At 36.0% G+C, this 72,089-nt stretch overlaps 1 protein-coding gene across 4 annotated transcripts; it reads left to right on the forward strand.

Annotated features, from left to right (window-relative positions):
• Positions 1-5,597: 5,597 nt before the first annotated feature.
• FRA3 (Endonuclease/exonuclease/phosphatase family protein) lies at positions 5,598-49,022 on the forward strand. 4 transcript variants are annotated; one of them, XM_088220494.1, is made up of 12 exons: positions 6,453-6,590; positions 12,875-12,975; positions 18,717-18,969; positions 19,227-20,037; positions 20,559-20,683; positions 32,804-32,888; positions 33,176-33,341; positions 33,444-33,484; positions 33,612-33,879; positions 34,161-34,284; positions 40,092-40,452; positions 48,241-49,022. In XM_088220494.1, the coding sequence occupies exons 3-12, from the start codon at positions 18,797-18,799 to the stop codon at positions 48,595-48,597; spliced, it is 2,511 nt and encodes an 836-aa protein (XP_088076620.1). In that variant the 5' UTR covers positions 6,453-6,590; positions 12,875-12,975; positions 18,717-18,796; the 3' UTR covers positions 48,598-49,022. The 4 variants fall into 4 exon arrangements, with proteins under 4 accessions (XP_088076612.1, XP_088076617.1, XP_021893685.2 ...); XM_088220491.1 differs by lacking the exon at positions 12,875-12,975 and having other exon boundaries at positions 5,599-6,590; positions 18,720-18,969; XM_022037993.2 differs by lacking the exon at positions 12,875-12,975 and having other exon boundaries at positions 5,600-6,590.
• Positions 49,023-72,089: the final 23,067 nt, after the last annotated feature.

Consider the following 72,089-nt stretch of genomic DNA (forward strand, 5'->3'; position numbering starts at 1 on the left):
ATTGCAGACCGAAAGAGCAGAATACTCCGCAATCAGAAAATATCCTTTGTAAATGTCATGTGGCAGAACCACACGCCAAGGGAGGCTACCTAGGAGCTAGAATCAGACTTTAGAACCCAGTATCCCCATTTGTTCGATCAAGAGTAAGAGACAAATTTGATGGGCCAAATTTCTTTAAGGGGGGGAGAGTTGTAACACCCCAAATTATTATTATTTTTATTAATATTTTTTTATTGTATTTTAAATTTTTTTTGTAATTTTTAGATGAATATAATAATTTATTATGTAAAAATATATGTTCTTAATTTAGTTTAATTTAATTAAATAGAAATAAAAATAATAATAATAATAAAAGGATAAAATTATTTTTAGGATTTAATTGAAAACAATTTTGAGAAAAAATGGGTGAAAATTTGGGTTCTATGGGTGTTTTTGAAAAGAAAATCAAAAATCGGGAGTCAAAACGTAATTTAGAAAACTTACGCCACGTCAGCAGCCCCGGCCAACAAAGACACGCCGCGTGACAGAGACACTGACGCGGTAGGCCACGCAGGCGATCCGTTTGTGCGCGATCTAACAATTGAAATCCATTCCCGCGCGCACGGACGACCTAGATCAAAAGCGCGTACGGACGACTCAGATTGCACGCGTACCAACGGCCCAGATTGAATCGCGATGGACGGCTCAGATTAAAATCAGAAGGTTATAAATAATCTCATTCACACCCAAACCCTAACCCTAGCCGCTAGAGCCCTCGCCGGAGAAGATAGCCCAACCACCGGAGAATCGACTGCCGCCACCTGTCGCCGCACCAGAGCACCTTCAGGCCGCCAAACGAGGTAAAAATTCTCCTCTTGGCTCGGAATTCGATTCTAAACCCACCTGTGGCCAAATCGGAGCCAAAACACCAGCTAATTGACCGAAAAACGCCGCCGCAGATTTTCTCGATTTTTACCTCTGATGAAGCCCTTCCCGATTCTCGTTCGATGTAATTTTTCTACCATTGTGACCACCGTTCCTTCCTCTACAGATTGACCAAAGCAAAACACCAAATTGCGACTCGAGCCAGAGGAGCTGCCGCACCGGAGAGCCCCGCCGCCTGTAAGTTTCAGTTTTTGGTTTTTTTAGCCCACTGAGGGCCCTAGGGGTGTTTTCTCACAGGAACCAATGCAAGTTTGGCCGAATTCGGTCAAAAACGGTCAGAAACGGCCAACCCGAGGCTGATCGCCGCTGCAAGCGGCGAAGCTGCTGTGCTAAAATTCTAAAATTGGCCGAATAGGCCTTAGGTATGATTTTTGAGTTATTTAGGACATGTGTAGGTACTGTAAGTGCGTTTCAGTTCCCGAAAAAAAAATTCAGGGAACCTAGGGACTGTCCGTATGCGCAGTAAAAATTCTGTTTTCGGCTTTGAATCAAGTAAGGACCCCTCACCATATTTCCTATCATGGGATTAAAGTCTAATAAATGATAAAACTGTATTTGTACCAATTAAATAGATATACATAATTATTACGGTTGCTAATGAAGTCCGAATCGGATGTATTTCTCTGTTAGTTCCTGTTTAGTTTATTTCATAGTTTTAAATGCATTATGGTATCTGTTTTATTCATTCTATGATTTCGAATGCATGTATCACTGCTTACTTTATTTCAGCCTAATTTCGTGGATCTAATAATATGCTTGCCTTGTTGGGTGCTCGTTAATTGTTTAAGTATTCATATTTATGTGGGAAACGGAAAACTAAGAAAAAAAATAGAAAAGATATGTGAATTGATAAATGGATAAGTTGACAGTCTCACTAGATATCTTGGGAGATGGTGGACGGACCGGGTCCATAGGGAACCCTAGCGGGAACGTTGTTTCATACCGGACGGGGTATAGAGACTTTCAATGTTTTGGTACTCATACCAAACAGAGTATGGGGACAGCTCGCTTCACCCTCATACCGGACGGGGTATTGAGGTTTTATTATTTGGAGCCCATACTAGACGGGGTATGGGGACGGTCCTGGGAATTAAGTTTGTTAAATGAATGGTTCACGTGTAAGGAGGACCCCTATGGATCCCCACGGATACTGGTAGGCTGATAAAAAGGGGGTAACTATTGTTTGATGATTGAAATATAAAAGTATGACATGTATTATGATACAAACTATGTATGAATTCATGATATTTATGATGTTATTGTTTCCATTGGTCATTTTTATAAGTCCCACTGAGGTAAGTGGACGGTAAATGGTTTGATTATTAATAAATAAATTTACTTGAAACTTGTGCTTCATTGGTTATTTTTAGTTTTCTACTAACCTTTACTTTTGTGACAGTGATATAGTGTGATGTCTTTACTGGGCTAACGTAGCTCATTCTTTACTTAACAATTTCAAATCAGGAGGACTTGGTTCCCGAGCCCGATCTACAAGAAGACAACGAGTAGTTACCTAGATGTTTATTAGTTTCTTTTATAGTCTTTCATTTCCAGTATTTTCCTTTAAAGGACTTATTTTCAGTATTGTTAGTACGTTTAATTTATTGTGTAAGGGATATTAACCAGAACATTTTATTTCACTTCCGCAATTATATTCTTTATATATATTTCCTTTTTAAATTTTCGGGGTCGTTATACTACATCTCCTTCTGTTACTTCTTGGGCTGGTCGAGTTGGAAGCTTATAGGGCCGACCCTACTTGATGGCGTTGAGAATCCATCTTACATGATCCAAGCTTCTACGAACTGGGTCATTGTGCCTAAGTGGGTCTCCCTTCACTTTTCGGATGCATGTTTGCTTTTTAGGCCTTGTCTTCTTCCGGATCTTGGGTCGTACACCTATACCATGCATACTATTAGGTGTAGGATGGTTCTCGTCTTACGACTTGCTATCAAGGCTCATTGATATCATTCATTGATCTTGACCACGAAAGAAAATTATTTCTTTTTAGCACTGTCGATGTGAGCTACAATGATAGATTTTTATTTGGGTGAAGATACAAGGGGTTGGCTAGGTTTTCCTCACTCATTGAGGAATTTACAGTGAAAGATGTTGTTTCCATGGATCTTTAGCCAAGAAAACCAATTTTCTTTATGATTTGTTCAAAAGTCAGGAAATACACCGATTTAATGTTTCTCTGAACTAGATTTAGATCATCAAAAATATCATTGAATGATCAAAGATAAAAATTGTTCTCATACCATATTGGAAAACTAAACATGAACTAACTAAAGATTTACAAGAAATCTAAGTGAGTTGTGAAGCTTGAGAAGAAAAAACTAGAGAGACGATCAAGAGAGTAGAAAGATGGTTATGAGAGCGAAAAGAGAGACCTTCGGGTTTGGTAAAATCAAAATGGAAGTTATATTTTTATTAATGACATCTCAGTATTTGTACAAACACAATGAATGAGCTTAATTAGCCGATTAATTACAATTAAACTGTTAATTACAGAGTAATTATAACTAACCGCAGTTAACTACTTAACTACTCAACAAACTATAGTTGATATCTAACTATGGTTTACTGACTTTGATTACTCTAATATATTGCACGTGAAGATTAAAAAAAGAATGATTTCCTTTCTTCAAATGCGTCACTTGTGAGGAGTAACCCCAAGCTGAGCTATGCACGTGTTGAGCCTGGATTGGGCTGTATTTAATTTGGTTTTGCACTAAATAGATTTAAAAAGACTATATCCAGTTGGGTTTTAAATGGTTTGGGTTTTGCTTTAGCCTACGCACTAAAATAAAGGGTTACACTATTTTTTTTGGGCCCTTTCTTTTCCTTACATTTCCTTTATATTTTTTCTGTTTTTTTTTTTCTTTATGGCTTGATTGTTTGACTTGAATTAAGCTGACGAGAAAATGATCCCCTCCTCATCTCATCACATCCTTCATTTCAGACTTCAAATATATGTAATTAATATATTTTTATTTTTTATACAATGTTTATATTTTTATTAACTAAAATTATTAAATCCTAAACAATATTTTAGTTTTTCTTTTCAATTTGTATTGGATATACTGAGTTTATGATTGTTTTAGAATGATTTTTTAAATTTGTATTAAAAAATATGTCTAATTATAATTTAATTTATTAATATTAAAAAAGTTCACACGGGATCCAAATGGGAATTGAGGACAGGGATGGTGAATGGGCTAGTTATCACGAGCAAGGATGAGAAAGATCCTATCAAACACTGCATAGAAAAATTTTCATATTATAATTAAATTAAGAGGATGTTATAAGTAATCAAAACTATAACCACATGGATGATTTAAATTTTAAAAAGTTCGGTAGTTAGAAGTTCATATTATACTTTTCAAAATTACAAAAAGAACTGCAAGTCGTATAAGTTTTGAACTTGCAACAAAATTTTTCAAAACTTTTTCAATCTAATTTTTTAAACTAATTTTTTTGGTCTAAGTTTAATTATCTAATTTTATTATAGATTTATTTTTTAAACTTTTTTAATTATCATTCTTTAATTTTTTAAACCTTTTTAATTATCATTCTTTAAACTATTAAACCATAAATATTATAATATATACTTATATATAAAAAACTCCAAATCATAATTATTGAATAAAAAACTTGTTTAACAAAAACTATAGTTTTTTTTTAATTATTGGGCAACTTACAATTTAATTTATGATCTATGAGCCATATTCTAATTTAATTATAAAACAATTTTTATTTTAATTTATCCTTAAATTTATAAAACTATTTCAAAATGTAATTTCTTACTTAATTTTTTTTGATCATTAGTAATACTTTGTCTTGTATAATGTGAGTAACATAAAAAATGTCTTGAAATATAATAGTTCTATAAAATATTAAGAACTAAAAAATAAAAAAAAATACTTATTGTGGAATTATTTTTCTCACTTAGTGTTTATTTCTGTCAATATTTCTTACTTAAACAAAATATTTTAACATTTTTATTAAAGTTAATATTTAATTTTTTTAGCTTTTATATTTTATTAAAAATAAAATATGAATAGAATAAAATAAATTTTTATTTTCTTTTCAATTCCTTTCGAAATGAGAAAATATTTGGTATAAGAAAAAAGAGTTGATGTGTATCATTTTGATTTTTTAAAGAAAAGAATACAACTTATATTTATATTAAATAGAATATATTGAACCAAATCTTATTCATATAAAATTGATTTAAGAAAGGAGAATTGTATGGTTTTATGAAACTATATATTATGATTCGTTCATAATCAATTCTATATCTATTAGAAGTAGTTGATAATTTAAAATTTTTATAATAGTATAAAATTATTGCGATAATAATGAATTTATAAATTTAAAAATTAAATTAGAATAAAAAAATTAATTATAATATAATAAAATAAATGAAAACTGATAAATATGATTTCTTAGCTAGAAAGTATAATAAGAAAAAAAAATTTCATCTCAATAATGTCATATGATTTTATTATTATCATACAATATTATATATTAATAAATCATCTAAAATTCATTCAAGCACGCTTTTTATGATAGTCATGTTTGGATAAAATTGAAGTATTGAAATACAAAGTCTAAATACCACATCCCATCTTCACTTGTCCCTACCATGTGAAGCCTTCCAAATCTGAAAGTATGCAAGCAAATGTTTCATGATGCTGGCTGGTTCGCCTTGACTTCCATCAACATACGGCATTACACCAAGACTATATTTTATTTTGGAAAATCAAAATCAAAGAAAACGCCTGTTCCTGCTCGTAACTCGTAGCTTCCTCTGAATTCCCCGATTTGCGCTCTTTCTCTCTAATCAGCATCAGGCTTGTACAGGTCAATAGAAATGGAACAGCACAACGACATCCACCAAACAGATGACGTCTTCTCGCCTTTCAGCAACAGTAGTCAACAGTCCACTTCTCCTCCCCCGCGATCACCCCGCTTCTTCGACCGCTACTCCTACTCCTCGTCTGAGGACGACGACGACGACGAATGTCAGCCTTCCAATCACTCCATCGAGGCCACCAACAAGCGGCTCGATTACATGATTCAATTTCTAGACCGCAAACTCAGCAGTAGCAGCAATTTCACTGATAAAGGCGACAGCGGTGGAGGCGCCAACCGCTCTTTCCAAGCCGCCAACAGGACCGGTCCTTCCGGCTCGCTCCCAGAGTTCGTCGGCAAAGGCGGAGGAGCCGGGATCTTCAAGGTGCCAGTTCGAGCGGCCGTCCACCCCAATCGGCCCCCCAGCCTGGAGGTGAGGCCGCATCCCCTAAGGGAGACTCAGGTAGGGCGTTTCTTAAGGACGATGGCGACCACCGAGGGTCAATTGTGGGCTGGGAGCGAAATTGGAGGGTTTAGGGTTTGGGACTTCAAGGACTTGTATGTAGGCGGATCAGAAGTGGATGGTTCGGCACCGTATAGGGAGTCCGTGGCAGTGGGATCGCCAGTTATATGCGTAGTGGGAGATGAAGGGAGCGGAGTGGTTTGGAGTGGGCACAAGGATGGAAGGATCAGATGCTGGAAATTGAAAATGGATCACCGGCAGTTAGGTCTCGAAACGTTCAGTGAGTCACTCTCGTGGCAGGCCCATCGCGGGCCGGTTCTCTCCATTGCCATCTCATTTTATGGTCAGTGCGTCTGTGAATTCTGAGTCATTTCTTGTTATTTCTATTAAAAACCATTGCATCGCAATTCTTTAGGTCGTAGTCTGATTTAATTTAGTACGGATGAATCTGATTAAATTAGTTATTGCGTTGAAAAAATTGTAACATAAGGAAATTTGCTACATTGAAAATGTACGAAGGTTTGGCATACTAATAAGGTGTTAATAAGTGAAGCTTCTTCAGCTAGGTTTTTCCCGAGCACAATTGATTTTAACACATGTCTATTTTCTTTTTCTCACTAAAATCTAAATATGAAATTAGTCACATTATTCCTCAATTTCACAACATGATAAAATTCTAGTTTGGAGTGACAATCAAATGTTTTTGAACTAATATTGTCTGTGACTACCTTAATCAAACAATATCTTTTGTTTTTCAAAATGAGGTCATTCATGAGTTTTCCGTGTCTACACTCCACAAAACGACAGAGTGGCACAATAAAAAATTGTCACTTGTTCACTACTGCACATGCCTTCTTGTTTCAAACCATGTATCCAAATACTACCAATGAGAATCACTATTAATTACTACTTATCTTATCAACCAATTACTGTTTAGAATGCTAGATTTCTGCAGTCTTATAGAAGTTCTAGCTCTATTCTTTCTTGAGGTATTATTTAAAAAAAAATAGTCTTTCTTGAGGTATGAGTCACAAATAACCTTATCCCCTTGTATTTTGAGGTGTATTACCTATGTTAATATACATCAATCTCAGAGAGGGAAACTTGACCCTAAGGACATCAAGTGTGTCTTTGTAGATACTCGCCAACACAGAAAGGATACAAATGTTACTATCCATCTACCCAAAAGTTTTATGTATTTGCTGATGTTATTTTTATTAAGATGAAGTCCTTCTTTAGTCAATCTTATCTCAGGGGAATACTATACTAGAAGATAAGGAGGACTCATTTTTTGACGTTCCTCCATTATCGTTAAATTTTATACTCTAAAACAACCATCCCACTAGAAAACGAGAGCCTACAAAATGAGCTTGAATCTCAAGCCTTGCCTACTGAGCTTGAATTGTTAAAGGAGTATGTAATTAATAGTATATTTCCTTTTCTATTATAGAAAATTTGTATATTTAGGGTGTAATATTTAATAAAATACATATACAACCATTCTTCACATGGTATTAGAGTCCTAAGTTAAAAAACTTTAGACTCTTTTAAAAACGTTATTAGGTTTTTATTGTTGAAATAGGAAGTCCTAAAGGGGACCAACCTTCATTGCTGGCCACCACAGATTGGCCATCTCAACCACAAGCTGGTCTTCATAATCGACCTTAGCAACTGGAACCTCACAAGCAGAAGCAGTTAGAAGGAATTGCTCAACTGCCAGCCACCAGAACCACATGCCTGCACCTGGGTAGCCCTATATGGCCAATCTTGCCACAGCTGCGCACCTAATTTTTTCTGTCGAGTGCCCAACCTCTTCGGCCGCACACCACTAGCCGGACCAAGCTGCGACTCATCTTAACCCATGTGTCTCTGTTCAAGTTGCCAAGATCCATGCCGTCGCATTCCTTCTCAGCTGCTCTAGGTGGTGGTTCTATCCAGGGCACACAATTGCTATCCCGTGATTTGTTATTTGGCCTTGTCCTACAATTCTTAAAATATCTCGGAGGTTACATCCTAAAGTATAGAAACAAATTTCTTTATGGGAAACCCTACCTTAAACAATACAATCCACACTGCTTATTGCTTCTTCGGGAAAGACTGCTTGAGTTGGTCGCAATTAATTAAGATCAGTCTCAAAGGAAAAGGAAAGCTTACTACCTCTTCAACACTGAACCAAAAATAGGAGACCTTGACTTTGATGCATGAGATGTGGAAGACTCAATAATTATTGGATGACTTTGGAACTCTTTGTCATAAAAATAAGTAAAATAGTCATGTTCCTATCTACAGTAAAAGAAGTGTAGGATGCAATCATGAAAATCTATTATAAAATCAAAGACGCAACCCATATTTACTACTTGGATATTAAGAGATAGTCCATAAAGTAAGAGACCAGTCCATAAAGTAAGAGAACAGGTTAGTTACTAAATATTGTAACATGTTGAAAGGTTGGTGACATAAATTGGATTAGTACCAGAGTCTTATGATGGACTGTAGTAAGGATGTAGCTCGCCTCAAACAATTTGTAGATAAAGGGTGGGCCTATTAATTTTTCCCCGGACTTCAACAATGAGTTGTTCAAGTAAAGGTCGAAATCTTAGCCAAAGACAAAATACCATCATTGAATGAGGTAATTGCTGTTGTACTAGTAGAAGAGAGTAGGAGAACGATCATGTTAGAATCTAGGTCCGCTAATACCGTAGTACTAATCTATAGAGGCACCAAGCCACACCAATAGACAAAAATAACTAAACCAAGCAGAAAATTTTAGGTCTAATGCCGATAAGATAGATAATCTTTAATTTACTTTTTGTAAGAAATCTAGACACACCAAAGATAAATGTTAGAACCTCCATAGCAAGTCCAACACCTCAAGGGATTGAGGTTACAAGAACACTCTATAGGAATCTCATAGACAGGTCCGTGTGGTCCACTAGAAGGAGGAAGACAAAACTACTAATATTAATAAATTTAAGGCTGAGATAGAATGACTATGAATTAGACTAGATGATCTTGAGAAAGCCACAAATATAGGTATGATGAAACACTTAGGTATGTTTCTTTCTCACATGGTTTCAATGTCTTGGGTGGGTTGTTTGAAAGCTCATGGATATTAAATTCATGGGTCGTTGATCATATGACTAATACTTCTAAATAATTTTATACTTACGTGTCGTGCGCTAGTAATAGAAAATTATCACGACATATGGTTCTCTAAAATCCCTTGCTAGGAAAGGCAATATCAAGCTGAGTCCTATTCTAGTTCTAAAAAATGTATTGCATGTTCCTAAATTATGTATGAACTTTGTGTCAGTGGCTAAATTATCACAAGATTTGAACTGTAAAGTAACATTTTTTTCTTCTCACTTTGGCTTTCGGGATCAAAACTCGAAGAAGATGATTGGTCATACTCATGTTAAAAATGGATTGTACTACCTGGATGCACCTAGTGGATCTCTTTCCACTATTTCTACCAACCTTAACCACAAGCGTTGGCCCTACCCCAAGATACTTGGTCATCCATTCTTTTCAATTTTAAAGGTTAAGTTTCCTCAGTTATTAAAAGTTTTGATTATCACAATTTACATTGTAATGTGTACAAGTTAGCCAAATATAAGCATATACAATTTCCTATTAACAATAAAAGAAGTGTTCTTCCATTTTTTTTAATCCATAGTGATGTTTGGGGCCATCCTACATTTTCAATATTTATCGGGTTCAATAGTTTGTGTCATTTATTGATGATTGTACTAGGATTACATATCTTTTCTTACTCAAATCTAAAACACTGAGTTAGTCACGTAACACTTAGGTTTGCAAAATGATAAAAACCCAACTTGGAATCCATATAAATGATTTCCATTGAAAATGCAAAGGACTTTTTAACCAACACAATCTCCTTTTTCATCAAGAAGGGAGTATTTATGCATCATCATGCATCCATACTCTAATACAAAAAGGAGTGGTGGAAACGTAAGAATAGTCACCTTTTTGTGATCATTAGAGCCTTTCTATTTCAAAATCATATCTTAAAAAAATATTGGCGTTGAAGCCGTCCTTATTGCTACATATATCATTGATCGCTTACCCTCAAGTGTCCTAGAATTCAAAAGTTCTTTAGAAACCCTTTCCAAATTCTATCCGAAACAAAGTGTCACAAACCATTTGTTCCTATGAATTTTTGAGTGTATCATCTATGTTCACATTTTTTCATATCAAAGGGGAAAACTTGATCCCACAACTTAAAATATGTGTTTGTAGGATACTTCTCTTCTCAAAAGCTGTATAAATGTTATTATCTGCCTAAATAAAAATTCTATCTATCTGCGGATTTCACCTTTGTTGAATAAGACATATTTTTCTCAATCTTATCTTCAGGAAGAACCTATAGTAGAAGATAAGAATACTGAGTTCTTTGCCCTACCACCCTTATTACATACTCAACAATTACCACAAGAAAACCCACAGATACCACTAGAGAGCCCAGCTACTCAAGAAACTATACCTGATCTCAGATTCACTCAAGTGTATGTAAATAAAGGGAAGAATCTAAGTTCTAAGTCGAAATAGGTTCAAGAATCTGACACAAATTTTAAGATTGAGGAAAGTCCTGAAATCCTACACAGTTTGATAATAATATATATTGCAATTCGTAAAAGAACTAGGGCATGCACTAAACCCTCACTTTTATTCTATCTTACAATTTGTATTATTTTGATAAATGTCCACAGTTTCATAAAAATTTTATTACAAGTTTGAACACCGAGTCTATCTCTAATACTGTATTTGAGGTGTTATCCTATAAGAAATGGAAAAATACCATGAATGTTGAAATGGAGGTACTAAATAAAAACTATACATGAGAAGTGGTGACTTGCCAAAGGGAAAAAGGGTATGAGTTGCAAGTTGGTATTCACAATAAAATATGAGACAAATATGACAATCGGGAGGTATAAAGTAAGATTGGTAGCAAAAGACTACACCCAAACATATAGGATAAATTATCAAGAGACATTTGCATTGGTAATGAAGATGAATCTAGTGCCGATCGTGCTATCTTTAACTACTTATTTTGATTGGTAACTGCAACAATTTAATATGAAGAATGCATTCTTACATGAAAATCTGTAAAAAAAAATTACATGGAGATCCCACTAGGATTTGAAAGAAGGGGAAGATCACATTAAGTTTGTAAATTGAAAAAGACACTTTATGAACTCAAGCAATAACATAAAACATAGTTTGGTAGATTTGCAAGGATGATGACAGGCTTGGGATACAAGCAAGCTCAAGGAGGCCACACTTTGTTAATCAAGTATTCTAAGATAGGGGGAGTTATCGCTTTTTTAGTATATTAATGACATTATCGTAATAGTAAATGATTTAAAAGAGAAATTGATACTCACATAGTGCCTGACTAGAGAATTTAAAATCAATCAGGTTACTAGTTGAAGTACTTTCTGGGAATTGAAGTAACCCACTCAAAGTCAAGGATTTTCATCTTTTAGTATAAATACATTCATGACCTGTTAAGAGATACAAGTAACTAAAATATAAATAAGGTAGTAATCTTATCAATCTCAATCATAAATTGGAACTGATAAAAAAGAGTACACTGATAGATAAAGAGATATATCAAAGATTGGTTGGGAGATTAATATATCTGTCACAAACAAGACCCAACATCGCTTATGTAATAAGCATTATAAGTTGGTTCATACACAACCCTAAAAAAATACCCATACAGACAACCTATAAAATGTTGTATTACTTAAAAGGTCACTTGAGAAAGGCATTATGATAAGAAAGAATGACAAGTTGCTCTTAGAAGCTTATATGGATGCATGCTACATAGGGTTAATGGAGGACAGAAGATCTATCACGTGTTACTGTACCTTCCTTTGGGTAACATGGTTACATGGAGGAGGAAAAGATAAAATATAGTTGTAAAGTTGAATGCAAATTTAGAATCCGAGTACTAGATCAAGGGGTATGTAAATTATTACAAATAAAGAGAATTTTAGAAGATCTGAAAATCAAGTGGGACAACTCGATGCGCCTATATGTGACAATAAATCGACCATAAACATTATTTATAATTCGATGCAAGATGACAAAACCAAAAATATTAAAGTTGATGGACATTTCATCAAAGAAAAGCTAGATAGTGGCTTAATATTATACCCTATGCATGCTGATTAACTCACAACTTGCAGATGTATTGACTACAGACCTAAGTAATCCAACATTTCAGACTATCATTAGTAAGATTAAGGTGAATAATGTTTATTTTCCAGTTTGAGGGGGAATGTTAAAAGGAGTATGTAATTAAATTAAAGAGTATTAAGGGTAATATGCACCTTATGTAATTGTTAAAAATGATTTCATGTGTATTCTATTAGATATGACAACCTTATATATATATAGGTTTCTCAAAATAGAAAAGGAAATAAACAATTAATTACAATAAATTACAAAAGGATGTAATTTACCGTTATACCCTTTAATCTAATTTACTCTCTCTTTAATAGTAATTAATATACTTAATAGTTTATTTCTTTTCTATTCTATAAAATTTGTATATATAGGATTGTAATCAATAAAATACACATTCAACTATTCTTCAAGGTATACAAGATTCGAGCTTTTTTTAGGAGTACCTAAGAAGCAAAAACTCGGACTCAAAGTCAAAACAAGTACATGAATCCAATTCGGGTGCTTGAAATGAGGTAAGCACTAGAACTCTTTACTCTTTGATCTAAATATACCTATTTCACTTAGAAAAGAGATGAGAGAATACACTAAGCATCCACTCTACCCGATCTTGAACTTTATATCCCTTGACAAATGTTCTTTGTCTCATGAAATTTTTTTGATGACAGTTAAAGAAATAGTATTCATTCCTAATACTCTATATGAGACCTTAACTAGTTGAGAATGAGAAAATGCTAATAAAGTTGAAGTGCATGCTTTGAAAATAGTCAACCATGGGAAGTGGTGAACCTATCCAAAGGAAGGAAACTAGTAGGATGTAAGTGGGTGTTCTCAATAAAATATAAGGCAGGTGAGACAACCAAAATGTATAAAGCAACACTGGTGGTGCAAAAAGGTATACCTAGATCTATATGATAGCTATCAAGAAACATTCGCACAAAGTAGCTAAGATGAGTATAATGTGTATCTTGCTATCTTTAGCTGCTCACTTTGATTCGCAATTGCTATAATTTAATGTGAAGAATATTTTAATTTACAATAAGAGATTTATATAGAAATCCCACTCGGTTTTGCCAGAGGGCGTGATCAAATTAAGACACTCTACAGATTTAAGCAATCATCAGAGTATAGTTTGACAAATTCTGCAAGGATAATGATCGGCTTGAGGCTTACAAAATCCCATTTATTATCTTTGCCAATGCACACTGCCTAACCCATCATAATTTTTCTTCATAAACCATATCCATGTGGTCGAATTGTTTTACCAAAAATGAGCTCATCATTAGCATCCCCCACCTAACGGCAATTATTTTCCTTCAAAGCCCATCATCTTCTTTAAAATGTCACTACAACCATTTCCCTTGAAGAGCCACATTCATCTCAACAAGAGACTTAATTCCCAGCCCTCCTTTATATATCGGTTTCTTCACTTTTTTCTATTTGACTATATGAAATCTCCTTTTGTCGTTGTCATCCACCCAAAGAAAACGATATTAAATGGATTCTATTGTCTTTGCTACCTTCACGGGCATGCTAAGAGTGGATAGATAATAAATGGGTAGGTTAGTGAGTGTGCTCTTAATAAGAGTGAGCTTACTTCTTTTAGCTAGAAATTTTTTCTTCCATCCAGCAAGTTGGCTCTGAATGGAATCAATAACCGGTTCTCATGTATAAAAATCTTTGTATTTAGAGCTCAAGGGGATGCCCAGATAAATGATAGGTAACTTGGCTACTTTGCACCCCATGATGCTAGCAAGGTGGTTCTCTAATTGAGTATTTAATTAATTAACTCTAGTTTAAGAATAGGATAAGATATTATTTTATTAATTATTTGAAAAGTATTTTAATCCTAAGATTAGATTTTTATTAGAGTTTTAATTAAATGCAAGTGATTTTATTTATTTAGAATTTATTTGGTGAAAGATACATAAAAGCCTCATCTTATGTTGTAATTCACAATTCAATTTAGGTGATCAAAAAAAATTATTTAGTTATTTCTAAATTGACTTTGTTAATTTTGAGAGTGTTGTTCAAAAGTGATTGCTTCAACCATCTTGTTGAGACAAAGAATCTTGAATCGACTTTTCGAGTAAGCCGTAACATCTTTTTATTTTTTTTTATTTTCTTTGTTACCTTAATAGCTTTCACTTTATTTATTGTGATTTAAGTAGAGATGATTTAATTTAAGTAATTAAGTTTTTGCATGGTAAGTATAGTGGGTTCATGATCAAAGTGTTTTTGATTCTGGAGCTCATTGCATCATTTGGTACCAGAGGTTAGACACCCAATTAAGCCTACTATCTTCAATTGCTTTGCATATTGTTATTGCATAATTAACAATTAAAACACCTTGTTGCTAATCCGATGTTTTGTATCCCACTTGATCTTATTTTTTTGTTCTTTTAAGTTGGAGTTTGTTTATCAATTAGTGAAAAAAATATTAGAAAATGAAAAATCAAAACCGATTGCACATCATAAGGTAATCTAAAGATTGAGACACTGGCATATTTCCATATGAGGAAGTGTTCCAATATTCCATGGTATCAACCAAATTATTTTCACATTTTTCTAGATTCTTTGTTCTGAAAAGCAATGTTGACGGAGCCACAGATTCAAGGATAAATCTTTTTGAAGAAGCGGGAGATGATGTGATCTTTGAAGGGCCCAAATTAATCCCAGAAGGCAAGTATCGCGAGAGGCAGGAAACCTGTAGAGTTCAGGATTTCCGCAGGATTGATACCCACGAACAAGCGGCAACTCGGGCAAGGTGCAACCCGTAAGTGGCATGCATGCCGCGCACGCACATGACAAGCATGCCGCGAGCGCACATCCATGGCAGCCCGCGCCATACACGCATGTGGTCAATGCCAAGGAAGCGCCTGCGCTTCAAGGGAAGGATCATGGCCATGAAGAGGAGGAAGCTTGTCTTGAAAAGGCTTCCTGTCAGTTTAAAGCCCAAAGAGAGGAGAAGTTCGGTGGACCCAAACAATTTAGATTAGGCTCAGCTTCAAATCCATCCAAGGAAGCACATTAAGACCCACTCAAAGGGAGTTTACACGAGGTAAGGAGGCTCTTAGTCTCGATCCAGAAACCCAAACAAAAGGGGCTCACAAAAGCCCAACCTGAGAGCTCATAAAGGAGTCCAGGGTGCATGAGCCTTTAAAGGCCCAAAGCGGAGCAAGCCCAAGGGCTCTTGGTCAAGAGGGCCTTCAGCTAGAGGAGGTTGCGCAAGCCTGTCACCTTGCACCCATGTGCGGGGCTGCACATGCACAAGAAGGGGAACCTGCACCCGCGGGAATGTCCCACGCATGAGGACAACACTCACCCGCTTCCTTCTCCTTTTGTGATTTAGATTCTTGAGGTTGTTTCCTCTTCAACTTGCAGCAAGGGATGAAGATCAAATCACTAGGACTCTACATGAAGTGAGAAGCGATTGGACGAGTCCTAAAACAAAGCAAACCCACGACAAGACAATCTCGAAGGCTTGCCGGCGTGGGTTGAGTTCTAAAACAAGAAGGGCACTTTTTTCCACTTAATTTTCACATGGATAAATTGCAGCAAGAGGAAGAATTACACTCAAGGAGCAATTCAAGTTCAATTGGCTAAGGAGAGAAAGATTATCTATCTTTAATTATTTTATTGAGTATTTAATTAATTAACTCTAGTTTAAGACTATGATAAGATATTTTTTTTATTAATTATTTGAAAAGTATTTTAGTCCTAAGATTAGATTTTTATTATAGTTTTAATTAAATACAAGTGATTGTATTTATTTAGAATTTATCTGGTGAAAGGTTATATAAATACCTCACCTTATGTTGTAATTTACAATTCATTTGATCAAAAAACTTATTCAGTTGTTTCTAAATTAGCTTTGCTAATTTTGAAAGAGTGTTCTTCATGGAATGTTACTTCAACCATCTTATTGAGTCAGGGAATCTTGAATTGACTTATCGGGTAAGTTATAGTATATTTTCAATTTTTTTTTTTTTTTTTTTTTTTTTTTCAGTTACCTTGATAGTTTTCACTTTATTGATTGTGATTCAAGTAGGGAGGATTTAATTTAGGCAATTAAGTTTGTGTATGCTAAGTATAGTGGATTCATGATCAAAGTTTTCTTGATCCTCGAGCTCCCCGCATTACATAATTAGGTGTTACAATTTTCCAAATATATGTTGATAATATTATTATAATAGGGACGACGAAAAAAAGAAACTGATGTTCAAATAATGTTTGACAAAAGAGTTCAATATCAATGAGTTACAAAATTTGAATTAATTCCTTGGAATTGAACTCACCTACTCAAAGTTAGGAATCTTCATTTTCTAACAAAAATACATTCATGACCTGTTAAAAGATATTAATAAATTAACGTGTAAACCAATTACTACTTCTATCGATTCCAACCATAAACTGGGACTAGGTGGAAGAGGATACGTCGGTAGATAAAGAGAGATATAAAAGATTAGTTGAAAGATTAGTATGCCTATTATACAAGATCGGAGATTGTTTATGCAGTGAGTGTTATAAGTCAGTTCATGTACAATCCTAAGGAGCTGTGCTTATAGACAACTTATAGAGTGCTACATTATCTAAAAGGGGCACTCGGAAAATAGATCATGTTCAAAAAGAATAACATGTTGCTTCTAACTTCTAAAAGTTTATTTGGATGCAGACTATGCAGAGTTAATGGTGGACAGAAGATTTACCATAAATTGCTGTATCTTACTCAAGGGTAACTTTGTCATTTGGAGGAGTAAGAAGTAGAATGTGGTTACAAAGTTGAGGACGTAACTAGAGTTCCAAGCAATAGCCCAAGGATATGTGAGTTATTTGTCTAAAGAGAATGTTAAAAAATCTAAGAATTAAGTGGAATAGTCTCATGCACTTATACTATAACAACAAATTGACAATAAGTATCGTTTGGTATAACATGACAAAATCAAATATATTGAAGTTGATAGACACTTCATCGAAGAGAAATTAGATAGTGGTTTAATATATACTCCATACATTTCTATCGACTCACAACTTACAGACGTATTGACTAAAAGATTAAGTAATCTAGCATTTCAAATTATCATTGGCAAGCTGGGGACAGACAATGTCTATTCCCCAACTTGAAGGGGAATGTTAAAAAGTGTACTATATGTAATTAGGTTAAAGGGTTTTAGAGTAAACTACACCTTATGTAATTAATTGTCTACTTATATTTTTCTATTTTAGAAAATATGTATATATATGACTAATAATAAATGAAACACACACTCAACCATTCTTAATAGTTTTTCTTTAGAATCTTGTTCTTGTGGAACAATGATGAAGACTGATTACAGGGTGCATGTGAATGGTTGAGACTTTAAAGTTAAGAGTACCTCAACTCACAAGAGTCCTTGGAATGCCATTTTGTAGGTTTGATCTTTTCGTTTCTTTTAATCTTTTTGAAAGCAAGTGATTGCTGTCGCACTGTGTCCCCAGAAGATTTTTCAGTTGGTGATCTTTTGCTTGCTAGCCTCCTTTTCTTCGTGCCATTAAGCTCGCATCAGTCCATTTATCAAGCAATTTGATGGACACAACTATGGGAATTTGATTTTTTCTAGGAATTTTATGATCGAGTCTCGTACATGTTTTCTGTGCTTAATATTCTTGAGCCTTTTTTTGTCTCACAACCCAATAGCATAATCTGTATCTTGGATTCTTCAAGTATGGGTCCATCTTACGCCATAATTCAAATTGCCACAATGCGACTCACTCTTCAGAGTTCTAAAGTATCATCAAAGTTTAAAATTTTTCTCTGGACTACTCTTCTGAACAAGTGCAACCCTAATGATTTTCTTACAAGTTCACATACCCAGTCATGTACTTTCCACGGACATCTATGTTTTATGTTTCTGTCCCCAGGATAGAGCATGTTTGTTGAAATTGAGTGTGATAATGCCAAGTAGTTGTATTGCCACTCTGGATAGAAGATTTTGAAGGCCGGACCTAGATTCTATTGCTCTTCATGTTAGCTAGTGTGCATGTTTAGAAAGTATCATGTTCAGAAGGTAAGAACTGTTGAAAGAAGATATTCTGATTTATATAGATACCAGTTTTATTGAAAATTTTAATGTCATAAAGAAAAAGCTTTAAATGGAAATCTTTGCAAAACAGGTCTTTTTATCATTTTCTGTTACCTTTGGTGGAGAACAGAAACCACTTATCACATTTATGGTAATTTGTTTTCTTCAGCTCATGTAGTTTCTCTTTGATTCAGGAGATCTCTGGTCAGGCTCGGAGGGTGGTAGTATCAAAATATGGCCATGGGAAGCAATTGAGAAATCATTCTCTTTCACAATGGAGGAAAGGCACATGGCTGCTTTAGTAGTGGAGAGATCATATATTGACCTTAGGAGTCAGCTTTCCTTAAACGGCTTTAGCAATATATTAGCTTCAGATATTAAGTTCTTGCTATCTGATCATTCTAGAGCAAAAATGTGGAGTGCTGGTTATGTATCATTTGCATTGTGGTATATATTCCTAAACTTCAAGTATTTCATGCTTTTTGTTGATTTTACTACATATTATCCAACATGTCATCTGTGACTAATTTCATTTGTACAAAGTACTAGTATCTGTAAACTAAATCCTAGTTTACGACTGTTTTTCCATATCTTGTGTGTATGGAAGTAGTTATCTTTATTTTTATCATTAAAAATCTTAAATCTAGATTTCTGTTTCATTGACTGCATTAGAGCTGTCTAAGATGTCAATCAAAAAATTACAGGGAGGCTCGTACGCGGGAGTTGCTCAAAGTTTTCAATATAGATGGTCAGGTTGAGAATAGAGTGGATATGTCATTAGCAACAGATTTTTCAATTGATGATGAGATGAAGATGAAGGTTGTTACAAGTTCCAAGAAAGAGAGAACACAGACTTCCTTTGGTTTCTTTCAGCGCTCACGTAATGCTATCATGGGAGCAGCTGATGCTGTTCGTCGAGTTGCAGCAAAAGGGGGACTTGGTGATGATAATCGGAGAACTGAGGCACTAGTGGTAACAATTGATGGAATGATCTGGGCTGGTTGTGCAAATGGTTTACTTGTACAGTGGGATGGAAATGGCAATCGTTTACAAGATTTTCAGTACCAGCCTGCTGGTATTCTATGCTTATGTACATGCGGGACCCGAATATGGGTGGGTTATGTCAATGGTAATGTCCATGTACTGGATCTTGAGGGTAATCTGCTTGGACAATGGGTGGCTCACAGCAGTCCAGTAATAAAAATGGTTTTTGGGGCTGGTTATATTTTCTCCCTTGCAAATCATGGTGGCATACGGGGATGGTGTATCACATCTCTTGGACCCCTTGATAGTGTATTACGCTCAGAGTTAGCTGGCAAAGAATTTCTGTATACAAGAATAGAGAATTTGAAAATTCTGACAGGTACATGGAATGTTGGTCAAGGGCGAGCGTCTTCTGACTCGCTTATATTATGGTTAGGTTCTGCTGCCTCAGAAGTTGGAATTGTTGTTGTTGGTTTGCAAGAAGTTGAGATGGGTGCTGGTTTCCTTGCAGTATCTGCAGCAAAAGAAACTGTAAGCTACCTTCTCAACTTTCTGAGTAAGCATTTTGACATAATTGCAAGTTAAGAGGCTATTCTTCTAGTTGTTTTGACTCAAATAAGTATCCACTAGGGATGTGAACACTTATGTCTGAAGCAATGACTTGGTGAGGAGCGTTGGGAAGGTGAAAGACAGCTTATAGAATGCATTTGGGAAGGGACTATGACTGATTAGGGCATCAGAAGCTTTGGACAGGGTTTTTAGTTTTGATATTTTGTCATGCCAGGCTTGTCATCATAAGTGTTTAATTTTTTCTCTTCCGTGATTTGACTCATTTTGTCTGCTTCTTCATCCTATTTAGCATGAATGAAAAGAAAGTTAAACAGGAAAATTGAAGAAGGAACAGAACTCCACTTTAGAAGTAAACCCATCTCATATTTGACTGTAGAAATGAGTGGAGCAGAATTTTGAGTGTGTGAATAAACTGCTTGTTGTCTTTTAAGTACGGTTATTGTGCTTTACCTTTCCCTTGTGTTTGCATTTTGAACTCTTAGGTAGGACTTGAGGGGAGTTCAGTTGGGCAGTGGTGGCTGGATATGGTAGGAAAAACATTGGATGAGGGGTCATCATTTCAGCGCGTGGGTTCTAGGCAGTTGGCTGGCTTGCTCATTGCCGTCTGGTAAGTATCTATACTTGGAAGATCTAGGACGTGTTTTGGTTATCTCTTAAAGAAAAGAAAAAAAGAAACTTAGTATTGCTACCATTAGTTTATACTTACATGATTGCATCTATAGATGAAACTTTTTTTCTTTTTGAAATAATCTATAGCCTAAACATTCACATTGATGTTTTCTACATCTCATTTAAATCAGTCCTTTCTGCTTTCATTTGATTTCTCCAACCTTTTAGGGAATGCAAAATTGAGAGATGTGTAGGATGATTTCTTTGACTAAATTTTAAGAATTAACCTACACTTACAAAAAAGGGAAATTCTTAGGCACCTTCTCCTAGTTGAAGATATTGGTACCTCATCAAATGCGTTTTATTTTCGTTACTTTGTGGCTCTCTTTTGTGTCGACTTTGGTAACTATTAGAATATTATAGAATATTCTCTATGTATAATAATATGATTATCTTTCTAAATATGTAAACGTTATTAGGAAGAAAATAATTAGGGTAATTTATGTTGGTTATTATATATGAATCCATCTACATGTATATATATATCTACTTCTCATTTCAATAATAACATAGGAATTATTCAGTATTTTTCTTTTCTAACCATTTACATGATATCAGAGCTAGAGTTTTAGGGATCAAATCACATCAGACCAAAAGAAGGGTTGAACAACCCATTCCCGGCGTCGGAGGAAGACAACCACCTATCTCTAACGAGTTCAAAGTGCGGCTAGCACAGTGGTGCATGCGGGAGAAGCAGAGGAAGCAGTTCGCATGGCGGTTTGAGGTTGCGTGTTGCGGGATTGTTGGAGGAGAGCATTCTCGTTTGTTTTGGGTTCCTGTTCGAGGATAGAAGCAACAGAGGAGTAGGTCGGCCGGTTATGTGCACGAAACCAGAAGGCCGAAGAGGGAAAAGGCGCGGCGGAGTAGATCGCGCGATAGCAAGCGATTCTCTATTCTTCGGCATGATTTGAGGCGTTTCTTGCGAGCACCATTCCGGATTAGGGCCGACATTGAAGTTCTGTGGTGATTTCTAGCCGAAAGGAGACTGTTTGGGCTTTCAAGCGGCGGTGCGTGTAACTTCAGCGGCGGCGCGTGGACTCTAGTGGTTGGCAGTGAGGTCCTGGTAGGGTTATTGATATCCGTGCGTGAAAAAGTATCTATTTTCTCAGGTTTTCTGGTATGCTTGCAGTGTTTTGCGGGTATCTCAGATTGTTGTGATTGGGTATTCTGAGTGACATTTTTTTGTAATTTTGAATTAAAATGAATGATAATATTGCCTGTTATTACTGCTGTGAATAAGAGCATATAAAGCGATACTGTAAGAAATTGCAGAATCACAATCGGAGGACACAAACCGTTAATATTCTTGCTGCTACTGTTAGTTTATTTTCTGAGAGAACTGTTATGATTTCAACTGATGAGTGTACTAAGTTCACTCTGTATCAGGAATCTTTAAATAAATTTTCTACTCTTGCTAAATTAGAGAAAAAATGTCTTATTTTCTTATCAAACAGATGAGTGATTGATTTTAGTGCTACAGATCACATGACAGATAATTCTAATATTTTTTTTAGTTTTCGACCACACAAAGTACTTTTTCCTGTGACTATTAATGATGGGTCGACATATAATATTGTGGATTCAGGGACCATAAAATCAACGTCATCTATTACTCTGTCATTTGTATCAAGTCTAAGTAAACTTGCCTTCAATCTGATTTTTGTGAGTAAGTTTACTAAAGATTTGAATTGTTTTATTACATTTTTTCTTGATCATTGTGTTCTTCAAGATCTTATGCGAAGCAGATTATTGGTAAAGAAAATATATCAGATGGTCTTTACATTCTTGATACTTGGGTACTTCGATTAGTTGTCTGCTCTAGTATTATCTCTCAATTTGAAACACATTGTCAATTGGGACATTCATCTCTACTTGTGTTGAAAAGTTATATCTTCAATTTCATGATGTATCATCACTGGATTGTGAGTCATGTCAGTTTGCAAAACATCACCATAGTCCATCAGGTCCAATGGTCAATACACAAGTTAAATCTGGTTTTGAGTTAGTTCATTATGATGTTTGGGGTCCCTATCCTGTTCCGTCTAAAACTGGGTTTAAGTATTTCGTTACCTTTATTGATGACTTTTCTCACATGACTTGCATATATTTTATGAGAAATCGTTCGAAAGTATTTTCTCACTTTTGTGCTTTCTGTGCTGAAATCAAGATATAATTCAATGTTTCTGTGCATATATTGAAGAGTGATAATGCCAAAGAATATATGTCAGATTCATTTCAGAACTATATGACTCAACACGAGATCCTTTTAATACACCATCTCAAAATGGGGTCGATGAGAGGAAGAACATATATTTAATTGAGACAGCTTGAGACTTTTTGTTCCAAACACAAGTTCCTAAGCAATTCTCGGCTGATGCCGTTTGTACAACCTGTTTTTTAATTAATCATATGCCATTACAGTGCTTGATGGGGATGTTCTTTATAGTGTCTTTTTTCGAACAAGTCTTTGTTTGCGGTGCAATTTAAGATATTTGGTAGCGCATGTTTTGTTCGAGATGTGCGATCTACTATGACAAAATTAGACCCAAAAGCCTTAAAGTGTGTTTTTTTGGGGTATTTTCGCCTCTAGAAAAGATACAGGTGCTACTCTCCAGATCTCAATAAATATTTGGTATCAACTGATGTGGTTTTTTCAGAAAATATGCCGTTCTTTTCCTTATCGTCCAAGTTTACAAGTTCGGAGGCGGACAACGAGTGCCTCATTTATAGCTTTACACCAGGTGCTTTTACTAAGTAAACAAATAAAAGTACTCCTTCAGATGATGTGCCTCCAGCTCTACTCAAATAAGTTGATGATAGTGTTCGTGTGCCTCTGACCCAAGTACTACCACTAATTATTCATGTTTATTCCAGAAGACAACAAATTGATGATACATGTCCTGCACCAGATCCGTCGTCATTTGATTTTCCTGTACAGGATCTTGATCTTCCCATTGATCTTTGTAAAGGTAAATGTTAGTGCACCATTCCTACATCAACTTCTCTCATTGCTAATTTTATATCATATGACCATCTGTCTCATTCGTTTAGTACTTTACTTGCTTTTATAGATTCAACTTCTAGACCTAAGACAGTTCAGGAGACTCTAAATTACCCTGCTTGGTGTAATGCTATGTTTGAGAAGATAAATGCTCTTGATGATAATCATACTTGGGATTTGGTAGATTTATTTAAAGGAAAAAATACTGTGGGATACAAATGGGTATTGCAATCAAAGTGAATCCAAATGGCTCTGTGACAAGACTTAAAGCTCGACTGGTAGCGAAAGGCTATGCTCAAACTTATGGGATAGATTATTTTGATACATTTTCTCTAGTGGCCAAACTTACCTTTGTCTTCATATGTATATGGAGCAAGCGCCTGAGTTTATTGCTCAGGGGGAGTACGGAAAAGTTTGTCATTTGAATAAATCTTTGTATGGTCTGAAGTAGAGTCCCCGTACGTGGTTTGGTAAGTTTAGTGAAGTAGTATGTGAATTCGAATTGAAGAAGAGTAAGTGTGATGATTCAGTATTCTATAGACAATCAACAGATAATATTATACTTCTTGTTGTTTATGTTGATGATTTTGTGATTACAGGAGATGACCATGTAGGAATATCCTCTCTCAAGTCATTCTTGCATATCAAGTTCAATACCAAAGACTTGAGATAATTAAAATACTTTTTGGAGGTTGAAGTAACAAGAAGTAAGGAAGATATTTTGTTATCTCTGAGAAAGTACGTACTTGATCTACTTGCAGAAACAGAAAAGTTGGGAGCTAAGTCATGCAGTACACTAATAGTACAAAATGTATATCTTACTAAAGATGATAGTGATCCTCTTGATGACCTAAAGAAATACAGGCAATTTGTTGGGAAATTAAATTATCTTATTGTGACTCGTTCAAATATTGCATATCTTGTCAGTGTTGTTAACTAGTTTATGTTGGTACCTACAGTTAAATATTGGGAGGTTTTGGAACAGATTTTGTGCCATTTAAAAGGTGCCCCACGTCTCGGCATAGTATTCAGAAATTAGGGGCATACTCACATTAAATGTTTTACAGATGCTGATTGGACTGGATCTAAGATTAATAGGAGGTCTATTATGAGTTATTGTGTTTTTGTTAGTTGGAATTTCGTATCATGGAAAAGTAAGAAGCAAACAGTTGTATCTCGCACAAGCGCAGAGTCCGAATATAGAGATATGGCCTAGTTCACATGCAAAATCTTATGGATACATCATCTATTAGATGAAGTGGGTTTGAAGCCCACATTTCCTGCAAAACTCTTGTGCGATAATCAGACTGTACTTCATATTGTCTCAAATCCTGTGTATCATAAGAGAATCAAATATATTAAGGTTGATTGTCACTTCATCCGAGAGAAAATTCAATAAACTTTTATATATACTGATTATGTGAAGACATGAGAATAATTTGGTGATATATTCATAAAGTTTATGAATGGAATACGGATTGAATATATTCGGAACAAGTTGGACATGATTAATATCTATGTTCCAACTTGAGAGAGAGTATTAGAATATTATAAAATATTCTCTATACATAATAATATGATTATTTTTATAAATATGTTAACGTAATTAAAAAGTACATAATTAGGATAATTTTTGTTGGTTACCATATATGAATCCGTTTACATGTATATATATCCCTACTTCTCATTTCAATAATAACACAAGAATTATTCAGTATTTTTCTTTTCTAACCCTTTATAGTAACAAATGATAGTCAAGATGATAGCAAATTCTAAACAAAATGAGAACGAAATATAGTAAATTGGTAATTAGAAATAGCATAATGTGACTCAAAAAATCAAAGCAGGTGGTTGGCCTGAAGTCCACAGCCAAACAAACCAGGTTTGACGGCCCAAAAAAGGGAAGCATTGGAGACATTCAGTTGGGTTTGAGGTCCAGGAAAAGCTGTGAGGTGCAGCTACAGAAGCAGCTTCCGCAGCCTCAAAGTCATCGTGCAGAGACACAGATGGCTTAGTGAAGAACAACCGGCTGAAATCAGTAGTGGTTCGGCTCATATCGAGAGGCACAGAATGAGAGAAAACTGGTAAGAGTGGCTCTGGATCTGAAGAAGATAATTTGAAGTCCAGACGACTTCAGGAAGAGGGTAGTAAAAATGGTGGCGAACTAGAAGATCTCTGCTTATAGTCTGAGAAAACAAAGATGTACATAAACCTAGAATATGAGGTTGCTGAGAAAGAGGAGGAAGGGAAGAATGTAGACTAAATTGAAACAGTTAGCTCATTTGACTTTCTGGAAGTGGAGGAAAGTGATTCAGTTATTGGCAGAAGCAGTGGAAAATCAAAGTTCGGAGGAGGCAAGTCTGAAGAGGAGGCAGGATGAAATGTGGAGGCATTTCGGTTCTTATTCAATGGCCAAGAAATGGAGGAAGAGCTCATTGGGGAAAGAATGAAACAACAGTCATTAGAAAATGAATCTGTGACTGGCGGAAATTGGGTATTCCAAATCACATTATAATTATTTCAGATCTCCCAGTAGAGAGCTTGCCAAAAATGTTTTATCCTCTTTGATTGGCAATAGAAAGATTTGGTGCACTTTGGTGATGGCATCTTATTACTACTCTGTGGACGCAAATCTAGAAATCACTTCTAGAGCTCCAAAGAACTTGGTAATGTGCAAAAGCACCTCAACATTAAACCCAAGTTTGATTAAATTTGAACAAGGAAATCCCAGGAGATGGGCTTAAAAAGAACAAAATAAAATAGCTCTTATTTGTGCAAAACCTGATGCAGTGCTCATACAGGAACAAAGAGAGAGGCGATAGATGTAGGGCTGGTTCGAAGTGGTTGGGAAGTGGGTTCAAATAGTGGATGGTGCTCCTTGGGGCCTTGGGAGGACGATTAATAATTCTGGATACTAGGAGTGCAAATAGCCATGGTAGAGGGTGTATTTTCCTTGTCAATGTTGTTGAACTAAAAGGGAAAGGGAGTTAGTGGTTTACATATGTCTATGGTCTCATAAGACCTAGAATTACATTAGGTCTTTTTTTGGAAAGAACTGTCATATCTAGCAGGGTTCTGTGATTCATTATCGTATTCAGAGGGCGATTTCAGTGTGTATAGGTTTCTAGATGAGAGAATGGGTGGAACACGAGTAACGACATCAATGAGGAGTTTTAATGAATTTACATGTGTCTATGGTCTCATAAGACCTAGAATTACATTAGGTCTTTTTTTGGAAAGAACTGTCATATCTAGCCCCTTTCTGTGATTCAATATGGTATTCAGAGGGCGAGTTCAGTGTGTATAGGTTTCTAGATGAGAGAATGGGTGGAACACGAGTAACGACATCAATGAGGAGTTTTAATGAATTTACATGTGTCTATGCTCCCATAAGACCTAGAATTACAATAGGTCTTTTATCGGAAAGAACTGTCATATCTAGCAGGGTTCTGTGATTCAGTATGCTATTTAGGGGGCGATTGCAGTGTGTATAGGTTTCTAGATGAGAGAATGGGTGGGACACGAGTAACGGCATCAATGAGGAGTTTTAATGAATTTATCTAGGAATGTGCTTTTGTTGGTGAATGCACAGTATAGTCAGTCAGTAAATCGTGTAGGGATATAGACTAAATCATACAGGGGGATACTCATCACGCATAGATTGCTTTTTGGTCTCTACTTGCTTGGAGGGTAGGTTTGGGAGCCTATTTAGGAGCTGCTTCCACGTCCTATGTCAGACCTTTTTTCCATTATTCTAGAATCCTAACGTGTATGTTGGGGCCAAACACCCATTTCGATTTGAAAATCTATGGTTATAACACCTATTCTAAATCTGTATTTAGCACCCAATTGTCTTATCTGGCACCTGAGATGTCACAGATATGGCCAATTGAAAAAGATTTTGACAAATACCTGAATTTTGAAATTGGCAAAAAACTAATACCAAGAACCTATCAATTTGTGAGCATGTTGGATCTAGTCTCTGATTAGTTCAGGTTCATTTGCCTCCTGTAAAAGGTAAATCCATTAAACCATGCCTATCAATTATCCCTTATATTCATTAGCACAAGCCTCGAGAAGTTTCCCTATTCCTTTCATGTTTATGTAAGACCATATTAAAATCCCCACTTACCACCCACGGGACTTTCATTTTTGTTTATTTTCTTCTAATCCTTCCAAAGCAAGTCTCTCTCACTCCCTTCTCCTCTACTGTAGATTTCAATAGGCATCCATTTCCTCCTGAAGATTTTAGGGAAAGAAGGTGAAGATTTTTGAGAGGAGAAGAATAAGAAGGGTGCCATTATATAGGCACCTGATACCTGAAAAATATCCTAACAGAATGAAGAAAAAGGAATATTGTGGTAGCGGACATCCCCACCTGGCCACAACAAATTCACACAAAATTACTAAACTACCCTTTCATGATTTTCTACACTCAATTTATGTTACATAAATATTGAGTAATCCAAGATTGGATACCATATTATTAAACATCTCTTTTGGTAGTGCCTTTGTGAGTATATCTGCAGTTTGTTGACTGGTTGGAACATATAGTAGTGTTATGGCCTGGTCTTCAATTTTCTCTCTGATGAAGTGTCGATCAATCTCAACATGCTTGGTTCTGTCATGGTACACAATATTTTTTGTCATGCTAATGGTTGATTGATTATCACACCAGAGTTTCATAGGGATAGGAACTGAGAATCTTAATTCAAGTAGTATATTTTTCAGCCATACTCCTTCACGTATCCCATGAGCAAGTGATCGTAATTCAGCTTCAGCACTGCTTCTTGATACAACAGATTGTTTCTTGCTACACCAAGTGAGTAGATTGCCCCATACATATGTACAATAACCAGATGTGGATCTCCTATCAGTTACTGATCTTGCCCAGTCTGCATTAGTAAAAATTTCAATGTCCCTGTTCATTATTCTTTGAAAGAATAATCCTTATCCTGGTATCATTTTTAGGTATCTCAGAAAATCCGGTATACTGCACTTATGTGTTCTTCAGTAGATTGAACTACTTGAGAGTATAAAGTGTCTTTTTTAGTTTATACACTTTTTGCGGGTTCATTTCAAGATCTGGTGGAACTTCCATATACGCCTCTTCTTCTAGGTCGCCATTGAGAAAAACATTATTTACATCAAGTTGATAAAAAGGCCAATCAATATTTGAGGCTAATGAGAATAGTACCCGGATAGTGTTGTACTTGGCAACTGGGGCAAATGTTTTCTGATAATTAATCCCATAGGACTAAGTAAAACCTTTAGTAACAAGGCGGGCTTTGTGCCGATTCACACTTCCATCTAGATTTTACTTTGTAGTGAAGATCTATTTGCATCCTACTGGGGTTTTTCCTGAAGGCAGTTCAGTTAACTCTCATGTCCCATTCTTTTCAAGTGCTTTGATTTCCTCTTGGATTGCAGCTTTCCATTCTGGAAACTTGAGTGTTTCATGAATTGTTTTTGGTTCCATGGTGTTGCTATCTAGTTTACTCACAAGTGCATGATATGTTGAAAACAGTTTATCATATGAGACATAATCCTGTATGGGATGCATGATGTAAGAACGAACACCTTTTTCTAAAACAATAGGTAATTCGGTATCAATATCAGTTGATGAGTTAGAGATTTCATTACCTGTTGTATTTTGAGTGCCTAGTCCAAGAGTTGATTCATGACAATGCGTAGTTGGTTCAGATACTTTACCATCTTGAGTCTTATTCCTTCTAGTGTAGACACGTAACTCACTCTTTGCAGGTAATGTGCTATCAGTTTCTGTGACAAGTTCATAATCTTTTGTAGTTTCAGGGACTGGTTCAATTGTTGGAGAAAGTGTATTTGTCAAAGAGGTATGTAGAGGAGGTGTGTTCACATCCCACAATTGATATTTTTGAGTGAAATTCTTCACCAGAATATCAAGAATGGGATAAAAGGGTTGGTTTTCAAAAAAATGTTATATCCATAGTGTTGTAAAACCGACGGCTACCTGGGAAAAAATATTTGTATCATTTATGATTTGATGAGTATCTAACAAATACATATTTAAGGGTCCTTGGGTCTAGTTTCCCCCTGAGATGAGCATGGATGTGAACATAAGTAGAGCAATCAAAGACTTTAAATGGGACTGTGTTTAGAACGTGAGATTTAGGGAAGGCTTGAAGGAGAGTTTCATAGGTAGTTTTAAGTTTGAGTATACAGGAAGATATCCTGTTGATCAAGTAGGTGGTGGTGAGGGTAGCCTTTTTCCAAAAATATTTGGGAACATGTGTAATAAACATAGGTGATCGAGCAACTTCAAGAATATGTTTATTTTTTCGTTCGGTTATACCATTTTGTTGTGGTTTTGAATCATAGTGTTGAATTTCTGTAATATTTGACCCACTTCAGATTTTTCTTTCATAAGTAAGACTCAGGTAATTTTAGTGTGATAATCAATAAAAGATACAAATCATTTTGTACCAGTAATGTTATTTACCTGTGATGGTTCCCATACATCACTATGGATTAATACAAAAGGCTTTGAGGGTTTATATGCCAAACTTGGAAAAGAATTTATAATATATTTAGAGAATTAACATACTTCACGTTGAAATAAGAGCGGATTTTTATTTCTGAATAAAGCAGGAAACAGTTGTTTCAAATACAAAATGTTTGAGTGTCCTAATCGGCATTGGCATAATATGATAAAGTGGTCATCATTTGAACATCCTACAGAAACTAAATTAACACATACTGCATTTGAAGTTTGTCCATTTGAAGGAAGTGTTTTAACTGGTAGAAGGTATAGTCCTGACTCCAACCTACCATTGCCAATCGTATTTCCCGAGGCCAAGTCCTGAAATACACAAAGATCAGTATCAAATTTAACAACACAGTTCAGATTCCTAGATAGTTTGCTCACAGATAACAGATTGCAATCCAAATTGAATACATAGAGAACTGAATGTAGTGTCAAACATGGTGATACATCAATTGAGCCAATTCTTGCCACCTAGAACTTGTTCCATCAGTAATTTTTATAGAAAATACCTCTTTACACTCACTGTATCGGTGAAACAGTGAATAATCTCCTGTCATATGATTAGATGCCCCTGAATCCACACCACATTTGCCTTTTTGTGGAATAGGCAGATAAATTAAGTAGGGAATTACCTTTTTGTGCAATTGAAGCATTACCAAGAAGACCCTTTTGTGAAAACATCTTTAAGAGGGCCTCCATTTCTTCTGGACTGAAGGGAGCGCTGTCGGGTTGAGTGTTTGATGTATCATCAGAGGTTGTTAGATTTTCGTGATGAATTTCTGGTCTAATAGGCTTCTTCTTTCTCGGTTTTCCATGAAGTCCAGCATTTCTCACGAAGATGGCCAGGTTTTCTGCAGAATTCACACCATGGCCGTCCTCTCTTTCCTCGAAAATCAGTGACCCGGGTGGTGGGTGTCGAGACGTTCTCACTCAGTTGAGTGACCCAGGTGGTGAGTACTGAGGGGTTCTCACTCAGTTGAGCGAGCTGGGTTTCTCCCACCATCACCTTTTTCTTGCTCTCCTCGCGGCGAACCTCAGAAAAAAACTTCTCGAATACTCAACAAGGGCTTTGTGCCTCACAATTGTTCTCTTATGTCATCCAGAGTTTTGTTCAGACCCATTTAGAAACTTGAATATCCTCTTCTGTTCAACAAGCGTTTTGAACTTCTTTGCATCTTCCGAACAGCTCCATTTGTGTTCTTCGAAGAGATCAAGTTGCTGTCAATTACGAGTGAGAGAATTATAATACTGGGTAACAGACATCTCACCTTGTTGTAGCTCATGGAGGGCGGATTCAATCTCGAAGATGACCGATGTGTTATCCCGACTGGAGTAGAACTCTCGAGCAACTTCTCTTATTTCGTGCGCAGTCTTGTAGACTAAGAAGTTCTCTCCAATCTCGGGAATCATGGAGTAGCAACCACATGACCATGCTATTTTCAATCTTTCGGGCTTGCGCATTTTGGTCATGTGCTGGTGGGAGTGTGATTTCGCCAGTCAAATATTCGTCACGTCCTTTTCCTCGGATTAACAACAGCATTGACGAAGACCATTGCAAATAGTTGTTGCCGTTGAGTTTGTGGCCGGTGATGAACGATGAAGACTGTTCCACCAGTTCGGTGTTGATGGGTGTAGGTAGATAAGCACCCGAGAGTTCTTTGGGTGGAGAGGAATTTTGCTCATCCGCTGCCATCTAAGGATTCGGCTTAGTCGGATTGAAGCTTCTAGATTAGAGATGCTTTGATACCATGAAGATTTTAGGGAAGGAAGATGAAGATTTTCGAGAGAAAATGAATTCATTCTCTAATTTTCCTTGCATTACAGAATAAGAAGGGTGCTATTGTATAGACATCTGGCACCCGAAAAATATCCTAACAGAATGAAGAAAAAGGAATATTGTGGTAACGGGCATTCCTACCTGTCCACAATAAATTCACACAAAATTACTAAACTACCCTTTTATGATTTTCTACACCTCCCACTACTGCGGTCTTCCAACAAGCAAGATAATGAGCACTCACCCACCAAAACCTCCTCACATCTGAAGGACTCCTTCCATAAAACTAAGATCCCACCTGATGTCCCGATGTCCTTGAGTGTACTCTTCTCTCCTTTATTAATATTATTTATTTTTCTATTAAAAAAATACATATATATACATTTCTACTCTTGAAAGTGATTAGGTTGCCATTTAGTCTTAATATGTTGGTTAATCTCTTTGTAGTTTTAAGTCTTGCTGGAGAATCTTTGTAAGTCTTGTTTGTAACAATTATCCCCCTTTCTAATAATATTTTCATTAACAAGGCATAATTTGAAGCAAGCACATCATATGATCAAGTTTTATGTTTTCTTTCTCAAAAACATTTTAACTTTATTCAACGGATCATTTGTTAATTGGAGGGGGAGGAAGGGATCAAGCAATTGTGCAATTTGGTGGGCCACTGGCATTGGTGCCTATCATAGTGGAAACATATTTTTCTCTTTGATTTTTATAAGCCTTCCATCTCAGCTGTTCAATCTCTGTGTTTTAGGGTTAGAGATAATCTTAAACCTCATGTGGGGGATGTTGATGCTGCAGCAGTTCCATGTGGCTTTGGGCGAGCAATTGGTAATAAGGTGTGCCTACTATCATGTAGCTGATAATTTGTTAATTTACAGTTACGATTTAGAAATCGTACCACAGATTATTGGACTAACCATTTTCAGTGGTTCTGTAATTTTCAATATTCTCTTCAAGATTTGTTAATAATGTTCTAATGTGTTGTTTTTACATATATCTGTATGCTTACAAACTAACAAGCAAATACTTTGGTTCAAAATAGAATAAGCTGTTTTCTTATAAAATATCTTAGCTGGTTCTCTTTGGTTGTTATTATTAATGTGGCTAATTGTTGCCTGAGCAGGGTGCTGTTGGTTTGAGAATTAGAGTTTATGATCGAATAATATGCTTTGTTAACTGTCATTTTGCTGCGCATTTGGAGGCTGTGAATCGTCGCAATGCTGATTTTGACCACGTCTATCGAATTATGACCTTCTCTCGGCCATCTAATTTCTTCAATACAGCAGCAGGTATGCTGCCATACCTGTTTTTATCGTGGTCGCTTGCCTGCTCAATGTATTTATTTTGGCTTGTTTATAGATCTAGCTTGCCATTGGTCCTTTCTGTTGCAGCTGTGGCTTCATCTGCTGTTCAAATGCTTCGCAATACAAATGTATGTATAAACTTTGATTGGTAAAGCAACTCCTCAGCATGCTACATTTTAAGTTAAATTAATTTTGTTTTAAATATGAGATTTGTTGTTTTTCAATTAGTCTGATAAAGAATTTGCGTGTGGATAGGCTGTAGGCATCCAGTCCATGGAAGGAATGCCTGATTTGGCTGAGGCAGACATGGTCGTTTTTCTTGGAGATTTTAATTACAGGCTTGATGGTATATCTTATGATGAGGCAAGGGATTTCATTTCTCAAAGGTGCTTTGATTGGCTTAGAGAAAGAGACCAACTCCGAGCTGAAATGGGCGCTGGTAATGTCTTCCAAGGGATGCGTGAAGGAGTTATTAGGTTTCCTCCTACATACAAGTTTGAAAAGCACCAGACTGGTTTAGCAGGTGTGGTGATTAAATTAAAGTTTTTAAGTCAATGCTAGCATTTTATTGGGCCTGAGTCAGGTGCCAACTAGGATTTAATGCTATGTCTTTTCTTTTGGTTGCTTGGTGGCATATTGACTCAGATGGGCATATCTCATGCTTCTAATCAAGTTTTCATTTCATCTATATTGGTGCCAAATGTTATAAAGAGGGATTGATCTTTTTGGAGCATAATGGGCATTTTAGGTTTCTAGAGTAGTGTCATACTGTTTGCTAATTCTTTTCTACACTAAAATATACAGGATATGATTCTGGGGAGAAGAAGCGAATTCCTGCCTGGTGCGACAGAATTTTATATCGTGATAGCAGATCAACTTTGGGATCTGACTGCAGCCTAGAGTGTCCCGTTGTGTCTGCTATATTACAGTATGTTTAGCATATTGCACTGCACTGTATATCCGGATTTTTAGTGAATACATTTGTTGAAGATATTTTCTTTGCATTTTATGCACTCTTTAAGTCTCTTTTTGGCTTTCCATTGATGTATTTCTGAGATTAATTTGATTAATGACACCTAGATTGTCATGATCAAATGATATCTGTATTTATAGATCTATGACATGCCAAAATGGGGAAATATTATCTGGCACCTTTCTTATTAAACAAGCATCCCTCTGGTTTTTTAGAGGGTTGTGACCCTTGTCATAGATGCAATTTGATTCTCAGTACTGTATTTTGTGCACATACTGTCTGCTTGCTTTTCAATTAACACATTTCTTGGGTAATCGTAATTTAACAATGCAAAAAGAGTCTGATGGACATGCCAAAATGGGGAATATGATCTAGTACTTTTCCGATTGAAACATGTGCCCCTTCTGCTTTAGAGGGATCCGAAGGTTATCATATTGCAACTGGATCCTCATGACTGTCACTATGTTTATGCTTCTATACAGTTACTTATTTTTTTTTTTTGTTTTGTTTTGTTTTTCTTTTTTCTCAGAGGTGTTAGGTTGCTTGAGTTCTTTTGAAATATCAGTTTTTTGTATTATGGAATTGAGAAAGAAACTGAATTCCTTGTATATTGAGAATGAACTTATACATGGTATATATAGCTTTTACAAACAGACAATAATAATTACAGGAAATCAAATGAAACCAAATCAAATCTCCATATTAGTGGGACTTCAGAACCAGTATCTCATAATTTTTAGGCAAATTAATCTCCTAATAGAAGGTTGAGGGAGTTTCCAACACTTCCCCACAAATTGGTGATATACATCTTTTATTCTTAGCTTGGAGATAAGTCCTTGGAACATCGCACTACTGAGTCCTTTTGTCATCTACAAGTTGACTGTTAGTTGAGACATAAGTAATCCAAATTAATCCACTATCCAACTTTTCTTTCAGGAAGTGTCTATTACTTAAATGTGTTCTATCATGTTGTGTAGGATTATGAGCAATGTAAATGACAAATTTGTTGTCACAAAATAATTTTTTTGGCTATTTCCATCCGATCTTTAAATCTCTCAAAATTATCTTGGTCCATAGTCACTCACATGCTCCTTTATCGTTGCCTTGGACTTGATCTCTGCAGTTGATTAAACCACATTCTACTTCTAACTCCTCTAGGTCAAAAGATTTCTTTCAAAGAAAGTACAATAACATGTAGTAGACCACTTATCAACTGATGAACTTGCATAATTTGCATTGGCATATACCTCGAGGACCAATTTTTTTTTTTTAATAGAATTACTTTGCCAATATTAGCTTTTAGATAAATATCAGATCCTCCAGACTATATGAATGTGAGCTTCTCCTGGGCTATGCATGATTGGCTACTCACGCTGAAGGCATATGTAGTGCCTAACCTTATGTGAGTAAGATTTATTAGTTTTTCTACCAGTCTTTTGTACATCTTTCTATCTACAGTTGGATCTTCAATTGGATGTTCATGTGCTAGTTGAGGGAAAGTTTTTGAATTTCATTGACTTAATTCTCAAGATCTGGTTTTTGTTCTTGAACTTGCACAAGATCATAAATCAAGTTTCTTTATCTTGAATATAACTTCATAAATCTCATTGAATCATGAAACTAATTATTCTTTCTCATGGGTCTGGTGGGAATGGTTGAGGGTGTTGACACGACTGAGATAATTCGGTTGGTGGTATAAGTTGGACTGGTAAGACGACTGTGTTCGTGGAGTCGTCATGCAAAAAGAAGTCTCTGTTCTTCTTTGTAGTGGATGACACCCGAGAGAATCTGCACTGTCCCTGAGGATGTTGACACAACTGAGGTGATTCGACAGGTGGTACCAATTGAATTGGTATAGGGACGACTTTGTTTGTGGAGTCAAGAAAAAAGAAGTCTTTATTCTTCTCTGTAGTGGAGGACACTAGAGAGAATCCATATTGTCCCCTTGCGAGGATCTTGACAAATCTTAATGCAGAACCCAGGATTAAGAATGCAATTCGAACTCACACATACACAATTAGCATAAAAACTTATTTCCTAAATAAACTCGTCTTACTTAACAAACAATTAATTTGTGATTGGAACTAAAGTAATAGGGTATAAACAAATTGATTAGAATACCATAAGAAATACCTTGATAAATTGAAATCAATCAAAGAAATAAAAATAAAAATGCCACAAATTATCTTGATAAGTTGATAACAATTTTTTACGTAACAAGAAGGTTGAAGTACCTCACAAGTAGCAAACCTTATTGATTTAACTTGCCTTAAACTGAATTACAACTGAATACAGGAGGCCTATTTATAGATGTAGGCTGTTAGTTGCCTTAAAGGAAAAGGACTCTTAAATGATTAAGGACTCCTAACTACAATGCTTATCTAGGATTGTTAAAGATCATAATTTACAGATGATAAAGTTCATATAATAAGGACTCTTTACTCTTGAATGAAGGACGAACAATAGTAAGGACTCTTTAGCTATCCCTGTTGTAGAAGAAAGCCTCAGCCATGACTCTTAATTTGATAGGAAGATGAGTGAAAATCCAGCCAATTGTTGTAGGAGAAGAACTCTTATTCTTGAGTAGATTGAGGATGAGAATTGGCCAAGATATTGTGGGGTAAGCATACTTAATTCTCCACATGTTTAATACGTCTTTAGAAGTGAAGTAATCGGATAGGACTCTTGTGGGATGAGTGGTTGGCTCCCCATACTTGTAAAGGATGATATACTTGAGAGTCCAACAACTTAAGCACTCTTGCAGCTTTGGGATTGAGTTGTAGAAGACTTGGCTAAGCGTCCAAAATTGGTAGGACTCCTTATGGAAGATTACCTTGTGTTCAACCACCAATTTCAGAATAAGGATTCTTGATCCCTTATGAGATTTACTTGAAGTTGAAAACCAATCATGAAGAGATGAGTGTTTGGCCAAGTGTCCCATACTTTTAGGACTCTTATTATCACATATTTAATATGCTCCACGAGCCCATCCAAGCTATTCATGATAAGAGGATTGAATGACAAGGAGAATACTTGGCCGAGAGTCCAAGATCTTGAGGACTCTTGATGTCTAGCTTGTAGATACATGCTTGGCTGAATATCCCTCACTGTAGGACTCTTTGTTGGCTGGTTGTAATGAATTACACATGGATAAAAAACTCTTGTGAAGGGACTAGCCGAGAATCCTTGAGTTGTAGGACTCTTTGGTACTCAGATTTCTTGGATTGTAGGACAATTTAGTGGCCGCCGCCTCTCCCTTGGCCTGATGGAGTCGTCCTCCACTTTTCAAGACCTCGCCAGTTTGGTCCTAAACTTCCTTTTTCATAGATCCATCTTTTAATATAAACTTGAAAGTCTTTCTTGAGTTTTGATCTTGTGCTTGGTCCACTTGACATAATAATATTCCATCCACATAGCCCAAGTGCACCTTGAGTTTGATCTATCTCAGGTGTTAATCTCCATATGGCCGTTGCTTTCCAAGAATTGGGTCTCAATTTCCACTCATTTGGACCGTGCCGTGAGGATCTTCCCTTGTATGGATCTTGTCGTGACTTTCATCATTCATGGGGCCTAAGCCATGACATCTTAAGCTCATGAGGCTGTGACTCCATCTTGAGTTGTGCCTTAGTCTCTTTTAATGTGGCTGGGACATTCTAAGCTTATATAGCCTTGAGTTCCCTTGTGACCGTGAGCTTTTAAGCTCATGTAATCTCCCATGTGAGCTTGAGTTGTGTCTTGGCCGTGGGTTATGATTTGTGCCACCTTGATCTTCATCAAATATGTCCTCACATTTTCTTGTATTTGCCATATTCTTGTCTTTGTCCACCATTGTTGAACCTTCTAAGATGTAAGGTTCGAGCATAATCCCCTTGCAGCTTTCTCATCTTGAATTAAAGAAATAGTCTCATTTAGAGATGGTACATCTTCTTTGCTAAAAAGTTAAATCTTGTTTCTCAAAATTCAGCGTCATGAAAATTGTAAGCTCGATATTTTTCAGTAAAATTCTTTAAGATTCCAATATCCTATATGCACTTAGTTTCAATGCACTAATAGTGGTCAAGTTCTTGCCACATACTCTATAATAGATTTGCATACTTGGTCACAATTTACTCCCTTGTTTCGTTGTACGAGTTTTAACTTTAATCTCCTATTGTCTTGCTGCATCATAAGTCTTCGAATATGTCTATCTGACAATATCTCAAATCCCCTTAGCAATGGGTAAAAACATGCAGGTGTCACCAATCTCAAGATTTATCGAGTCCTGTAACCATGAAATGATCATTGAATCTGATTCACGTCATGCATCAATTACTGGATGTTCTTCCTTTGGTCATGTCTACTATAGATGACTGAGTTTCTCTCTTTCTTCAATAGGTTTGAATAAACTGAGATCACTTAAGACAATCATCTATTTGGTCTATATTTTTTTTGAATATTTTGGAGCTTCCTTACCGGTTGACTGATGGGAACTTCCTCTGTCTGGTCATGGTGTTGAAAGATGACGTTATCTTTGCCATTTCTAACATGTTCTCCGGAATACCGTTAGGCCTTCTCCTGCAAGGAACCAACAAAAGAGAGTTCAGTAAAAATCCTGGCAGTTGAGGTCGTGGATAGAGACTTCAAGTGCAATGAAGGAACCAACAATGAAGGTTGACTTTGGCATGCATAGGTACACATAGAAAGAGCAGGTGTGCGCTAGGGTGGCCACATGCTTGAGTGGCTTCAGGCAAATGAGGCTGCAAACTTTATTAGTTCTTTTTCATAATAGAAAAGCAAAAGCATAAACAGGCCGAGAGAAATCCTGAAAAGAGCTTACGACTGATATCATGTGGAATTTAGAGGGGAACTTTATTTCTTATCCACTGAGAAAGAGCAAATACATTGCTATATATAGTTTTTACAAAGAGAAAAATAGAAAACTAATTACAGCAAAGTAAATCAAATTAAATCCCCGTATCAGTGGAATTCCGTAATCAGTACCCCATAAATTTAAGAAGATTAGATTTGAAATGGAAGATTGGAGGATTTTCCAACATGTTTTTGGATATTAACATTGATACTTGTGACCTTATAAGAGACACTGAGATTCTCATAATTATAGAGGGGACTATGTGTCTTTTCTTCTTTGTTCTTTGTTTTGTTTCATCTTGTTGGACAGGTGTTTGGTTCATTTAATTTGCATTCAAAAGTTTCAGTTTTCAGTTCTACATTAGTAATTATTTCCAAAGAGAAGTAACATTAATATTATGGCCAATATTGGTTCCCAAAAGAAATTAATTATGACCTATCAATACACTATATATGTATTCATGTAGATTGGTTTATGTTGAGAAGTACAAGTTACGAGGGCATGAACAAGATCAGGTAAGGTTTAGCCTGCATTACTTGTATTATTTGAAGGGTTGCCCCACTCTTGTCCTGGATGTAATGGTATCATCATCGTCATTTGCGTTTGTGTCTGTGCTGTTGATATTAGTATATTAACATTATTAATAATGGTCATTGTGTGTGTTACATGCACTCATGTAATTACTTTATGCATATTTGTGTATGTTAGTGAGTTCAGAGCCATGACATGTCTTTTTCAACAGGTATGAAGTAATGGTATCATCATCGTCATTTGCGTTTGTGTCTGTGCTGTTGATATTAGTATATTAACATTATTAATAATGGTTGTGTGTGTTACATGCATGCATGTAATTACTTCATGCATATTTGTGTATGTCAGTGAGTTCAGAGCCATGACATGTCTTTTTCAACAGGTATGAAGCTTGCATGGATGTGACAGACAGTGATCACAAGCCTGTCCGTTGTATATTTAGTGTTGAAATTGCTCGAGTTGATGAGTCAGTTAGGAGACAGGAATTTGGAGATATAATGAGATCAAATCAGAAAATTAAATGCATGCTTGAAGATCTATGCAAGATTCCAGAAACAATAGTTAGTACAAATAATATACTCCTTCAAAACCAGGATACGGCCATTTTACGTATCACTAATAAATGTGAGAAAAGCATTGCTTTGTTTGAAATAATTTGTGAAGGTCAGTCTACTATCAAGGAGGATGGACAAGCATCGGATCGTTGTCCTCGAGGTTCCTTTGGCTTTCCTCGATGGTTTCAGGTAAGTGTTCTTTTTTTCAATATTTTCTTATTGGAGAAAACTGATATAATTGAGACATAAACTGTTTTCCTCCCTCGAATACCCCTCCATAACCATTTGCCATGAAGCGCCACCATTCATTTTTACCAAAGATCTAATGCCAAGCCCCCCGAATGTGATTGGTTCTTTTAAGGCATCCCAATTTACAAGGTGGAATTTACGATTATCATCAACATCTCTCCATAATAATCTGCACTGAATTGCTTCCAATTTTTTAGCCACCTTCACCAGAATAGTTAAGGTAAATAGGTAATACAATGGAAGTTTTGCAAGAGTGCTTTTAATTAGGGTATATCTATCCCATTTTGAAAAAAAAATTTCTTCCACCCCCCTAGTCTTTTCTCAAATAAATCAATAATCGGTTCCTATGTAATTTTATCCTTGTATTTGGCCCCTAACGGAATCTCAAGATATTTGAATTGGAATTTGACCTTCTTACACCCTAAAATCGAAGCATATGTACCAGCTTCTCTGTTGCCGCCAATTCTTGCCAATTCGGATTTGTTCAGATTTATTTTAAGCTCTGACACAAATTGGAACCAATATAAAATACATCTCAAATCCAATAAGTTCCTTAAATCTGGTTGGCAAAAAATAAACGTGTCATCTGCAAAAAATAAGTGAGACACCTCCGTTGTGTTGTCTCTACTACCCACCACAACTCCTCTCAACGAATTAAGGTCTTTTGCTCTACCAAGAAGTCTGTTGAGGCCTTCCATTTCCATAATAAACAATAGAAGGGATAGGGGATTCCCTTGCCTTGACCTTCTTGAGGCATTAAAAAATTTGGAGGGGCTCCCATTAAGCAAAACAGCGAAAGAAGTAGTAGTGATGTAAGATTTCATCCAATTCCTCAATTTCAGCCCAAAACCCATCCTAAACAGCGTGTAGTCAACAAACTTCCAATTGATGTGATCATAAGTTTTCTTCATATCAAGTTTACACACTAAACCATCCTGATTTGTAGTCATAAGATTATCTACCGTCTCATTTGCAGCCATCACAACATCAAAGATTTGTCTGTCTCCCACAAAAATATTTTGACAATCCCCTATAACCTCTCCCAATACCTTGGATAATTTCCTAGCCAACATTTTAGTAATTAATTTATACATAAAACCTACCAAACTAATTGACCTGAAATCTCTGAAATCATTAGCGCCGCTTCTTTTAGGAATAAGGGAGATAAAAGTGGAGTTCAAAGACTTTACAAATTTTCCGGAATGATGCATCTCATTAAATATTTCTATGATATCCACTTTCAGAAGCACCCAGAAAGTTTGAAGGAAATTCATATTAAAACCATCGGGACCCGGAGCTTTGTTACCATTACAAGATTTCAAACACTCAAACATCTCTTCCTCGGAAATTTAGCCTCCAGCATCTGTCTACTTTCCCCAGAAATACAATTAAAATGCAAATCATCCAAATAAGGTATTGTAGCACAAACCTTCCCAAAAAGCTGTAAGAAATGCTCCCTGGCAGCCTCTCTCAGTTCAGTATTACCAGAAATTTCTTATTACCTTCTCAGACTTCTTCAATATAATTGCATCTTCGTCTCTGAGAAGCTAAAGCATGAAAATACTTAGTGTTCCGGTCCCCCTTCGCCAACCATTTCTCGCTGGAATTTTGTCTCCACATCAATTCCTCTTCCTGCAGATACGAAGTCAATTGAAGTTCAAAGTCCCTCTCCTACTACTTTCCTCATCATTCAAACCTACAACTTCCTATTTGGAGTGCAGATCATTAATTTGAGCCAAAACAGAATAAAAAATTACTTTACTTTGCTCCCTCTCCTCCTTTGCCCAAATTTTGACTGCATTCTTCAGATCTTTAAGTTTGTGAACAAACCTGTAACTAGCACAGCCCTGTATAACGCTATTTTTCTAAGTGTTTTCCACCAATTGGTGAAAGTTCTTCTTCTTCAACCACTTGTTATCTAACTGAAAAGGTATCAGACACCAGTGAATTCTGTCTGCCTCAATAGATGTAGGATAATGATCTGATGTTGGCCGAGGAAGTGTTTTTTAACTAACTCCCATCAGATCTAACAGAAAGCAAGAAGAGATAAAGAATCTGTCTATTCTGGACTCTCTTTTCATTAGACCGCGTCCATTGCCCCTTGCATAATGGTAGATCAACCATTCCTAACATCTTCATTGCCTCTTTAAATTCATTAGCTTCTGTGACCGAGAAATTGTTGCCACTTCTCTCTTCCCTTCTCAATGTCATATTAAAATCACCGCCAATAATCCACTTCCCACCCCATCTATTTCTACATTCCTTAACATCGTTCCACAACAATGTTCTTTCCTCCCTATTGCCTCTACAATATGCGCCGGTAAACATCCACTCAATGCCTCTTTACTGTTTTTAAATATGCATGACAATGAGCACTCCCCTTGGATAACTTTTACACAGCTAACCTGCTCTTCCTTCCATAAGATGATCAACCCACCAGCCGACCCCATTGCAGGAGTGAAAAAACCAATCCTTCTCCTTAACACTCCATAGGTTGTCAATAACATCTTTGGAAAACACATCCACTTTAATTTCCTATAAACAAATGACCAAAGGGTTCCATTTTTTTAGACACCCTCTAATGATGAGTCGTTTGCCTCTGTTGTTCTCCCCACCAACATTCCATGATATAATTCTACTAATCATTCTCAAATCAACTGAACCCCAGCAACTTCCTTACTATCTCCTTTCCTAGCATCATAGTTTATAGTCGATTCTCATCTTTTTAACTCCCTAGAAGAACCACCCCCCAATTTTTTCTGTCCTTTCAAACCAGATCCTATTTTCTTCTTCAAAATTTTCCTCTTTTCGATTTCAGAAAAGAAAAAATAAGATAGATTTTCCATATCTGCTAGAGACACCCCCATCATCTTCCCAAATTTTTGAACATACTGAGAGTAGTAATCAACATCGCTAGTAGACAGAGTAACGCCTTCTAGGCTCAGCTCAATAATCTCTTCTAGTTCCAATTTATGTACAGATGCAATCGTCTAAGCTTCTTTTTCCACCATGAGCAGCTCCAGGTTTTTCATCTCAGTCTCCTCTACTGGAACTTCATTCAACAACCTCCCATCTCCCTTAAAGTCCTCCATGGTAGAAAAGACCAAACATAAATCATCTTCATCCTTCTTTGTAACCATAGAAAACACATCTACCTCGATGCTCGTACCACCCATCGAAGTAATCTCTTCACGGAACCCTAATTTCTCCCGTACCACCCATCGAAGCTATTTTTGGTGCATATCCCTATAATAGTTAAAAGGTAAGAACCTTTAAAATCTCATGATAGATTTTATCTCCCTCCAAGTTGAGACAGGTTGGTCTCTGTTGTGCCTTCTGCTAGTTAGCAGCTGATCCCACCATACTAGAGCATAGTCAATGAATTTGACAGCGAATAGCTTTACTTATATTTCTTTGCTATAGTTGTGACAATCAAAGATAAGTTCTACCTTTCGTTCCAACTCCAGGTAGGTTTCATCATCATTCTGTCTCTTAAAAGGTGGAATTTGTATTTCGATGGAGCTGATGTTGTTATCTCTCCTGTTCTCCCTACATTAATCTCGGTCATCATCTCTTTCATTCTTATCACAAGATTCGACACCATCCCGTGGGAGGAGGCACCTTTCCTAGGGTGGGCTATTGTTTCTTCGCCTCTTTCCATCAATCCTTACTATTAGATTTTCAATTTCCAGATTGAGTCGTGTAAACATGGTGCCTACATGCTTCCTTAGGTTGGCTAGACTATTATTTTCACTTGGTTGAGACATTATGAAATCCCTACTAGAAAATGTTAGTAGAAAATAACACTCCCTCGCAGATCTTTCGTGTTTTACTCATCTCATAATTTTTTTCTCTCGAGTTGAATGTCAGAATTGACTTTTCTTTAATCAAAGTATCTAAGTTTTGGCTTAAGACACTGTAAGGAACCCAAGAGAGAAATTTGCGACACCAATTTTAAAGCTGGAGTTTAAATACACAGATGAAGATGATGCGTGTTATATATAAGGCTAAGTAACTGGGATACAATTAATTACTTAGTAATGTAATAGAATACAAACACAATGAAAAAAAAAGAAACTTACTGTGCAAGAAAAGATGCTATGAATATGATTTTTTTTGTTTTTGTTTTTGACGGTATGATAGATATGAATGGATGTAAATTATGTCTTTTTTTTCTTTTACTATGAAGAATAATAAATATGCAAGGATAGATTATATAAGATGGTAATATTTATCTAGTGTTTAAGCTCTAATATCAAATGATGCATAACTCACGATCAACAAGTGCCATCGAAAATCCACACATATAATTTTAGCATGTAAAACTTAAATTCCTGAATAAACCTTCCCTGCTCAATTCACAATCAATCTATGATTGCAAATTAAAGTAATTAGGAAAAGAATAAAAATTAGTAAGACACACGAGAGTTATCTCAATAAGTAGAATCAATTCTTCACTCAACGAGATAGTTGAAGAAAACCTCCCAAAAAGCACTAGGCGAAAGCTAAAGTTTGAAAATATTTAAAATTTTATTGATTTGAATTGATGTGTTTAAGCAATGAGGCCTTTATATAGCCATAGACCTTATTAATCCGAGTAGAAATCGAAAACTAAATTTTAGGAGACTCTAAATAAAATCTTATATAAGATCCCAATTAAAAATCAAATTAAAGACCCATAAGTGAAATAAAACTCTTAAGCAAACAAGGACTCTAACTGATGTGATCCTAGACACGTAGGAATAACAAGTTCCGAATGACCATGGAAAGCATGCTCGGAGGCAAGGAGATAACCGTGTCCACAAGGAACGCATAGGCAAAGCTGTCTGCGTGCACAAAGACAGCACGAGAGACCGCCTACGCACGCACAGAGGCAACACATGCACACCCAACGCGCGCACATGGAGACCTTGCAGGTAAGATATCCTGCACCTATGGGGATTCCCGATCTTGTGGAAATTTGGATTCCTATTTCCTTTTGAATCTCAACACCTCCAACTTCATCAAGGATTGGAGTTTTGGTCCAAGATTCATTCTTCCATCAATCGAACACCAAAATCTGTCCATGAAACATCAAGAAAACCGGTTCAATATTCTTGAAAGGAAGATCCCAAGAAACCGGCTCAAAGACATCCCCCAAGGATTCCACCTCTTGGCTCAAAGGTATGCAAGTCAAGAATGTCGATTAAAGGACCAAGATCCATCAAAAAGAGGTCTAAGAAAGCAAGACAAGGTTCGGCCATGCAAGATTTCAGCCTTAGGTCCATATGGCCGAGAAGGAGGAGGAAGGAAGCCTGCCCCTGCGGCCGTTCTCCCTTCCTTTATGATTTCCGAATACTTGTCACTTTGGGAGGTCCAAAACTCCCTAGCCAACTTAAAGACCACCTAACAAAAAGAAGAATACAAGGAGGAGTCGGACATAAGACTCCTAAAGAGAAAACCTGCAGAAAAAGAAGAAAAATCTGAAAGGAAAAAGAAACCTGCCAAGAGGAAGCTAAATCCGAGAGGGAGAGACAAATCCATCTTCCATTCCAAAGCCAAAACCAAGAGGTCCTCTCCCACTCAAAGACCAGATCTAATCTTGGAGAGTTGTACGTGGATAAGGAGCTTTCTTTCCAAGAGAAGAGGAGAAGAATTCAGAAAAGAAAAGGAGATCAAAGCCTCATCCCATTCGGCCAAGACTTACCTCTGCTTACCGAATTCTCCTTCACTTCTCCTACTTCAAAGCCGCCATCTATAAAGCTACTCCAACTCAAAACTCCTCTCAAGAATCAATTAAGAAAGAAGAGTCCCAAATTGAAAGCATTAAGGAAGTCTAATCCGAGGAAAAGACTCAACTCGGCCAAGAGAGAGACAGACTATTTATTTGTTTTTTATTTTCTTTTTAAGTTAATTAATCTAATCCTAGTCTAAGTCCTAATAAGTGTTTAATTAGAAATTAGTTTTCTGTTTTCTAGTAGAATAAGCATGGTGGATGCCAATATAAGGGGACCACCCTTTCAATTGTATTTAATTCAATTAAAAGTAATCAATGATATTCCAATTTATTACTTTTAGCTAATTGTAAGTGCTCTTTAAGAGGGTGTCTTCAACCATCTTGCTGAGCAACGGGTTGATTTTACTTATCAAGATATTTCCCTTATGGCGTTTTATTAATCCATCATTGAATTGATTTTACTTATCAAGATTAATTCTTGTAGGGTTTAATCAATTTAATTTTTAATCCAATTATCGTGGTTGACATTGACAAGTTGAATATAGGTCAAGTAGAGAGAGTTTATCGAGAGTTTTTAAGATTTTGAATACTAGAGTATATGTGAGGTTTTTGACTGCGTTTGTTGATTTTAGGTTCTGTATCACTAACTACCATGATTATCTCAAATTCTTAAGAGATCATGGTTCATAAAATAAAACTCTTTAAAATAAAGAATATAATAAAATTATAAGGATTCTTTTGTGGTTGTCCATCATGGTCTTCATTTTGGAGATTTGGTTATGATGGATAAGCACTCTTGAATCATACTTGAAGTGGAATCCAAATGCGGTAATAATTCGAACAAGTAAACAACTCTCAGCCTTGATACTTGGTTAAGACTCCTTATGCAAATTGAATTTGAAAACCAAGTCGGCGGCTTTAGCTTGGAATCCCGGCCAGATTTTGTGGGAGAAAATCTTGGATTCTCTACATACTTTTCTACCTCCTTTTGGGTGAGAGAACTCAGCTAGGACTCTTGGAAAAAGTCGGCTCCCATGTTTGTAGGGATGAAAAACCCAAGAGTCCTTCATGGTGAAAACTATTTTGACGGCCTTTAGTTTGAGATTTCTTCGAATGAGATTTGGCTGAACTTCCCTAGGTGTTAGGACTCTTAAATGGCCGGTTTGTGAAGAGTTGGAAAAGGAGAAAATTCTTGTGAAAGGCTGGCCGCTTGTGATGAAAAAATTAGGAGAAAATTTCTATTTAAGTGAGAAAATTTCTCATGTGCAAATCTAAGCTGTCCATAATTTTGAGGACTCCTTTTTGCTTGGGTTTGAAGAGTTGGAGGAGGATAAAACTCCTTAAGGATGAGTGGCTGAGAGTCCTTGAGGTGTAGGATTCTTTAAAGGTCAGTTTTGCTCTTGTTGTAGGACATGTTCTTGGCCGCCTCTTCCTGTTGTTTGATGGGCTTGGCTTTCTCCTTTCAAGGCCTTTAAAGTTTGGCCCAAGTCCAGTTTGAATCATATCTAAGCCTTTTCTTTCTTGGCCATCACGTGTGTGCAGTTTAGAGCCCAAACTGTCTTGATCACGTATTAGATAGCCTTACCTGAGACTTGGATGGATGGAAAGGTTTCTTGAATGTTCCATGCCGTTTAGGATCTCATTAGAGAGAGACCAATAAAGGAGTCAAATCCTTATCCATTCTCCAATTTCGATGAGGTACAAACTTGTGCCTTCAATAGGCTTATACCATTTTCGTTTGCATCCAAATTAACTAATAATCTACTACAGCTGGTAATCCGTTTCTTCCTCATCTGTTACTATACTGAATATTTGTAATTCTACTATATATTACTAAAATATAGAATCTTCACGACAATTGGTTTATATGCGTCAAAGTCTAAACCCAGTTTCAGTGTTTAATACATTAATATGAAATCTCTTCTGGACTGCTTGCTGGTAACTATGTACACTGCTTGCAATTTGTGTGACTAAACTGGTTTTCTTTTTCTTTGTTATTGCATTTGGACCAGGTCACTCCAGCATCTGGCATGATCAAACCAGATCAGATAGCAGAGGTGTCAGTACATCTAGAAGATTCTCCCACCCTGGAAGAATTTGTTGATGGTATCCCTCAAAACTCGTGGTGTGAGGTCACTAAAGACAAGGAAATTATATTGGTGGTTAAGGCTCGTGGCAGTTACTCTACTGAGCCAAAAAATCACCGGATTCGTGTTCGCCACTGCCTCTCTGTTAAGTCTACTACTGTAGACCATAAACCTAATGGTTCCAAGCAAACCCAGCCAAATCTGCTTCACCGTTCTGATTACCAGCGTTTTAGCAGTTCTTATGATGTGGTTGACCACTTAAAAGATTTGCATAGCCCATGAAGTGCTAAGGATGTTCTGTGAAGTTGTATGCTCTTATCGTTGAAGACATGATGGATAAATGTTCTGTTGCTTTACTATAGGGATTCTCCAATTCAATTATTTAGAACAAAAAGAAAAAAATTGGGGAAACTCACAAATGAAGTGTCCCATATAAAATTGGGAGCACGCTTGCCTTTCTATTCGTACAAGCTCAATTTTGTCAATATGCTCGCCGCAAGTTTATGGATCTTAACATCTGGGCATTCCCCAGTTTGCCCAGTTAGTACGTGTGCAGCTTGTGGAGTTTCACGGTCTCAAATTTGTTGTCTGAAATGTACAGTAAGAGCAAGTTAAACATTTACAGCTAGAAGTGTGAATATTTTTTTTATTTGTTGTCATATGGGATGCATTCTATCAAGTAAAGCATTTATTCGTGTTTTTAATCATTTTACGAGAAGTATACGGTTGCAAGCTGTTGAAGTAGTATTTGCTTTTACTTTTGCAACTCTTGACATTGCAATTTCTGTTATAGCATTTGTTAATATGTTGTAACATTATGATGGGTTTTAATAATTATTTTAGAGCTTTATGATGTTGCTGATTGATGGAGCCTAAAAATCATGTCTAAAATTGGTTAGTATTTTCTTTTACTTTTGCGACTCTTGACGTCGCAATTTCTGTTATAGCATTTTTTAATATGTTGTAACATTATGATGGGTTTTAATAATTATTTTAGAGCTTTATGAGGTTGCTGATTGATGGAGCCTAAAAATCATGTCTAATATTGATTTGATATCAATTTGATTTCCTTCTTGAATTTTCCAGTTGTAGTTTTCTTTTCTTGGCCGAATAAACGAACTCCTCTCCTATCATTATCTGGTAAAATTTTGGTTATACTTTGCTTTTGCTATCTTATTGTAATTATTACGATATATAGGTTGTACAAAGTTCAGGGGAGCTCTAATGCTGTCTCAGACCGGTCCTCAACACAACAGTTCAACTTATTCAGAGAAGCTATATAAATAATTTGTATTGTTTCTCTTACTGCTAGTCCGGCTTGTAATCTGAAACGACCTTGTGGTGGGTAAATTAGTTGAAGAATAGGCCGAGGATCTGATCTAGCTTTGTTGTGGACTAAGAATGTGTGCTGTAAATTAATCCTTTGAGTAATTAACAGCTGCATGATAGCTAAATTATTAAATAAGTGTAGGTCCTTAACAAACAGATACTACCGCTGGTGAGCCTTATGTAACGTACCTCTCAGGTCTTAACAATCAGTTTCCACCCTTGGGAGCCTTATGTAATGTACTCTCAAGCAAATTGTCATAATTTGAAGTCGCAAATTTTACCAAGTTTTACCATCTATCACAATTTGTTTTCTTACATACTATTTTTTTTAAAATCATTTGTTAAAATATGTAATTAATGTGATCATACTAATATATTTGTTCTATTTTGGTTCTGAATTTGGAAATAAATTATATAAAAAATTCAGTAAAAATTGCTAAAGAATATGTTTGTTGAAGATGAATAATTTAAGTTAATAACCTATTATTATTATCAATTTATATAGTTTTTATTACATAAATATAAATAGAACTAATAGTAATATATAATATCATATAATATAATTATTAGTATTTATAAATTTGAATATATATTTTTCTAAAAAAGATAAATTAAATATTATTAATTGAAATAATTATTCTAATGATCATAAAACAAGTGATAATTAAATAATAAACATAAAATATATATAAATTAAAATAATATTAATTATTTTAAATTTGACATACAAATAATTCAATTGAAGTACGTTATATTTATGTTTACTGAATTATATTAATTAAAGATATAATTAAAAAATTAAATTTTTTTTTTTTGGATGTGGTAACACTTATCCCCAAGGTTTTTATGTAAGAGACATGAGCTGTTATTGTTATTTCTTGAATTTACGAGGAGGGGCTCCGAATGTAGGTAGTCCATAGCAATTTGATTTCTGCAAACAAAGTTAGAGAAGCCCAAATTGGTGGTTGGTACAGGATGCTCAACCAGGTTATTTACCGTACACATCCCTTTTTCCAGATTGCCTTATGTACATGTATATATATATATATACATTTGTTAAAAATACAAAATAAAAGGATCGCATTAATGATCTGATTTATACATATGTGTATATATATGTATACATACAACTAGTAGCAATTCTATGCACATTGTAAAACAAACGATGTCAATACTGCAAATTAAGTTGTATATATATAAATATACACAAAAGAAAACAAGCCAATAGGAACTAATTTCGCGTTCACTTGTAACTTGTTTAGAATAGGAATTAATGTTACTAGAATAAGATAATAGGAAAACATCAATATTCATTAAGGATTTTTTAGAAACTAAATTAGAAAATAATTAAGCAATTTCCTAAACAAGCATCAACCAGCTCCTCTATAAATATATGTTTGCTTCTAATTTATTCTCATTTCAATCTTAAATTGGACTATTTACTTTTCATTTTTCAGTCGCTATTTACTAAATAGTCATTGTTGTTTTTTAATATTTAATTACTTAATTTGAAGAGAAAATATGAGAGAGATCTTGAAATTCATTAAACAAATTTTTACTAACAAGGATGATGGTGTTGCACAACTTATTGTTAGCGAAAATACTGATCTTGGTAAATCTCAATCTTAGATGTAATTAAATTGTTGAAGAAGAAAATAAGTTAAGCTATTAAAGAAAAAGTAAATCAACACATTAAAGAGAAATAAATTGAGGCACAGAAAAGAAAGTATTAAAAACGAAACAAAATAGGATATTAAAGAAAAAAATGAAAATATAGTTATACATCTATAATTAATTATAATTAATTGTCTATTTATTTTTCTATTTTAAAAAGCTTATATATATAGGATCGTAATACTTAACAACATACATTAATCATAACTATTATTAAAATTAGAGTTTTAGGTTAAGTTTAAACTCTTTCAATAATCCTATTTAGCCTTCGTTGCTGAAATAAAAAAGCGTAAAAGGAGTTTGCCTTCATAGCCAGCCATTACCCTCCTGCTGCCAGACACCACCAGTCAGCCTTCATAGTCGACCCTAAAATCAACTGTTGCCCTCTGCAGTTGCTAGTCTCCAAGCACGCACTATGGTGCACAGCTCTCTCTGTCGCCTTCACCATTACCAAACGCAAACGACTTCATGCAGCCACATGTTTTGGGTAAAAATTTTGCAGTACTTTTTTTCTACAATTAATTACTATACAATTCTTAAAGAATATTGGAGAGTACATCTCAAGTTAAGGCTGTAACATCCCAAACCTTTGCACCTCAACTATGGTTAAACTCTATTTTAAATCAGAAATTAATTTGTTGGTATTTTAATTATTAATATTTATGCATTATAAATTTTATTATATTTTATTAAAATTAGTATTTTGTATATTATTGAATTTGTTTTAACTATTATTGTAAGTATTTTCAAAAAATAAGAGAAAAGAGGAGAAAAGAAGAAAAACCAGAAAAATGGGGAAAAATCCCCTGGAACCTGCGAGAAACAACCCGTGCGGTCGCATCGTGTGGGCCTGCTTGTCAGTGCCTGCGTGACACTGTGCACACATGTCCGCCCATTATGTGCATGGACGTGCTCGCAAGCAGCCTACACGCGTAAGTTGCGCACTACGGGCAACAGGGCATGCCCACGCGCGAATAGTTACGAGCTGTAAGCTGCACAGGGGCACGCCTTGCATGTGGACTTGACAAACCGCGGACACATCCCGTTCACTGCCTGTTCCCCCATGCCGTAAGGGTCCCACTGCTGGTCACTTGCTCCCTACTCACCACGTGTCCTGGGATGCTAGCCACGTGGTGTGCATCTAAGCCTTATCTATGCCTATTTAAAGGCTCATTTTTCCTCATTTCCCATACTTTATTTCTTCTTCCACTTTTACTTGCTAGAGAGAGATTTTGAAGAAACAAAGAAAGAAGTTTTAGAGTGAGAAAGAGGAAATTTTAGAGAGAGAAAAAAGTAAAAAAAAAAAGAAAAAGTAGGAGTTTAAGGAGCTTGACCAATGAGTACTAAAGGTCATTCTTTTTCCTTCTTAAAGACCTTTTTGACTTTAGTTTCGATAAAAGATTCTTTAGTATTTCTTTTTACATTTTTAAGTACATTTTTTAGATAAATTATATTGGGATATTGCTTGGCTTGATGCACTAATTACTATATTTGTTGACATTTATTTTATTTAAATATGAAATGTGAGCTGATATGCATGAGGATTACAGAAATAAGGTTCTGAAATGCATGTGGGATTTGCTTATTTACCTTACCTTTGGTAATGGTAAAGAGGGTTATTTTAGGAGTCCTGCCTTTGAGGAATATCTCGATGGTTAAGTCCGGGTACTATGGATCATGTGCTAGATATATTAATGGACCCTCACCGAGTTTCAGATATATGATCATAAATGTAGCCCTTAGGCCAAATATGTTATTGAACTCCACCAGGTTCAGAACATATGATTGATATGAAAACTGAATAAACAAGTAAAAAGAATAAAAATCTGTTTAACTATTATCTCTGAGGAATTTCTGTATTTCCCTACTCTATGATCTGAAAAGATTGTTGAATCGTTCTTTGTGAATAATAACTTTCCCTCTGGCGAGAGTGGATTCGACTGCATGTATAGGAGTCATAGTGGTGATGTACTATTGTGATAATTAGATTATATCTGAAATGGATATAGAAATAGAATTAGCTTTCCCTCTAATGAAAGGGGATTCGCGATGGTATATAGGGCCATAGTGGCGACGTACGACTATGGTCATTAGTTTATACTGATATGAAATAAAAATTGATTGTCATTCATAGTGGTAATCGGGGATTGTCTACCATTAGTAGATATATGTTTTGAATGACTTCGTGCTGAGATCGGTAAAAGACTTAAATAAAACACAACCATCAGTAGGATAGTTTTGTATGATAGTTCTTCTAATTATTTTGAAACTATTGAATATTCTGATATGCTTGATTACTTAGTACACCTACTTACGATATTGGCTATTTACCCTCTCTGCTTGGTTCTATAATCTTTTCACTAGATTTTTCTTAAGAAAGAGAAAAGTTAAATGATTGAATATGTTCATCAGGCGACAGCCCTCTGAGGTAAGAGGTTTATATGGAAATATTGTTCAGGTTAATTACTTTTTAAACACTAGCTGTGTGGTTTAAATAATGATTTCCTTACTGAGTTTACATAAAACTCACCTCTAATCCGTATTCCTCCTCTTAGATGATGTGGAAGTTGAGAAATTGTTTCGGGGATTGCCTTTAGAAGCTTATTTGGAGCTGTTCGCAGATCTTTAGTGAATCTCTAGAATGTAATTCGAGTGCAATAGTTTAGTCAGCACTCTGGTATAATATTTTGTAAGAATTTTATCCTTTCTATTTGATACTTAAGGTTGCCAACTTTTGCCCTATAATTTAAATATTAACCTTGGATGTTTTTGTAAGGAATTTCTATCTTCAGCTTCAATGATAAACTTGTTATTAACACTCGTAACTACTTGGTAGTTGACTCTTTTTTACTCTCTAAGTATCAAGGATGTTACAGTTGGTATCAGAGCCCGATTCTAGGAAAATCCCTTACACGTATGTCTACAGTTTAAACTTATGACAACCTTAAGAAAATTCTTAGAATGAGAAATAGCCTTTTCTTTCTAGTCATCCATTTGTCGTCTTCTTTTTGTTGGATTCGATGACTCGAGGTAGACCTTCCATAAAAAGACTTGAGGCTTAGGATGCTCTAACCCAGGCTGATTTTTTCGAACTATTTCGAGCTATTCAGGGACTTACCGCTGCTTTAGGTCAAAACTAACACCAACCACCTGATGCTCCTGACTTTCATCTAGTAGACAGATCCATCTCCCATAATATCTCTAAGTTTAGGAGACTGAAACCTCCTTCATTCGATGAAAGACCTGATCCTTTTGTTGTAGAAGTCTAGATTCTGCAGATAGAAAAACTTTTCTTTGTCTTGGATTTGACTAAGGAATAGAAGGTCTTTTTAGCTGCTTTCATGTTTATAGGTGAAGTTGCGCACTGGTGGCGGCTTAAGAAGGATATTTTGCTGACACCCACAACTTGGAACATTTTTATGGATGCCTTTCTAGGTAACGTATTCCCAACCTATATTCGAGAAAAGAAGGAAGAAGAGTTATTAGACCTCCATTAGGGAAATATGTTTGTCAACCAATGTGCTGTCCATTTTGTCTAATTGTCCCATTTTGCCCTTATGTTAGTGGCCATTGAGAGTCGAAAGGGTCAAAAATTTTTAAAAGGTTTTAGGGCTGACATTTTGGATTGTGTTGCCATTCTGAAGCCTAACTATTATGTTGAGGCTCTTGAACATGCCCAGCTAGCCGAGGATCTCAATTCAGCTCAACATCAGTGTATTACCCACATCTATGCCTAGCAACAACAGAATAGAAGGATTATTGACCCTGGCCCTAGCCGCATTGAGAAGAGACCCCATGTTGAATCTACTCATATCTTACCCCCATCTCCTAGTAAATCCTTTTCACCTACCTAGTCATGTAGACATTATGGGCAAAAAAATGGTGACTAACCTTACCACCACCTGAATAACACTTGTTAAAATATGGCAACACTCAACACTTTGTGAGGTATTATCCTTAGAAGCCACGTGACATTGTGAGGCCCGTCACATAAGGAAAAATCTTTCATCTTGATGAGTTTGGTGTGAGAGTTACCCCGACCATCATCTAGGGTACGCTTTCTATTCACAATTCTACTGGCCGTGCCTTGATTGATACTAGTGCCACTTATTCCTTTATGCCTTGTGAATTTGCGAGAAATTTAATAACTAAATCAAAACCTTTAAGATAAGTGTTAGAAGTAAAAACACCTTATATAAAAACTGTAAAGTGAGTGTTTCAGGTAGAGAGTTAACTATAGACCTTATACTTTTAGACTTATCAAGATTTGATATAATTTTATGGATGGATTGGTTAGAGAACTATCGAGTGATTATTGACTGCGACAACAAAATTGTAACTTACGCTAACCCAAAAGAAAACACTCTTAATGGTCAAAATAAAACTTTTTTTTGTAAATGTTTCTTGAATAATTTTTAAGACTGTATAACAAGGAGATTATTTAAAAAATATTTATTTATTTTCCCTCTAATCTTTATGATGAATAAGATGATGGATTCTGAACCATCAATTCATACAATCCCCATTGTTCACAAATTTTTGAATGTCTTTCCAAGGGAACTAATAGTTTTGCCACCCAAGTGAGAGATCGAGTTCTTTATTGACCAAGTTCCAAGCACCCAACCTACCAATATTCTCACGCATCAAATGGATCGGGTAGAACTCCAGGAGTTGCATCGTCAGCTGATTGCTGTACATGAAAAGAAGTTCATTTGTCCAACCTATACTCCTTGGGGTGTTTTAGTGTTATTTATGAAGAAAAAAGATGGAACCCTCCATCTTTGCATTAACTATAGGGAGCTCAACCAAGCAACCATCAAGAACAAGTACCCATTATCCTCCATTAATGATCTATTTGATTAGCTTCACGGTGCATCGTTGTTCTCTAAGATTAATCTCAGGTCTGATTATAATCAGGTGCGAGTTAGAGTCGAGGATATACTGAAAATGGGGTTTCGTTATCAGTATGGCCACTTTAAGTTTCAGGTTATGCTTTTCGATTTGGCGAATGCCTTGGCAGTTTTCATAGACCTCATGAACCGAATTTTCAAGCTTGTCTTGAATCAGTACATCATCGTCTACCTTGATGACATCTTGGTATATTCGAAAGATTCTCAGGACCATGTTGTCCACCTCACTCACGTGTTAGAGATTCTTTTTCAACACCACCTCTATGCCAAGATCAATAAGTGTTCCTTCTGCTTGGACCAGATTTCCTTCCTTGACCACATGATTTCTAGCGAGGGAATTTCCATTGACCCTGCCATGGTCAAGGATGTTATTGGTTGGGATCAACTAGTCAGTACTGAAGAAGTTTGCCAATTTTTGAGACAAATGGGATATTATTGGCGATTCATTAGGGACTTTCCCTGTATTGCTGCTCCCTTGACGAATCTTATCAAGAAGAGGTTCTATTTTAATTGGGACGTCGAGTGCGAGGAATGTCTTATTGAGTTCAAATGTCAACTCGCCATTACTCCAGTGTTGGTCTTCCCCAATGATACTGAGTGCTTTCAAGTTTATTGTGATGTGTCTCATGCGGGTCTGGAATGTGTGCTCATGCAACAAGGTCGAGTAGTGGCTTATGATTCTAGGTAGTTGAAGCCACATAAGCGTGACTACCCCACACAACCTCGAGTTTACTGCCATTATTTTTACTTTGAAGATATGGTGCCACAATGTGTATGGAAAAACTTTTAAGATCCATACTGATTAAGAAAGTTTGAAATACTTATTTTCCCAAGAGGAGTCGAGCAAGAGATAGAAGCGTTGGATGGATATCTTGAGAGATCATGACTGTATGATCCTATGTCCCCCTAATACTAGTAGTGTAGTCGATAATGCTTTTATTCGAAAGGAAAAGACCATATTGAGGTAGTAGATGGTTTTCAGTAGAAAAATACTTGAGACGATCTAAAGACTCCGGTTGAGCATCCGTGGCGACGGTACATACCTTACCTAGATTAGAATCCAGTATATTCTTCACATTAGACTTTGGGAGGCCCAAATAATGGATCCATAGATTTTGAAGCACATGAACTAGTTTATCCTCAATGGATACTCGCCTTGAAGGTGATTGACAAAGAGTTATACAGATTCCACAACTAGATGGGTACCCAATAGCCCCAAGCTCCAATCAATTTTTCTAAAAGAGGCACACACATAAGTTATCCATCCATTCTGGTAGTATCTAGATGTTTCGTGATCTTAGGCGCCAAATATTGGTGGCTTGGTATGAAGAAGGATATTATTGAGTATGTCTTCCAATTTTTCATATGCTAGAGAATCAAGACCGAACATCGGAAACTTAGTGGTCTTTTGCGAGGTCTCTTCATCATTGTGTGGAAATAGGAGCACAGGACAATGAATTCATCATGGGTTTGCCAAGGACCAGTGCAAACCAAGATACCATTTAGGTTATTATGGACCGATTGACCAGGTGCACCCACTTTCTTGTGACCAAGACCACTGACTCAATCAGCAGCTAGCCTGACTGCATATTGAGGAGATTGTCCAACTCCATGGTGTTCCTGCTTCTGTGGTTTTTAATAGAGATCCTCGTTTCACCTCCCACTTCTAAGATGGTTTTCAAGAAGCCTTTGGCTCCAACCTGCATCTCAGTACTGTTTGTCATTCCCAAAGTGGTGGGCAGTCTTAGTGAATTATTTAGATGTTGGAGGACACGCTACGTGCCTATGTACTGGATTTTGGTGACAGTTGGGACCAGTATCTACCCCTCTACAAGTTTTCCTACAATAACAACTACCATTCTAATATCTGTATGGCTCTATTTGAAGCTCTTCATGGTAGGTCTTGCCGAGTTCTAACTTGTTAGACTGAGATTAGGAACAGACATCACCCCATAGTGGATTATGATAACGAAATTGTTGACAAGGTTGCTATCATTCAGAAGCATCTTATCATTGCTCAGAATCGGTAGAAGAGCTACACTGAAAACTGAAGAAAACCCTTAGAAAACCCTTAGAATTCAGTGGTGGTGATCATGTTTTCCTGAAGGTCTTCCCCTTCAAAGCATGAACACAGTAAAAGAAAGAAAAGTTGAATCCTCGCTTCATTGGACCTTTTTAGATCGTAGAGTGTATAGGCCTCGTTACATACCGTCTTATGTTGCCCCTAGATTATGGCGCATTGCATGACGTTTTCCATGTCTTCATGCCCAATAAGTATGTGCTTAGCCCTTTTCATGTCATTCCACATCCTAAATCTCCTATTTGCTCAGACATGGCGTATTCTGAGTACTTTGTAGAGATTCTCAATTGGTCGAAAAAGGTTATGCATAACAAAACAATTTTAATGATCAAAGTGTTATAGCAACACCACACTCTGGAGGAGGCCACATGGGAGATCAAAGATTAAATGCGGTATTATATCTCGAGGTATTTAAAAAATATATATATCTTTTCAAATTTGGAGGACCAACTTTATTAAAGGTGGAGAGAATATAACATCCTGAACCTTTACACCTTAATGTATGGTTAAACTCTATTTTAAATCAAAAATTAATTTTTCAATATTTTAATTATTAACATTTCCCCATTTTAAATTTTATTATATTTTATTAAAATTAGTATTTTGCATATTTTTGAATTTATTTTAATTATTATTTTAAGGATTTTCAGAAAATAAGAAAAAAGAGGAGAAAAGAAGAAAACCCAAAAAAAGGGGAAAAAATCCCCTGAAACCCGCGAGAAATGACTCGGGCGATCGTATCACGTGGGCCAGCGTGTTAACATCCACGGAACACTGTACGGGCAGGTCTGTGTGTGCAAGTGGCCTGCGCGCAGGAGCTGCACGTACGCACTGCGCACTTTATGTGTAATTATGTGCGCACAGTGAGTGGAAGGGCATGCCTGCACATACAGCGTGTGACAAGGCATGCCAGCGTGCTATCGTGTAGGTCCCACCATCGACCACTTGCTCCCTACCTACTATGTGTTCTTCTTGGATGCTTGCCACATGGCGCGAATCCAAGTCTCCTCTATGCCTATTTAAAGGCTTCTTTTTCCTTATTTCTCACACTTAATTACTCCTTCCACTTTCACTTGCTAGAGAGAGATTTTAAAGAAAGAAATATAGAAGTTTTAGAGTGAGAGAGAGAAACGTTTAGAGAGAGAAGAAGCAAGAAAGAAGGAGAAGAAATAAGAGGTTAAAAAGCTTGACCAAGGAGTGCTAGATGTCTTTCTTTTCCCTTCTTAAAGACTTATTTAACTTCAGTTTCGATAAGAAATTCGTTAGTATTTCTCTCACTTTTTTAAGTGCACTTTCTAGATAAATTATAGTAGGATATTACTTGATTTGATGCATGAATTACAATGTTTGTTAACACTTAGTTTATTTGAATATAAAATGTGAGTTGATATGCATGAGTGTTATAGAAATAGGGTTTTGAAATGCATGTGGGATTGTCCCTTTACTTAGCTTTGGTAATGGTGAAGAGGGTTATTCTAGAAAGCCCAACTTTGAGGAATATCCTGATAGTCAAGTCCGAGTAATATGGGCCATGTTTCGAATATGTTAATGGACCCTCACCGAGTTCTAGATATGTGATCATGAATGTGGGCCTTGGGCTGAATATGTCATTGAATCCCACTAGGTTCGAAACATATGATTGATATGAATATTGAATAAACAAGTGAAAAGAATGATAATTTATTTGACTCTTATCTCTGAGGGGTTTTTGTATCTCCTTACTCTATGATCTAAAAAGTTTGGTGAACCCCTCTTTATGAATGATGGTGTTTCCTTTAATGAAACTGGATTTGCGATTGCACGTGTAGGAGCCATAGTGGCGATATACTGCCGTTGTAATTAGATTATATCTGAAATGGATATGGAAATAGAATTAGCATTCCCTCTAATGAGAGTGGATTCACGATGGTATATAGGGCCACAGTTACGACAGACGGTCATAGTCATTAGTTTATACCGATATGAAATGAAAATTGGTTGTCATTCACATTGGTAGTCAGGGATCATTCTACCCTCAGTAAATATATGTTTTGCACGGTTTCACATGGAGGTCGGTAAAAGATTTAAATAAAATACAGCCATGATACTTAGTTGGTATTCTAGGATGGGTTCGTATGATAGTTTTTTCGCTTATTATGAGACTATTGAATATTCTATTTATATGATTTTTGTTGAATACCTATTTTGTTATGTTATGCCTGATGTGACTTAGTATACTTGCTTACAACATTCCTTATTTGCCCTCTCTGCTTGGTTCTATAATCTGTTCATTGGATTTTTCTTAAGAAAGACAAAAGAGTTTTTTAAATGATTGAATATGCTCATCCCGTGACAGTCCTCCTAGGTAATAGGTTTATATAGAAATGTTGTTCAAGTTAATTACTTTTTAAAGCATAGCTGTGTGGTTTAAATACTGATTCCCTTACTGAGTTTACATAGAACTCATCCTTAGTTCGTGCCTCCCCAAATGATGTGAAAGTTGACAAATTGTTCTCGAGATTGCCTCTGGAAGCTTATTTGGACCCGTTCATGGATCCTTAATGAATCTCTAGAATGTAATTCAAGTAAAATAGTCTACTTTGCACTTTGATGTAGTATAACCTTGAATTTCTTTGTAAGGGATTTCTATCTCCTACTTCAATGATGAACTTGTTATTAGCACTTGTAACTACTTGGTAGTTAGCTCCTTTTTACTCTCTAAGTATCAGGGATGTTACAAAGGCAAGAAATTCCAACATGACATTTTTAGATTTTAGTAAATTCATAATAGAGATTGAAGGATTAAGGATTCGACTTACATCCCTGAAGAAACAAACAAGCATCAATTTACCAACATACTAAATATATGGCTTCTACTTCACAAGAGTTAAATGTTTTAAATAAATTCTTTAAAAAAATTTAGATTATAAATTCGAAAGCCACAAATCATGTGACCAATATTTCCAAACATTTTTATACTAATGTTTCATATCTTAGTAATAAAAAGATTATCACTACAGATGGTTCCCTCAATACTATTACAAACAAGGGTGACAATAAGCTTAACCTTATCTTTATCTTGAAAAATGTATCACATGTTCCTAAATTGTGTATTAATCTTGTTTTAATAAGTAAACTATCACAAGACTTGAATTGAAAAGTCATATTTGACTTTTCTCATTGTGACTTTTAAGACATAATTTTGGAGAAGATAATTGTAATGACCCGAGACTTAAAAGGGAATAGAATCATAAATTGAATGCAGAAGTGAAATAATGACATTAGGGTTTACATTCCTTACACAATAATTTAGAATACCCAATAGGGCTATGAGAATGATCCTTCTAAAAGAATAAATGAAAAATCAAAGAAATAAATAGAAAGTAAACAATTGGGCATCCTATTCGTAAGCCTTTTGTGGATCGGGATCTAGATTTTGGTCCTCTTGATCTGAAATGGTTAATAAAAGAGTGAGCTACACTAGCCCAATAAGAATGTCACACTACTCACCGATACAGAAATGAAGGTTTGTAAAAATTAGAAAAATAACTAATGGAGCTCTTAAATTAAGTAAATTCATTTATAAAAAATAAAATCATTTATTGCATTTACCGTAGCGAGATTTCTAAAAATTGACCTATAGAGGCAATAACACAAACAATATTATAATCTCATATTCAATTAGGCAAAACAATAACTTTCTCTTTTTATTTGCTTACTGGTATTCCTGGATGTCCATGGGGATGTCTCACTACACGTGAACCCATAACAAAACTTGTCAACTAACCGGCTATCCCCATACTCCGTCCGATATGAGCACCAAAAGTACCATCCCTCAATACCCCGTTCGGTATGAGGGTGAATCGGGTCATCCCCATACCCCGTCCGGTATGAGCGCTAAAAATATCATTCTTCAATACTCTGTCCGGTTTGAGGTAATGTTCATGGTAGGGTTCTCTATGTACGCGGTCTGTCCACCATCTTCCAAAATATCTAGAAAGATAACTGTTTCATTCATTCACTTGACTAAGCAATTTTTTTTTTACATTTAATTTTTAGTTTCATAATTTAACTGTAAATCATGCAAGACAAGCAATACATGTATCAAGGAAATACAACCAAATCATCTTACAAATTTCAGTGTATTATCATGCATTTAAAACTATAAAACCAAACAATCAGTTAAAACAGGATAAACAGTAATACATAATCGGTTCCAGCTCCATTAGTAACCTGTAATTAATTATTGAAGTTTTCTAATTATGAAAAATACCGTATTATTTATAATTAGACTTTAATTCCATAACAGGAAATAAGATGAAAGATTCTTACTCGAATCGGTGTCCGAAACACTAAACTTTCAGGTGTGCCTACTGGCAGTCTCTGGGTTTCCTAAATTTTCCTGCAGAGATTGAAACACATATTCAAATAAAAGGATCTCAACATACGTAAGAGAATATGGATAGAACTCCTCAAGGACTACGATTGCAACATCTTGTATCATCCGGGCAAGAGCAATGTGGTAGCCGACGCACTCAGCAGAAAAAGTGCAGGTATATTAGCTCACCTAATAGTTTCAGAATGCAGGGCAATATAGGCCGCACAGTAGGTACGACTTCAGGACTTGAAGAGGGTTACATGCTTGGCCTACCTGATTGTTCAACCTGAGTTGATCCATAGAATAAAGAAAGCCCAATCCACTGATTCCACCCTAGAAGCCCTTAAGAAAGATGATTGGCCCACCTAACTATCACATAGAACATACACTCTGTCCTGAAATCTAAGTAACCCATCAGTAAAGACTCGAAGTTCTGTTATGGTGGAATCGGTGGATTGGGCTTCCTTTATTCTCTGGATCAACTCAGGTTGAACAGTCAGGTGGGCCAAACATGTAACCCTTTTCAGGTGTTGAAGTCGTACCTATTGTGCGACCCCTATTGCCATGCATTCTGAAACCATTAGGTGCGCTAATATACCTGTACCTTTTCTGTTGAGTGCGTCGGCTACCATATTGCCCTTGTCCTGGTGATACAAAATGTTGTAATCGTAGTCCTTGAGGAGTTCTATTCATCTTCTCTGACGCATGTTGAGATCCTTTTGTGTGAATATGTATTTCAAGCTCTTATAGTCGGTATAGATTTGAAAGGTCTCCCCATACAAGTAATGGTGCCAAGTCTTCAAGGCGTGGATAATCGCGGTGAGTTCTAAGTCATGGGTGGGGTAGTTTTTCTCACGACTCTTTAACTGTCTGGACCCATAGGCTATGACCTTCCCATGCTGCATCAGAACAAAAAACAACCCCAGGTAGGAGGCGTCATTATAAACTGTATATCCACCTGTCCCGCTCGGCAAGACTAACACAGGTGCAGTAGTCAACCGCTTCTTTAGTTCTGAAAAACTCATTTCACAGTTCTCGTTCCACTTAAACTTGACGTTCTTCTTTATGAGCCGAGTCAAAAGAGTCACTAGACTAGAAAATCCTTTCATTGTACCTGCAGTAATAACCTGTCATCCCCAGAAAGCTACGAATCTCCTTGACCGAGATTATATTTTCCCAGTCGAGCACTACTCAACTTTTTCAGTGTTCAATGACACTCCATCCCTTGATATGATGTACCATAGGAAGGTAGTCTGCTCGAGGCAGAACCCACACTTACTCAACTTTTTATACAACTTTTCTCTGAGAACCTGCAAAACCTGAGTCAGATGGTGAGTGTGTTCCTCTCTACTTTTTGAATAGACTAGGATATCATCGATAAATACAATGACGAACTGATCCAAAAATTGTCTGAAAACCCTATTCATCAAATCCATGAAGATGGCTGGTGCGTTGGTTAGTCCAAATGGCATGACCAGGAACTAATAGTGTCCGTACCTTGTTCGAAAAGCTATTTTGGGAATGTCTTCTGTCTTGATCTTTACTTGATGGTAACCTGAATGCAAGTCTATTTTGGAGAAGACTTGGGCAGCCTGCAACTGATCAAAAAGGTCATCGATCCTGGGGAGGGGTTACTTGTTCTTGATTGTGATCCTGTTCAGTCCTCTGTAATCAATACATAACCTTAATGTCCTATCTCCCTTCCTTACAAATGTGACTCCGGCGCCCCAAGGGGACACACTATGTCGGATGAATCTACTATCCTGCAATTCATTGATTTGTTCCCTTAGCTCTCCATCTCAACACGACTCATACGGTATGGGGCAACCAAAATAGGCTAGGTGCCTGGCTGAAGATCTATGGTGAATTCAACTTCTCTGTCCACATCCGGAAAGTCTCGGACTACCAAAATCTCTCGAATACATTTTTTTCTTAGGTTTGCCTAATTAGAGAAAACAATCGAGTTAAAGCACTTAATAATTAAAAAAATTATCATGAGAGAATAATGTTTAAAGAATTTTATTAATTTATAAATGACTCTTCATTAGGAGGGTTGAATATAAGTTTCTTATGACAATAATCTACGATGGCGTGATATGCTCCTAGCTAGTTCATTCCTAGTATTACATCAAAGTTTCTGTGTCAATCTCTATTAGGTCTACACTCAATTTCTTATCTGCCATATTTATGATACAGGCTTTGTATATAACCTCCCCCAGTAGTGTCCTACTCCTAGGAGTAGACACAAACAACACAGAATTAAGTCTTTCAGGTAATACATTCAAGTTTCGTGTAAAAACATCTAAAACAAATGAATGTGAGGCACCAGTATCAATCAAAATATGTGCAAGATGATTACAGATAGTGTACGTATCCTGTATCACATCTGGGTTGGCTTCTACATCTTACTGGATGAGGTTGTAAGCCACTCTGGATAGGAGGTCTGGCCTGGTTTTAATTTTTCGAGCACTCTCTCGCGTAATGCTGGGAACTTCCACATATACAGCAATTATTGTTGAAGTGATAGCCGGGCCGGTCCCCATGATCCTTGTCGCAGTGCTGACAGGTCCTACCGTGTCCTATTGTCGAAATCTGTGGAGGAGCCTGGGTCACTGGTCTAGGTCTCTTGTTTTGTTGAACAAATGCAATGGGTGTTGGTCTGCGGTGTGAAACCGAGGGACTGAGGTTCCCTACTGCTGGAGGAAAAATATGAAGGTTCCTCTCCACTAGCTGTGCCTTAGGTAGAACGGTCGAGTAAGTACTGAGCTTGAACACATACAGCTGTTGTCTAATCTCAGGAGGGAGGCCCCACTCAAACTTTCTTATCTTTCTGCCTTCATCCATCATGCTCTCAGGGGAGTACCGACCCAACTCTAGGAACTTTCGGGCATATTCTGATATAGTCATATCACCTTGGAACAGGTGTGCAAACTTAATTTTCTTCATCTATCGGAGATGCTCTGGGAGGTACTCTACATTGAAGGCCATCAAAAATTGTTCTCAAGTGACTGAAACGAGCAGGGTGGCCTGCTTGAGTTGCCACCAGGGGTCTGCCTCTCCTACCAACATGTAGGTGACAAGTATGACTCTCTGTTCGGGAATCACCTCAATAGTCGTGAAGGCCTTCTCTGTCTCGGCTAACTAGTACTCGACATCTTCAAAGGAGGATGCCCCTGCAAAAATAGATGAATTTAGTCTTTTATACCTCTCAATGTAACTTGGGTCCATTATGGGAGGAACTGGGTCCTGTGAAAGAGGGACTGGATTATTTTGGCGATGGATCGGATGGCCCTATGGTGATGCTAGATGATACGGTGGGAGCACCGAATTGTACTATGGTTGTGCCGGGTGATGCAGTTGGGGCACCAGATCATACTGTGGTGGTGCCAGATGGTACTGTGGAGGAGCGAGGTCATACCAGAGTGGCTCAACCTGTGGCAACGGAGGAGGGTCAGGTAGCTCCCTCCTTTCCTCCCGGCCCTGCTGGGCAACGATGAGTCTCTCCAGTATTTCAAATAGTCAGTCACCGTCATCTCGAAGCAAACCCTCTCGGGCTGCTCAGTTTAGTGGTGTCTTCCTCTCCTTATCTATTTGTACTTGTATTTCACAAGGAATGGTTGAGTGATAATCCATTTTTTTCTTTTTTTTTGGTGTTTTCTAAGGTTTTGTGTAAGGAATGGTTCCGAGGAACGCTGTTCTGATACCAACTGTAATGACTCGAGACTTAAAAGGGAATAGAATCATAAATTCAATGCGGAAGTGAAATAATAACATTAGAGTTTACATTCCTTACACAATAATTTAGAATACCCAATGGGCTACAGGAATGACCCATCTAAAAGAATAAACGAAAAATCAAAGAAATAAAAAAAAAGTAAACAATTGGGCATCTTATTCGCAATCCTCTTGTGAATCGGGATCTGGATCTTGGTCCTCTTGATTTGAAATGGTTAATGAAAGAGTGAGCTATACTAGCCTAGTAAGAATCTCACACTACTCACCGATACAGAAATGAAGGTTGGTAAAAATCATAAAAATAACTAATAGAGCTCTTAAATTAAGTAAATTAATATATCATAAATAAAATTATTGATTGCATACATACCGTAGCAAGATTTTCAAAAGCTGACATATAGAGGCAATAACACAAACAACATCATAATCTCATATTTATTTAGCTAGAACAACAACTTTCTCTTTTTGTTTGCTTACTGGTATCCCTGAGGGTCCATAGGGATGTCCCACTATGCATGAATCCATAACAAAACTTGTCAACTAATTGGCTGTCCCCATACCCCGTTTGGTATGGGCGCTAAAAGTACCATCCCTCAATATCCCGTCTAGTATAAGGGTGAATCGGGCCGTCCCCATACCTTATCCAGTATGAGCGCCAAAAATATCATTCCTCGATACCCTATCCGGTATGAGGTAATGTTCACAGTAGAGTTTCCTATGTACCCGGTCCGTCCACCATCTCCCAGGATATCCAGAAAAACAACCATTTCATTCATTCACTTGACCAAACAATTTTCAGTTTCACAGTTTAACTGTAAATCACACAAGACAAGCAATTCATGCATCAAAGAAACTCAACAGAATCATCTTACCAATTCCAATGTATTATCATGCATTTAAAACTGTAAAATCAAACAATCAATTAATACAGGACAAACAGTAATAAATAACTAGTTCTGGTTCTATTAGTAATCTATAATTAATTATCGAAGTTTTCTAATTACGCAAAATACCATATTATTTATAATTAGAATTCAATTCTATAACAAGGAATAAGGTGATGGATTCTTACTCGAATCGGTATTCGAAATACTAAACTTTCAGCTGTGCCTACTGGTAGTCCCTGGGTTTTCTAAATTTTTATGCAGAGATTAAAAGACACTTCACGAACCTAAAAATACCCAAAAAAATTCAAAATTGGTGTTAAAACTCTTTTTTGGCCAATTTCAGAATTCCGGCACGGTAGCACCGCTGTCTGACGACGATACTGCCGCTGGAGCAGCAATTTGCCTTGGACTACAGTTTTTGGCCAATTTTGGCAAATTTAAGCCAGTTTTATACCCATCCCTGTGAGAATACACGTTAAGGGGGCTCGGTTAGCCCAAAAAATTGAAAAACAAAACTTACCGGCGATGAGATTTTTCGGTATAGAAGCTCCGTCGGCTCACCTTCGCAGTTGGGCATTATTTTTCGATCAACCTGTAGAAAACATAATGGTGAATACAATGGTGGAAAAATCGCATGAAACGGGAATCGGGAAGGGGCCCAACGGAGGTGATTTTTTGTTTTACCTACGGCGGGGCCATCGAGATTTACACGTGATTTTCAGCTTATCCGCCAGTCCTTTTGCTCCAATTTGGCCATGGGGGTGTTCAAAATCAAATTTCGAGCGAATAGGAGAATTTTTACCTTTTTTGGAGGTCGGAAGTGGCTCCGGTGCGGCGGAGGGCGACAGTCAGCTCCCTTCTCAAGTGACTAGTTCTTCTTCTTCGGCGGGGGAATGGCGGCTAAGGTCAAGGTTCAGTGTGCAGTGAGATATTTATACCCATCTCCTTTAAATCTGGACTGTTCATCGCATTTAATCTCGACCGTTTGATCATATTTGAAGAGAAAATAAATTTAGACCACTTATCTCGATTTGATCTGGACCGTATGATCACGTTTAAAGAGGGAACAAATCTGGATCGTTCATCACGTTTAATCGTGACCGTCCGATCGCGCTTGAGGAGGGAATGGATCCGGACCGTCCACGCACGCGGGAACAAATCTGGGTCGTCCGATCGCAGACATGCGAATTGCCAGCGTGGCCTCCCACATGGCACCGAGTCAGCGTACCTTGTCACGCGGTGCGCTCTGGTTCGTCGGGGCCGCTGACTGGGTGGTCCTACATGGCATATTTTTTCTAAATTGTATTTTGACCTCTAGTTTCTAATTTTTCTTTCAAAAATACCCCTTGAACCAAAATTTTCACCATTTTTTTCCAAAATTATTTTCAATTTCATCCTCTACCTATTTTTTTCTAATTTTACATTAAATAAAAATTTATAAATTTAAAATTTATATTTCTATATATTAATTTTAATTTTTAAAATTAATCCCAGGTTGAAATTTTGGGCCCGAGTATTATAATAATTGGATATGCTGAAGTCATGAATAGGCTTTACAAATTGGATGTACTAAGAGATCCTTTTCTGCTATTACTATTGATCTTATAAACAAGATTTGATTTCATCACAAAAGACTTGGGCACCAATCATTCTCTATCTTAAAGGTGATGTTTCCATCACTATTTAAGAATTCATAAAGTGGAAGTTTACACTGCAATATTTGTGAGTTTGTAAAACATAAGAGTTTGATTTTTTCATTAGTAATAAACAAAATTTAGTTCGATTTTTATGAATTTATATTTGAAATTTAGGGACCATCTCACACCTAATGTTTTTGGAGCTTGATGGTTTATGTCATTTATTGACAATAGTATTAGAGTCATCTACTATTTTTACTTAAAGCCAAATATGATGTTAACCATATCTTACCTTAGTTGTATAATATAATAAAAATTCAATTTGCAACATCCACATAAATTTTTTTACCAACAATATCATATATTTTTTCACTCACATACTTTCGTCATTCTTCCACCAAGAAGGAAATTTTCGTGAATCATCTTGCGTCTACACTCCACAATAGAACATAGTAGCAAAACACAAGAATAGTCACTTTTTCACCACTATTAGAAATTTTTTTCTAAAACAATGTCCTAAAAGAATATTGGGGCGAAGTTATCCTTACCACCACCTACATTATTAATTGTCTATCCATAAGTGTTCTTAATTTTAAAAGTTCTCTTAAAACACTTCAACAATTTTATCCAATAGTAAGTGTCCCAAACAATCTACTCCCTTAAATATTTGGGTGGGTTTCCCTTGTTTATATTTATTTCCATCAAAAAGGAAAACTAGATCACTGGACCCTAAAATATATATTTATGGTTCAAGAAACCTCTCAAGTTGTCAAGCTAAAATTTTGTATTTTGTTGGTTTAGAACTTGAATTGTTACAACCATAAATTGAAGGGCTATTTATAGTTGTAAGTCATTTGAATTAAAAGACTAGAAATATCCTACTTAATTGTAACAAATTGTATAGAAAATAAAAAAATATAAGATATGAATAAAAATTAAATTGAGAAGATTATAACTTTAATAGTGTAAATATGTCATCCCTTTAAAGAAAACTCTTAAATGGTGAGGATCTCTTAAATTAAAGAAGATCTCTTGAAGATCTCTTAATTTAAAGAAGATCTTTTGATTCACTAGAAAATTAAATCCTTCCATGATCTTGTAATATATGTCTAGAATTTGTCCATGGTCGCCCTTGATTTTATCTATATGTGAATATAATTTTTTAGGAAGATATAATGTTGGCTTGAAAGCTTTGAAAGATATGATTTTGATTTTGCCTTGATGGATTTCCAAAATTTCTTGATTTTAGTTTCCTTTTTGCCCATTAAGAAAGATATGGATATGAAAAGGAAACTTTCAAATTGAAGATGTTGCAAATTCTTTTATTGAAGGTGTTGCAACCAAGATCTTATTTATGTTGCCAACACTTGATTAAACTAAAAAATATAATGTAGTAAAGACTTCAACAATGGATTGTACCATGACTTTAGTTTTGTGGAGAGTTGAGAGCCAAATGACCCATATCATATATATATATATTGCATACATTATAAAGTGGATCATAAGCCAAGATTTTTCTGTAATGAAGAAGTATAGATTTTTCCCATTTTTTATGAAATTATTTTCATGTTTCTTTCTACTTCCTTTTCTAATCTTTGTTTTCGCCTTTGGCTTTCATCGAAAAAGAAGAGGGTAATTCCAAATTAATTTCTTCCAAGTTAAAATGTAAATAAATAATAACATAAATAGTCGTTCCTTAAATAATAAATGTAAACATGTTATATATTGTAATACAAATTTTCACACCTAAATTAAATAGACATAAAAGAAAATCAATTACAAAATAATTAATTTGTATATTTTTAATGAAGAATGAGGTAGAACTTTTTTTTTTCCATTGCAAAGACAATATTCCTCTTATTTGATAACTATAAATAAGTTCTTAATTTTGATGTTAAATCACTTGATTTAAAACAAAATTGATTCTTTATGAATTTTTAGTTTTGAACTTCCCTGAAACTCGAATGAAATTGAATTTCTGAGAGTGTTTTTGATTTAAGGAGGTTTCATTTTATCTGTAAATAGTATTAATTTTCAATGAAAAATATCCAATTGAAAAACAACCATCTATTTGTTATTTGTTTATTGTTGGATATCTTTACTAGCAACTTTAAAACTAAAATATTTTTTGATTTCTTTGGATATTTTTGAGTGAGATCATTTGAATAGTGTGTTTTTATAATTCTCACTTCTTGATGAGTTTCTTATGTGGATCTTGTTTAGTGGAAGTTTTTTTTTTAAATGATATTTGTTTGATGAATTTTTCATGAGAAAATTATTATTTTTTAACACATTGACTACTCTTTTGGGTTATAGGATGTTGTAGAGAATTGTAATGTTGTGATCAATTTTAAGGATTGGCTGAACTGAGTATTTTGTGTTTATTTGTCCATCCTTTTTTCTAAGACTTTGGTTCTTGAGATGAGGATAACTATATGCTAAAACTATCGATTCAATGATTTTTTGGACTCAAATAACTAACTTTAAAAAATCCAAAGTTCATATTAAAATTCAAATCTTCATAAGGTGTAAGATTGCCTTAACTCAGAATTATTAAATTATTATATGCTCTGATATAATTTGTAACGCTATAAGTCTAAAACTATTACTCTAACAATTTTTAAATCTAAGTAACTGGCATTTAAAAGATCAAACTCAAACTACTAGTACCCTATATTTATGCATTTTATATAAAGTTCAACAATATGTATTTTAAATGAAGTGTCTGGTCTTGCTGTGTAAGTTGGCAACTACTGATTTAAATTTAATTTCTTCCAATAGGTTTCTAGATACAGTCAACTTGCAATTTCAGAGTTCATATTAATTGCATTATTTCCTAGTTTTGTTTGAAATTGTCTACTAGTTAAATTTGATCAAGAAAAGCAGACTTGGTCAATAACATAATATCACTATAATTATAAGATGACTACTGAAGTGGTAATGTTTTATGCTTGATTTATTTATTATCAAAGGAGTTGAAAACCCTATGTTACCACATTACCAACTATTTGTGTAATGACCCGAGCAACCTAATCCAGCTTAGTAATGCAAAACCCAAATCAACCAATGTGATAATAAATCCCAACATATAATTTAATACAAAAACTTAATCCTCAAAAAAATTATCTCTAATTAACCCATAATCAACCTATGATTAAGAATTAA

The sequence above is a fragment of the Carica papaya genome, chromosome 1 (genome assembly GCF_054855325.1).
Source record: "Carica papaya isolate Zhongbai chromosome 1, ASM5485532v1, whole genome shotgun sequence".
Taxonomy (NCBI): Eukaryota; Viridiplantae; Streptophyta; class Magnoliopsida; order Brassicales; family Caricaceae; genus Carica; species Carica papaya.

What these genes read in the sequence shown, in the direction of transcription:
- FRA3 (XM_088220486.1), top strand. Translation starts at nt 5,804, where the DNA reads ATGGAACAGCACAACGACATCCACCAAACAGATGACGTCTTCTCGCCT. An exon ending in AAATGCTTCGCAATACAAAT is followed by an intron (nt 33,485 to 33,611) that starts GTATGTATAAAC and finishes GCGTGTGGATAG; the next exon opens with GCTGTAGGCATCCAGTCCAT. An exon ending in GTTGTGTCTGCTATATTACA is followed by an intron (nt 34,285 to 40,091) that starts GTATGTTTAGCA and finishes CTTTTTCAACAG; the next exon opens with GTATGAAGCTTGCATGGATG.